The sequence below is a fragment of the Macaca mulatta genome, chromosome 14 (genome assembly GCF_049350105.2).
Source record: "Macaca mulatta isolate MMU2019108-1 chromosome 14, T2T-MMU8v2.0, whole genome shotgun sequence".
Lineage (NCBI taxonomy): Eukaryota > Metazoa > Chordata > Mammalia > Primates > Cercopithecidae > Macaca > Macaca mulatta.
The window spans coordinates 124,624,770-124,696,858 of NC_133419.1; the positions used below are offsets into that span (position 1 = coordinate 124,624,770).

Sequence of the window (72,089 nt, forward strand, 5' to 3'; positions counted from 1 at the left end):
CAGAAAATCAGTGTTCATGGTAAATGATTTATATTCTTTTGGGCATATACCTAGTAATGATGGTATTTCTGTTTTTAGCTCTTTGAGGAATCACCACACTGCTGTCCACAATGGTCAGACTAATTTATACTCCCACCAACAGTGTATAACGGTTCCCTTTTCTTAGCAAACTTGCCAGCATCTATTATTTTTTCACATTTTAATGACAGCGTTTCTGGTGTGAAATGGCATTTCATGGTGGTTTTGATTTGCATTTCTCTAATGATCATTCATGTTGAGTTTTTCTTCATATGCTTGTTGGTCACATGTATATCTTCTTTTGAAAACTGTTCATGTCCTTTGCCCAATTTTTAATGGGGTTGTTTGTTTTTTCTTGTACATCTGTTTAAGTTCCTTATAGATGTTGGATATTAGACCTTTGTCAGATGCATAGTTTGCAAAAAATTCCTCCCATTCTGTAGGTTGTCTGTTTCCTCTGTATATATAAATATATATATATATATATTTTTTTGCTGTGCAGAAGCTCTTTAGCTTAATTAGATCCCATTTGTTAGTTTTTGCTTTTGTTGTGATTGCTTTTGACAGCTTCATCATGAAATCTTTGCTCATGTAGATGAGCAAAGAATGGTATTGTCTATGTCCAGAATGGTATTGTCTAGGTTGTCTTTCAGGGTTTTTAAAATTTTGGGTTTTACATGTAAGTTTTTAATTCATCTTGAGTTGATTTTTGTATATGGTGCAAGGAAGAGATTCAATTTCAATCTTCTGCATATGGGTAGCCAGTTATCCCAGCATCATTTATTGAAAAAGGAGTCCTTTCCCCATTGCTTGTTTTTGTCAGCTTTGTCAAAGATCAGATGGTTATAGGTGTGTGGCTTTATTTCTGGGCTCTCTATTCTGTTCTATTGGTTTATGTGTCTTTTTTCGTAGCAGTACCATGCTGTTTTGGTTACTGTACCCTTGTAGTATAGTTTGACATCTGGTAACATGATGCTTCCAGCTGTGTTCTTTTGGTAAGGATTGCCTTAGCTATTCAGGCTCTTTTTTGGTTCCATATGCATTTTAAAATAATTTTCCTCTAATTCTGTGAAGATGTCATTGGTAGTTTAATAAGAATAACATTGAATCTGTAAATTGCTTTTGGCAGTATGGTCATTTTAATGATATTAATTCTTCCTATATATGAGCATGGAATGTTTTTCCTTTCATTTGTGTCATCTCTGACTTCTTTGAACAGTGTTTTGTAATTCATGCTTTAGATCTCTTTCCCCTCCCTGGTTACCTATATTCCTAGGTATTTTATTCCTTTTGCGGCAGTTGTAAATGGAGTTGTGTTCCTGATTTGGCTTTCAGCTTGGGCATTGTTGATGTATAGGAATGCTAATGATTTTTGTACATTGATTTTTTTTATCCTAAAACTTTGCTGAAGTTGTTTATCAGCTGAAGGAGATTTTGGGCTGAGATTATGAGGTTTTCTAGATATAGAATCAAGTTTTTTGCAAACAGGGATAGTTGGACTTCTCTTTCTAGTTGGATGCCCTTTCTTTCTTTCTCTTGCCTGATTGCTCAAGCCAGAACTTCCAATACTATGTTAAATAGGAATGGTGTGAGAGGACATCCTTGCCTTGAGGTGATTTTCAAGGGGAAATCTCCTAGATTTTGCCCACTCAGTATGATGTTGGCAGTGGGTTTGTCATAGATGACTCTTATTATTTTGAGGTATGCTCCTTCTACCATAAAGACATATGCTTGTGAATGTTCATTGCAGCACTATTCATGATAACAAAGACATGGAATCAACCTAAATGCCTATCAATGACAGATTGGATAAAGAAAATGTGGTACATATATACCATGTAATGTGATGCAGCCATAAAAAAAGAATGAGATCATGTCTTTCGCAGAAACATGAATGGAACTGGAGGCCATTATTCTTAGCAAATTTACACAAGAACAAAAAAACAAGTATCGTCACTTATAAGTGGGAGCTAAATGATGAGAACTCATGGACACAAAGAGGAGAACAACAGACACTGGGGCCCATTTGAGGATGGAGGCTGACCAGAGGAGGGAGAGGATCAGAAAAAGTAACCATCTGGTGTAGCAGCAATGCTCATACGGGGGTACCAGCTGTTGGGTGGGGCCTGTCCTTTGCAGACCCCTGACCCAGCAACGGATGAAGTACACTGACTCACAGATACTCTACTTTGTCAGTACAACTGAGTGTGTCCAAGCTGCTTACAGACTCCCTGCTGAGTCCTGTAAACAGTTGCACCTCAGCCTGATCAGCTAGTGAGACTCACATTTATTCAGTAAGATTAATTATCAAAGGCTTGAGTCAACACATTTAGAGGGTATTGACATTGTGGACTTCCCTAGTGGAAAGCACGTAAGCACCCAGGATACATCAAAGGTTAGTCTTAGATCACATGAGTAAAGAAGCTAGCTAGGTAAACTACTCTGCTCTCCTTTGTTACTACTTTAATTTGTTTAGCTAAAGGTAAAGGGACCCGGTCGCCTTAGGTCAGATCTATTACGGAAGTTATGCAAAATTCTCGGCCTTCCAAGAAGATTTGTGTCTATCGCCATAACTATCTCTAATATTTTTCCCACCAGCTTGATTGAACCCCAACTATCAGGTACTAGGCTTAGTACCTGGGTGGCAAAATAATCTGTACAACAAGTCCCCATGGCAAAAGTACCTATATAACAAACCTACACATGTACCCCTGAACCTAAAATAGATAAAATAAAATTTAAAAATAAGGAAAATTAACATTCAACTTATAAGCTTTTTCTTTGGAAACAACTCTTCAAGAATACTAGTGACAGTGTTTAAGAATGTGCTTGGCTTTGTGGTCAGACAGATCTGATTTTAAGTTTCCACAAAGTCACTGATCATTTGTGTGGCCTTAGACGGGTCCTTGGAGTAGAGTCTTGTCAAATGTATTACAAGGAGGATCAAAGTACTTAACTCATATGGTTATTGTGAAGATAAAATTATGTTATCCATGCAAAATGCTCAGTGCAGAGCTTAGCACGTAGTACAAAATGAATGTGTAAGCCTGTCAGGCTTCGTAAAAGAAACAGAACCAATAGAAAAAATATATATAAAACAAGGTGATAAGGAATTGGTTCACATGACTATGAAGGCTAAAAAGTCCCAAGACCTGCAGTTGGCAAGTGGAGGCCCAGTAAAGCTGATTGTGTAAGTTCAGTCTGAATCCAAACGCCTGAGCACCAGGAGAGACAATGGTGTAAGTTTTAGCCTGAGGGCAGAAGTCCCATGTTTCAGGTCAATCAGTCAAAGTACCAAAGTTGTGTCTTTCTTAGTGTTTTTGTTCTATTCAGGCCTTCAACTGATTGGATGAGGGTCACCCATTTTAGGGAGGGCAATCTGCTTTACTCATTCAAATGTCAATCTCATAAAAAAAGTCTTCACAAACACACCCAGAATAATGTTTGACCAAATATTTGGGCACTCAATGTCCAGTCAAGTTGACCACCATAACCGATATTGAATATTGTATATAATAAAGCTTTCATTTGAATTTCAAATATTCACTTTAAAGGTTATTTTGTACTTATGCAATGTGTTGGGTTGAAACAAAATTGGATGAGGCTGTTTCCCATTATAGTTCTCAGAATTACTTTTCCTTCAAATGAAATTACTGAAATACTGAACTCTTGAACATGTGACTCCATAAAAGTAATAGTTATTGGAATTACACAGTCTGTGTCAATCCATTGTATATTTGGCCTTTAGCTATGCTAACAAACTATAGGTAGACAAAAAAATTATAGGTAAACAAAGACTTAGTAAGAAAAAAAAAAGCAGCGAAAAAGACCCTGTTCTCAATTTGTCTCAAATCTTCAGGAAACATGAGAAATGGCAACTGTTACTGGTAAATACTGCCAGAAATTAAGAATTTATCAAAATAATTTAACACAATCAACAATACAAGATTAAAGGTTACATTCGATTAAATAGGACTGAGATTAGATGAGCAAACTGATAGGTTTATTAAAATTGTAAGTGTAAATGGAACAAGATAAAGAGATAAAGCTACCATCAGGAATGTTTGAAATACCAAAAAAACTGTAAAATTTTGTTGTGGTAACTAAGATTTATAGAGCATTTACCCTGCTGTGAACACTATGCTTAGTCCCTTACAACCTTATCTCATGTGGGTCTTATAATAACCCTGTGAGGTAAGTCCTTATTGTTACTATCTGCTTTTTACAGTTTAGAAAAATGAGACTGAGAGCTTGAGCAACTTGCTCAAAATCACACACATGTCCTGTAGTCTTCAGCCCTCATTTTGTCTGACTTTGAGGCCCAGCTGTGCTCCAATGCCTCTCATGTACAATGTATGATGTGTATTATTGGCCAAAGCAAGTGCTTTCCATAGTTACTCCTATTAACATCGTTTGTTAAAACTCAGAAAATGGTCACTGTTTTTTCAGTTGTGTAATGGAAAGCTCCTGGCAAGAAACACATTTACAGAAACTTCTGTTATCGCTGACATCAAGCTATAGAATCTCTCGAAGGGAATCATTGAGAATAATTTTTTTAAGTTAATTAACGTCAAAGGTATTCATTTCTATGAGATGCTTTTTATGTTAATTATGATTTTGGCTATTTTGCCCTTAATTGTTGGTTTCCATTTGTGAGCTGTGTCATGGGGTAAAGAGGATTAGTTAGTCAATGCAAGAAGGCTTGTTACAGTGTTTATATCTTGGATTCACTCTGCAATTGTTATTCCAAGGAAAAACTAATTATGAGTATAACACATACATGTTATTATACAACCTCCTTTCCAGACACATGTTCATGGATAATTTCATTCACATCAGTTTTTTCAGCATTTCCAAGGTGAGGCTGATTTTTCCTAAATCGCTGCATTAAAAAGCAAACAAGCAACTTCCCCCCTCCTCACAAAAAAAAAAAAAAAAAAAAAAAAAAAACTCAGAAAACTAGCTTCCCTACAACATTACCTCTCCTGTGGGAGTTAGTGTTAAAAATGTCACTTGTCAATTGCAATACAATGAAATAGCCTTGGTTGAAACTGACAAGAAAGAACAGTGAAAATATGGAGTTTTAAATGTCAAAGCTCTAAGTGGCTGCATATTCTGAGTGTGGACTTTTCTCACTTCAAAGATGCATCAGTGGAACCTGTCAATCATATTTCATTCCTCAGAGCTGGCTTTGATCAGCACATGGTGAAAAGCTCAATTAAAACCCCACAGTTAAATTGAGCAGCAGGGCCAGGGTAAGTAATTTGAGACTTAGTGTGAATTTCAAGAGGGACTGTTAACCACGACAGTCCTCATAGATTAAATTAGGTACTTGCTAATTTTTTCCGTCAGTACTTGCTATGAAGATGTATTACACCGCATGACAAACCACCTCCCCACCATTCTGAAGCCCCAAAGTTAGAGGCACTTTAGGTTCTTAGTCAGTTTCATGACATTAGGGAGTATTTAATTACCTTAAATACCTACAAAGAAACACACACTACATACACACACACATACATGCACACACAATATAATTAATCAAGGTAACAATTTTGATAATACACCAATAGAATGAAATTTGTTGCTTTTAATTAAATATTAGAAAAATCCTTTGGGGTCCACAACAACAAACCATCTCTATCAAAATAGAAGATAAATGCTTATGTCTTTATAAGTGGATAGAAGTGGATGGGATCTTGAATGTCATGTAAAGCTTTAAAAAAAAGTATAATAAAACAACTGGACACAGAAAGACCTAACAGCATACACAAAATAACACAGAAAAAGTGAGAACAAAGTGAGGTTCTCTGCTATCCAAGGTTACTTTAAGAAACAGATTGAAATCTAATTCAGGATTTAAGTCTTCTATTGATCTTGTCTGATTTTGAATAAGGTTTTATAATTATCTTTGTATTTGTCTTATCTATTGCACACATTGCAAATTCCCCAAGAATAGGCACTGTGTGCCCCGTATATCTTCTACCACTAATCCTGTCTTTATTTCTACTGCAGTGGTTCAGCACAAGAGCCTGAGCAGAGCTGAAAGTCTATTAACTATTTTTAATATTGAGTTGGCTATCTCCTTGTAAATGGTATCCTTATGTAGCCAGCCCTCAGGCCTCTGCCAGTCTCATTACTTACAGAGCTGACCCTAGCCACTCAGAAGCCAACGGTGAATAGAATTAAAGAGAAACATTTAGACTTGACTTCACAACAAAAGCTTACCTACATGCACCATAATCATATCTTATTTTTATATATGATTATTAAACAGAACTTTTGAACTAAAAGGGACTTCAGAGATCACCAATAAAAACACAGCTCTTTTAAATGAGGAAAAAAATCTACATAGCTAGATGAGTGTGCACATAAACAAGTACACTAAATTGGGAATTCTGCTTCTCATCAAGATATCTGAGGGATAAGTAGGTTTTCTCTTATTTTAACTAGCTGATATATTAATGTAGCAAACATTCATTGAGGATCTACAAAGATACTTAGCTAGGCACTATAAAAAATATGAATCAGACAGAGGCCTTTATAAAATTAACTATGCAGCAAATTATATATTACCAGTCATAAGAAAAATACCTTTAAAATTTGAAGTGGGTTCAAATGAAAAAGGTTAGTTTGATCTGGGTATATCGAGGTTGGCCTGAGGGAAAATGTGACATTCAAATTTAGCTTTATTGGCCTCTAGAATTTGAAAATTTGGGAATAGCAGTTGGTTTTAGAGAAAAAATCCAGGAGAGACTAAGGCATAGAAATAAGAAGAAAATGAAAAAAAAAATTAGTTCTTATTTATTTTTTCTTTAATTAAAGAAATCAGTAACGTAGAATACTTAATATTATCTATTTATACTATCGTACTATTATACAGTATACATTATTTTTATTTTATATTATTATTATAGAATAGTACTTTATAGTGTTTATACTTATAGTATTATATATTTATATTTATTTGGTATAAATAATATTCATTTAGCCATGCTAAGACATTAGCTCTATAGTCAGGACCCAAGGAAAACAAAACAGCAAGCTCAAAATTAATTGTTAGGCTACCTTCCTGTGCTTTCCTTTCCTCTCTGCTTTTGGTTTCCATGGAGACCTTTCGAGAGAGGACCCAGTGAGTCAGCAACAGACAAAGCTAGTTCACTGAGCCCTGTGAAATTAGCAGTAAGCTTTAAGGTCAGTGAAAATGTTGCAAGTGAAATACACTGCTCAAATAATTGTCAATGTTCATTAAATTTAACTAGGCCTATTATCTTCTGCTCGAAATTCTGCTCCAGCGATTATATTTTCAGGCCCTTGATTCACACCCAGATATATGTGATAATAGAATTGATGTCACTGTCATACCTCTTGGAGAGCCACAGCAGATTTCAAACATACTGAGAGGATACAAAATGGATAAACTATTGTTCATATGCTACAAACTCAGATATAGAAAAATGTAATTTCCTTTGATTTTTTTTTAAACTGAGCTCATTTTTATTCCAAGATTTCATTTCTGTCAAGTGATAAGAAAAAATAATCTAGTTCTCTTTAAGTAAACCCAGTCAATTTTGAGTTTTCTGTCCTCATCTTCATCTTCACAGAGTTTATTCTAAGCTCTGGGACTTACACAACACCACAACATTGGTGGGGAGGAGGGTCTACTTTTCTCCTTTGATACGCCTTCCTTTGCCCTCCGATGATATGTACAACGTCTTGTGATGGCATTTGATCATCTAGAGCCATCGCCACATGTTCTGGGATTAACCTATTCCTGTTATGGTTGTTATACTGAGGTTCAACACCACTCTTCCTTGGAGAATTCTTTTACAATAATTTAAAGACCATTTTGGATTGATAGTTTTCCGTCAAAATTTAATTTTATTTTCTTTAAAATTTCATTATTTAGCTAGTAAAAATATTATCCTGATAAATCAAAAAAGTCATTTTTGAAAGAACTAAGATTACAACAAGGGTAAGAAAGATGCCTCCAACGATGGCCAAATATACTTTGAATTTTAGAATCAAGTTGACATGTAAAACACAAGACTCACAAATATAAATATTTTATTATAAAACTCAGTATAAATCATTTGGTTTTAGAAATACAACATAATATGTTAGATCAAATTAATGTTCTTTATTAGAATTTTATTGGTTCTATAGTTGTTTTTAACATTAGTTTGTTTTTGTTTCATTACCGTAGAAATGTTGTAAACAAGAGTTTATATCTAACTTTGTGTTTGAAACAGCATACATGTAAGGAAATGAATAAGTCAGTATGATTTTTTTTTCCTTCTGTGTGTAACTGAAATCTAAATGCCAATAGTCTACATCCAGCATTTCACCTCTGAATGTATACCCAAGAGAACCGAAGACATACGGTCACAAAAAAGCTTGTACACAAATTTTCTCAACAATATTATTAATAGCCAAAAGTGGAATAAACTCATATGTCCATAAACGAATGATAAATATGTGGTATACTCATACAGTGAAATATTAGTGAATCACAAAAGGGAATGCAGAACTGATAAATGTCACAATGTGAACAAATCTTGAAAACATTATGCTAATTTAAAGAAATTAGATACAAAAGGCCTTATATTGTATGATTCTCTTTATAGGAACTGTCCAGAAAAGACAAATCAATAGAGACAGAGTGTAGATTAGTGGGTGCCTAGGGCTAAGGGTAGGAACAGGGAGCAACTTCAGATGGGCATGGAGAATCCTTTCAAAGTAACAGAAATATTCTAAAACTGGCTTAAGGTATTGCTGCAAAACTGTAAATTTACAAAATATAATTGAATTCTACACTTTAAAAGGATGTGTTTCTGGTATGTGGAGTATATTTCAATAATCTTGTTAAAAATTCTGATAGTTTAGTTCTCTTAAAGACATGATGTCAACCATTTTTAATAGTGCTTATTAAATAAAAATAATTAAACTAGTGTCAATTCTTCACATTTGCAGAGAATTTATATTTCAAGAAAATGTTTGCACACACAATATTTCAGTTGAAATTCATAAAATATATGTGAGAGTTAGTATCATAATCTCAATTTTGTAGGTAAAGAAATTCAGTGACCTTGAGACAGTTTAAGTAACTTGTACATTCTTATACATCAATAATTGCATGATCAAGATCTGAACCCAGAACTTATGATTCAAAATCATATGCTCTGGTTGTCATGTAGCAATCATTGGTTTGGGGAGCTATAAATCACTGAGAGTTTTAAAAATATCAGGAAGGAAAAATTTTGAAGGAAGACTATCTCTACTTTTCAGGTAAAATTTACCAGTTGAGTTAAAGTGAATGCTCTCTGAGGTGCCTCATAGATCTTCCAGAGTGGTCCTGAGTAAAAGTTTTACCATCTGGTGTACATGAACCAATTGGTTATGTCCTGGTTAAAAGAAAATCATTAGTTTCTCCAAACTAATTAGTAAGACAATGATGCAATCTCTAAGCCTTAGGGACTCGAGACAGACCTCATTGGATCAGGCCCTGTAGTGATGCCAGTTCTGTTTAAACCTCTGATACCCACTCTTGGGAGACGCAGGAAAGCCTGCAGAAAGGACCAGAGGATCAATGGGTTTAGGGGTTTATTTGCACACACCTTGACTAGCTCAAGGATAAAGGCATAGAAAAACCACAATTCTAGGTGCCAAGACCAAGTCAGTCTGTAGAACGCTTTCTTTGTAAGGTGACCCATAAAATCATCTATAAGTGGTACCAGAAGAATAAAAAAGAATAAGCTTCTATTTGACTTGGACCAGAGCATGATATACATGAAAAATGTAAGCCTATACTTTTATTATATACTTAGCTTCTCTCTCTATCTCTCTCTTACTCTTTTCTTTTATGTTTTCCCGCCCCTCTATTTCTTCTTCTCTGCCCTTTCTGCATCTCTTTTTTATTCTCCTTTTTTCACCATATGTTCTAAGTGGGCTAGTTTCAAGTGTTTCACTGTTTTTTGTTTGTTTGTTTGTTGTTTGTTTGTTTGTTTTTTAGGGAGGAGAATCGCTTGAAACTGGGAGGCAGAGGTTGCAGGGAGTCAAGATAACACCACTGCACTCCATCCTGGGCAACAGAGCGAGATTCCCTCTCAAAAAAAAAAAAGGCGTGCTCTAAATGATCTCTTATGGTCTATTCTATCATAAAAAGTTAAAAAGTATTATTACTCACCGATGGAAAGAAGAGGAAATCGCATCGCATGAGGGTGTATGTGTGATAGATTAACCGAAAGCTAATAATCTGATTTCCTGATTTGTTACATATATTACCCCTGTTTTCACTTGAGGATTGTTTACCCTTCCTATGTTAGTAAAACTGTTTGGAGCATTAAGTCCAACTGAGTTCATGTGGTAGATTAATAAGCAGTGAATGTTTTACTCTAGGTAGGTCATGAAATTTGTCCTTTCTTAATCCCATTTGTAACCCAAAAACTCTCTAGAACCTTATGAAATATTCTATGTTTTAAGTGACTTATTTTGTACATAGATCTGAAAAAAAATTGTGTGTACATCTGTACATTGATAAATAAAATCCTACTCCAAAATTAGGTTGAATTGACATGATCATTAAAGATTGTCTAGTTCTCTTCCCGACACAGATCAGGCAAAGTACATACAATATCCCTAACTCTTTTAGTAAAGGAGAATTTGTCCCTGTTTTAAACAGAGTTTTACCAGTTTCTTTGAAATAAAAACATTAATGCTTCTGTGTAGCCAAAGATTTACAAGTAGTTATTAAAAGACCTCATAAAGAATATCATGCTAAAAATGATGGTCTACATTAGATGATAGAGTGAAAATCTATAAAGATGCTTTGGTAGGCTTGAGTGATGGATGAATACCAAAACAATGACACTATTTAATGGCCAGTCATAAATGGTATATGTAATCACCTGTTTTTTTGTAGACTTTTTTTTTTTTTAAAAAAGAGACAGAGTTTCCCACAATGCATAGTAGAAACCAATATGAAGGCCTTCTTATAGTTTTACAAAAAAAAAAAGTTCAATCTCATATTATAGTGTTACCAATGTTTCTTTGAAATGTAATAGTAACATTCCTGGCTGAATAGCTGTCCAGAGTGCTGAACAACAACAGTGAAAAAGACAGGGTTAACACAAGAATTATCAGGGAGTAATTCAAAGCCAATTGGGCAAAAATATGTATAAGGAAACCCAAATTTAAAAAATAAATGATTGAACTAAGTTATCTTTGAGGCATTTTGAGTTCAGAAAATACATTAATTTTCCCCGTATCTACATTTCCATAGCTCTTTTTACTGCTTTCCCAATTATAGTATAATGAATTTGAAGTCCTTGGTTTCCAATCTGGGATCTGCCATGAACTGTATATGGGAAGTTGGATAAGTTATTTAGTTTCCATGAATCATGGCTTTTTCATCAATTATGAAATAAAAACATCAACACCGAACTTACAGGATTCCGTCAAGGCTTAACTAGAAAATGGTTATGAAAATTATATGTAAACTGTAAATGTGTCCCATCTTTTTCCTCATGTTTTCTCTATTTCCTTTTTCTTTATTTTTTTTGTCTTTCTATGCCTTTCCCAGTCCTCAACACTTCTACTCTCTGTCATTTCCTCTTCTCTACCTGATGATAGTAAACGGAAATCTACTCCTACCAGTCAAATTGCCGGGATCCAGTTCTCACTCCGAGACCACACCTGTTTCTGGGGATATCTGTTGATCCTACAGTCACAATAAACATCATCTTTTCTTTAATAGGAGGTATGATTGCTGTTTCCTCATGAATCTACTGATAGCAAGAAGTAAAATTTGGCCCCTTGAAGCATCATCTTGTTGTCGTTTTCCCTCTTCCCAGGATAACATCGAACTTCTGTGGAGATAAAGAATTACACTTTGGTTACAGAGTTCATCCTGTTGGGCATCCCCCACACAGAGTGGCAGGAAACTGTGCTCTTTGTCGTGTTTGTGATCTTCTACCTCTGTACACTGCTGGGAAATCTGCTCATCCTCTTAGCTGTGATGTCTGATTCCCACCTCAACACACCTACATATTTCTTTCTTTGTAATCTCTCTGTGTTGGACATTGGTTTCTCTTCTGTGAGCACTCCAAAGATGCTGGCCAACTTGCTGTTGAGGAGCCGAGTCATCTCCCTGGTAGGTTGCATGTGCCAGGTCTTTTTTTTTTTTTAACCACTTCCTAGGCAGCACTGAGTGCCTGCTCTACATGGTGATGGCCTATGATCATTTTGCCACCATCTGCTACCCACTGTGCTACACCATCATCATGAACCACCGGGTGTGTGCTCTGCTGGCAGCTGGCAGCTGGCATCTGATTTACTAGCTCCTTTCATGTGATAATTCTCACTACATTGACCTTTCAACTGCCATATTGGCGGTTCTAATGAAATGGACTATTTCTTTTGTGACGTCTTCCCTCTCATCAAACTAGCCTGTGGTGACACCATTATCATCGAGACAGTGAGCTTCACCAACATTGGCCTTGTGCCCATGACCTGCATCCTTCTCCTCTTTGCTTCCTACATCCGCAATGCCATTGCAATTCTAAAGATGCACTCTGCTGAAGGGAGACACAAGGTGGCATCCACCTGTGTTTCCCACCTCACACAGTTCTTTGGACCCTGTGCCCTCATCTATACCCAGCCATCTTTGAGTGAAGTGCTGGTAACCCCAGTACAGATCTTTGGCAATGTAGTCACCCCCATGCTGAACCCCACAATCTATACCCTGAGAAACAAAGATGTCAAAGGAGCTCTGAAAAAGCTGGCTGGGGGCCAGATTGTTTCAGAAGGAGGTCACTAGTCCATTTGTGGGTAAAGTTATTTTTTTCTCCTCATTTGTGTATTAAACTAATTTTTAAAAATATCTGTCCATGCCAGTTGTAAGGGTTTTTCTGCCACAAAAACAGCTGGAAAACAATTATCCCAGATACAAACCTGTGACATCTTCTCCATCTCACACACAAAGATCAGGAAATATGTTAGACATTGTGGGCCATATAATCTGTTGCAAATACTCAATTCTGCTGTTGAAGCATGAAAATAGCGATAGAAAATACATAAGCAAATGGGTGAGGCCATGTTCGGATGAAATTTTATTTACAAAAACAGGTGGGGGGCAGGATTTGCCCCACAGGTCGTACGTGGCTGACCCCTGTCATAGAGGCAGGTTGAATTTAAAAACCTCTTTTCAAGGGCTTGTGGATAATGGCTTAAGAGTGAACTTTAATGTGGGCTGGTTTCCACCAGGGCACATATTGAATTATCAGTCAGGAATAGGAGGTGAAGGGGTGGATATTGAAGGGCACGGAGAGCATTCCCTAAGGAGAACTCTGCAGTACTCCCAGGAGACAGTGAGAACTGCTTCTCGCAGCAGCTCCAGCTGCCTGGGACCCACACTCATGCCTGCAAATGTAATCATTCCCTGGGTCCTTACACAGAAGCGGCTTGTTTTTCTTACGTATGAAAGTAAATGCTCACCACTCTTGCTCATAAACAGAAACCTTTTTCACCTCAGAGGTTACAGTTCTCAACATCACGCACTCAGAAGTCACTCAGCTTCCCTCTCCTAGTATCAAACACGCCATGAGCATCCTGTTCATAAAACAACACAGGGCTGGCACACGGTCCTTGGAATATTCTTTTGCCTGGATTACCAAACTCTGTCACAAGATATAATTATTTAATCTTGGCTGGAAGGGTTCCTATTAAGAGTTAATCTCCTGCTGTTTTTGTCTGGCTGCTCTGTGATAACAGACATAATGTGTGACGTGTAATATGTGCACAAGCGTTCTCGTGGCTCATTTGGTCGTGGGGCCAGGCCCTGTGAGAGGGCTGAGAGGGCAAAAGAATGATGCGAGAATACTCCATGCCCTCTTATCTTCACAGAGAAACAAGCTCTGTTGGCAGTGATAGTTCTCTAATAGGGACTGTACACTCAGCATCACCTGCGCTGGAAGCCTGCCTAGTACTTATATAATTAAAAGGACTAACTGCGTTACTAGGGTGGAACTGTCAACTAGAGTTGGCCTTGGTCTGACATGATAGGTAGATAGATGGATAGATGGATGGTTAGATAGATAGATAGATAGATAGATATAAATAGTTAGATATAGATATAGATATATAGTCTTTTTTTTTCTAGCCATATTGGGCTAACTTCTCCTCTTTTACTTCCCCATGTCCCAACAAAGCCCCATGATACCAAGCCCTGCTGAGAACTAACTTACTGAGTCCTCCTGACTCAGTAGATTAGAAGAGCTCACTAGATTTGAGTTTCCTGTTTTGCCATTCCTAAATCTCTGAAATAATGTATAATATATGTTATTCCAAAGGAAAGAAGCCAAATGTTACAGAACATACAGCATAATCTCACTAACTACTGATTTTGACCTTTTCTGACAATACTGTTATTCATCATGGGTGTTCTGGCTTCGGTAGAGGTTTGCACACCTGTTACTCTTAAATCAACATTATTTTTTCTTATTGGCCTGTTTGTATATTCGTTGCTTTCTACCCTTGCAGTTATCAGATAGAGGTTTAGAAAAAAATTACATGTCTGAATGTTAAGATCCAGTCTGGGGAAGTGACAGAAAAGAAAGAATAAAAGAGTGACTCAAGAAAAATATTCTGTATAGGGGAAAAGTACAGAGAGGAACATGGGGCAATACCAGTGGTCACGCTGTCTTCCTACATTTGCTAATCAGCCCATTACAGGTTTTTATTGTTAGAGTCCTTTCTTTCTGTTACTTTCATCTCCAGCGGTGATGATACCATTGCCTTACATCTCTCCTCGAACACACTGTCTTGGATGAGCTTAATAGTGGAAAAATCTAAACCACCAGTGTCCAATTCTTCCCAGCTCCATACTTTTATGTGAATACCATCTTATTTCTCTTGTATATGTAATTATGAAAACTCAGTACCGTTTCATTTTTCCCCACTAACACTCTGCCCTGTCATCTTCCCTGCAGGAGGGAATGTTGTTTAACTCTAGGCCACATGCCATATGTATTATTTGGGCTGGCATCCAACAAGTCCTAGAATTATGGAACTGGAAGAGATCAATGTGTCTTATTAAAATGAGACTCAGAGCATCCATGGGTAAACACTGAAAGGAAAATCTCTACTTAGGAAGTGCTTATTTTTTTTTTTTCCAAAATAACCTCAAATCTGTTCCCGTGTGTCTCATTTTCCCCATGCATCTCCATCACACTTTGATTAATGTTTCTCCCATTCCACAGGTACATGCATAGGTTACTACCTTCAGGTAACAATCTGACCTGGTTTAGGCAAAACGTTTTTTTCTTCAATTTCTTTTAGCATATTTGTGAAAGGCTGGCATTTTAAAAAATGATGTTAATAAATCAATACTAAGAGAAACAAAAAGAAAACAGAGAGACTATATAAACACAAAATCAGGTTGTCTTGTGAAGTCAGACATCATCCTCTCAGCAGTGACTGCCTTCCCATGAAAGCGCCTTCTCCAGGGAGAAAAAAAATAACACCAGTTGAAGACGTAGAAGTGTGTTAAGAAACTTTGGCCTAATAAGATAAGTATTCATGAATGTACTGGGAGTAAGACCAGCTGTCATTTTCTTTTTTTCACCTAGAAGCGGCAACATGGGATAGGAGGAATTAGTTTCCAAGCATGAAGAGCAAATTCACTTCAATACAAAGAAATGCAGAAGATAGGAAAAGGAGAAGTCATTCATTCGTTCAACAGGAATTTGTTGAGTCCACCTATGTCCCAGGCACAATCTAAATGTCATCATACCTGATGCATTGCCTTCAAGTTTGAGATGGCACCTCAAGGAAGACATCAACAAACTGGAATAGTGACATACAAAAATAAAAAAAGAACGTGATGTATGAGAGAGAGATGGTTGTGGGAAATTAGAATATTTAGATAAAGAGACGGCAGATATGACTGATTATCTCAAATCTGTAAAGGGATGCTGGATGAAAAGGGGCCCACATTCATTTGGCAGATTACAAGAGCAGAACAGGGAACGTTTTCTAGAAAACTCAAGGAGGAATGATTGAATGGAAGAAAATGATTAACCAGGCAATAGTCTGCCTTGAAAAAGTGTCATTCCTGTTCATGAAAGTGCAGGAATGGATCCTGAGTGCTGCAGAGGATATTCTGAATTCTGCAGGGCAGCATTTCCAAATCAGGGGTTTGAAAACCTTCAGAAATTCAAAAAAATAATCCCAACCTTTCATATAGGTAGGGATAGCAATAGTGCACTTTTTTCCAATAGGATTCTTAAAAACAAACACACATTAAGAAAATATTTTAATACCTTTTCGTCAATATAAAAATTTTTGAGAGCCTCTGTACATGTGGTCTGAGTGAACATGTGCAGTTAAGGATGTGGGGACTTTGCTCATGGTTCAGTCACTGATTTGTGGTGATTCGCAAAAATAGCAACTGCTTGTGTTAACAATTTAACAATTTTAAACTACTTGCCTTTTTAACCATTTATATATAATTTATACCCATTTTGAACTAATGATTAACTAGAGGAAATATTAGGAAAAATAATGTTGAGCTTAAAATGAATAAACAGGACAAATAGACTGGCATTAATTAATCATAATGCTTGGATCATGTTGCACTTAAGAAATTATATTCATTTCATTATACTCTGGTATTTCAAAAATGTTAAAATATATAGTGATAATTTCACCTGAAATTTTATTTCATTTCTGAGGATAATACCATATATCTGGTTATAAAAAATTGACAAGTGCTTACAAATAGAAGCCTGAGTCTTTCACTTTCTAACATTATTTACATTCTTTTAACTATGAAGTGCTAACATTCTAAAGACTGTGTTTTGAAAACCGTTTTTTTTCATTTGCATACCCTAACATGTCCTAAGATTTTACTCTGTATTTTAATATATATTTAGTGAACAAACCAAACATGGCATAATTCAGCATTTAAAAAATTATGTGTTCAATAAATTATGGTTTTCATAATTAATTTAAATAAATTAAATGGTATGTGTTCTTTATTGGTTGGGAATAAATATGTATCTGTTTTATATGTAATTTATATTAGTTTGTATTTTTATAATATTTAAAATAAATTTAATAATATATGTTTTAACTTATTTCAGCCAGTTTTAAAAATTATTTTCATGTAAATTTTTTAACATATTCTGCAAATTTTAAATATGTTACAAAATTTAAAGACTATTATTAACACATGTATTCCTTATAGCCAGTACAGGAAATAGAATATAATCTAGACATTCTTTCTGTGTATTTCTGTTAGTCCTATCCTCCCAGAAGTTAACAGCAATCTGAATTTTTGTTAAGGAAATTTCTTTCTTTTATTTATTTACCACCTATGTATGCATTCCCAAACAAGATAGTATTTAGTTTTTTTCTGGTTTTGAAATTTGTTTAAATATGCTCAAACATAATCCTTTTTTTCTTTTCAAACTTGCTTTTGAGATTCATTCACTTTGATGTATATAGCTATAATTTTACATCTTTATATATTTATTTGGTCTGTGGTTGACAGACATGTGGGTGATTTGTAATTACTGTTTTAAACATTTTTCTGCACAACACTGGGGCACCACTTCAAAAGGTTCTCTAAAAAGATGTATTTAGGAGTGGACTGCCAAAGAGATTTCCAGAATGAAATGATTATGACAAATACACTCACTCCCACAGTGGATAATATTTCATAGCACATTCTATTCTTCAACACTTTATATTGACATCCTTCTTAACATCTGTCAATCTGATGGTATGTAAATGTACATATTGCATTGTAAAATTTAGTCCCTGATTACTGGTAAAGTTAAGCATTTTCTAATATGTTTAATGACAATTTAGGTTTCCTCCTTTGGAAAATTTATGCTATTTTTAGTTCATTTTCTTTTGAGTATTTGGACTTTTATAAAATTGATTCATAGTGATTCTACATGTATTCTGGATACTAATCTTTTCTTGGTAAGGTGTCCTGCAAATATCTTCTCCTAGTTTGCAGTTTCTCTTTTCATTAGCTTTAAGCCATTTTTTAATAAAATCAATGACTTCCTTTAATGTGACTTACCAAAACTTTCTTTTATGACTAAAGATTATTGTATCTTACTTAGAAATAACATATTACCTTTAATTTTTCTTTAATTTTTTACTTTTTTTTCTCTTTTAAATCTTTAATCCTCCTGGAATTGGTTCTTGCTCATGACTGAGGTAAGAATTCAATTCCCTTCTACTTTTAAAAAACACAAGTAGCCAATTGTCCCAGGATCACTTATTTAACAGTTTATCATTCCCCCACTGTCCTACAATGCCTCTCACATGGCCCCTGGTGACTCCCACCTTCTAAGATTCATGCTTTGTGTAATCACCTGCCCTGATTTAGTGACTTGGTTCTAGTGAATAGAATGTGGTTCTAGTGAGTAGAGGTGATGAAGTATCATTTCAGAGATTAGATCACAAAAGGTGGTGCCTTCCATCTTGGGTTCACTGGCTCTATCTTACTGTCTCTTGACTTGGTTGCCTCGAGAGAAGCCAGCTCCCATGTTGTGACACAGCTCTGTGGACAGGGCCAAGTCTGCCAGTAGCCATGTGAGTAAGCTTAGAAACAGATCCTTCTCCTGTCAAACCTTCAGTGGAGACTGCAGCCCTAGCTCATGAGACTAACCTCATGAGAGACCCTGATCCAGAGGAACTGAGTTAAGGTGTGCCTAGATTTCTGAGTCACAGAAAGTGTGAGATAATAAATGTTTCTAAGCCACAAAAGTTTGGAGTAATTGGTTATGCAGTAAGCAATAGAAACGTATGCATACGACTCTTCATATTTTCTATTTTTAGTCAGTTTTCACAGATTAATAAGCATTTGATAAATTATTTTGACAAATCATTTGAATATCTTGGCAAATGTTGTGATATCTGTTTTTACCTGCTTAATCCATGTGCTCTGTCATCCTTTCATTCCTCATGTTGTTTATACACGGCTTCTCACTTTTTTCAAAAATCATTTGTAAAGAAGTACCTCTATTTTCTTAGTCTTTTCAAAGAGCCTAATTTAGCATTGCTGATCTCTTTTCTTTTCGTTTTCTCTTTTTTTTTAGGTTTTTACACATTTTTCGGGTTTTTTTGACAACTCTGTAACTGTTGTGTTACATGAAAGAGGAATAATTTCCAGATTACAAATGTCTGGACTCTCAAAGGGCAAGGTTCTTCACTCCTTTCACAGAACAGAAGGTCAAGATTAAGGAAATTTGTCTTGTTCATGGTTGTATAGGTTATTAATTAATGTTTGTTAAGTAATACTTTGATATAATTCTGGAAAATCATCAGGAGAACTATTCCTGGTTCAGGAAAGTCAACTGTGCCCATTGACAAATGTTTGTTGGAGTCCAGGAACAGAAATTTTATTTTCATATCAAAATATTAGGAACCATAGTCTGAAAAGTAGAAGAACTGTTAGTTCACTAGGGCTGCCATAACAAAACAGAATATACTAGATGACATAAACAACAGGAATTTTTTTCTTACAGTTCTGCAGATTGTAAAATTCAAGGTCAAGGTTGCAGAGGTTTTGCAGCAGGGTTTGGTTTCTGGAGCTTAGAGATGGGGCTGTCTTCTTGCTGTGTTCTCACATGGAGGGATAAAGGGAGAGAAAAAGACAGACAGAGGGAGACAGAGAGAGAGAGAGATCTGATGTCTCTCCTTTCACAAAGATACCAGTTCTATTGCATTAGGGCTTCACCCTTGTCTCATTTAATTTTAATCACCTTCTTAAAGGCCCTAGTTCCAATACAGTTACATGGAATGGGTGTGTTAAGAGTTTCAACATGAATTTTTGAAGGAACACAATTCAGTTCATGGCAAGAACTATGAAGAAACTGAGATTAAAATATTTAAAATTGGATATTTTAAAAAGTCTTAGATATGTGGTTGTTAGGTTGTTATTTCTCATTCCGATGATAGATCCTGAAACTGGGTAACTGGTTTCTCCATATGTCCTAAGATTGGGCTATACCATTCACCTTTTTTCTTCCTTCCCTACGTCAATCTTAAAGACAGAAAATAGAGATTTGACTCCCTCTTGTTCCTATCCAGCACTGTCACGGGGGAAACATCACCATATTCTATTTCAACTAGACAATTTACTCACTTTTAATTACTCCCTTTGCTCAACAACCTCCTTGAATACACTCATTCAGGAATGGGGTCCCAAAGGCTCCAAGGATATTTAAATTTCCATGTCGGAGAAAACAGTGTAGCTGTCAGTGGCTTGGAAGATGTCTTTGCAGAAGACAGAGACATACACTGCTGCATGTCGTTTAGTCAGAGTTTATTTGGCTGAGAAGAAAGCTTTCCAGATCATGGGTGGAGATCTCCAACCTCTAATATGCCAAAGGAAAATTTGAGCTAAAAATCCTATACAAACAGATGATTAAATGACCATATTTTCTCTTTGTAAATTACATAACGGCCATCTTTGCCTCTTTCTCTCCTTCCTTCCTTCCTTCCTTCCTTCCTTCCTTCCTTCCTTCCTTCCTTCCTTCCTTCGTTTCTCTCTCTCTCTTTCTTTCTTTCTTTTGACTGAGTCTTACTCTGTTGGCCAGGCTGAAGTGCAGTGGCACGATCTCGGCTCACTGCAACCTCCACCTCCCAGGTTCAAGCAATTCTCCTGCCTCAGCCTCTGGAGTAGCTGAAATTACAGGGGCCCTCACCTCTTTTTTCACTCCTCTTTTATGCTTTGTGTATCCAATGGAGAGGAAAATTTGGAGTCCTCAGTTTACAAAGTGTTCTCAGAGTTCAGGATGAACAGAGCGTGGAGCTACTAGCCAGATGAATAGATGTTATTTGCTTGGTTTATCTTTGAGCCCATTGTCCTGGCCCATCAGCTCACAAACCCCATTCTTATTATTTCACTTTATAATCAGGAATTTGGACTTGATTTTATATTACTAAAGTAACAGAAACTCTAAATAAGCCTACATTTGGATACCTTCATTTGATTCTTTCTTTGATATATGACAGCCAGGACATTTTTGGAAGCAGTATAGATTATATGTAGCACTTGCCTTGGGTCTGATTGCCTTTTGGAACGTAGTGCAGAGCATCTTCTGGAGTGCAGGTGACATGACTATTTATGGAGGAAATGGGCAAAAAAGAAACAGGTAGATGATCAAGTTGCTTTAGAAGACGGTGAGGAGAAATTACTATCTGATAGTACCACACAAATCCTTGCGCAGGAAGAATGATATCCAATTCCTGCTCGGCATTGAGTGAGTTATCTTATTTCCTTCATCAAACATTTATTGAAAAATTACTCTGCCAGGCACTGTTCTTTGCACTGAGAATATAATTGTAAACACACAAAAAATTTACTCTCCTAGATGTTATATTTGTGTGTTTGTGGGGAGGTAGCTGGAAACATATTGGTTTTCCATTGCTTACTAAGAAGGAGGAGGAAGAACATTTTGAAAGCCTGGTGATGTACAGAGGAAAAACATGGCTAATACTGGGAAAAGATTTGACAAAGCCAGTAATGCCATGATCTATCACAGATGGATCCATCCAGATCCGGGGGAAAGACTGATGTTTAAAAAGAAAAAAAAAGAATGTAGATGCCTAGTTCCAGCATGAACTAGCTGCCTTAATCTGGGAAAGTCACCTAGCCATCCTACTGCTCAAAAGTAATCTTTTCTGTAGACCTCCTCAAAGAGTGACTGCCGGGATTAAATGAACGGAGATTATGTTGTATAAGTGTTTTGAATGCAAAGCAGTGATCAACCTTTATGATTCCCTTAAAAAACATAGACATAAAATCTAATGTTATCATTAATAATGTCTCACAACTATGATGATTCTTGAATTGTGGTTCATATCTCCAGTGATACAAAAAAAGTCCTCAAATAATCCTGACATTTCATATCCTTCTACCCTGGGAGGAGGAGTGTGTGTTTGAATGTATCCTGCCCTCCCTTTAAAAATATTTGCTCTTACATTGTAAGAATATTGTTTTAATAATGGGCGTTTGTATTTCAAGTAAGTATAACAAAAATATTTGCTACAGAAACTTAGTTGGCTATGGCAGTTACATTCCAAGGATAATGCCTCGTAACTTGAATCACAAGCCTTTCCATAACTTAGAAGCAAATCACAGTCACTTAATTGACTAGTTTTATTTCTCCAGTATGTTCACTTGATTGACAGCAAGCCAAGATATTCTTCCATGTCCTCAGCCTCCTCTTTCTTCCCTAGGACTGGCTTCCATGGAGGTGAGGAACTGCTCCATAGTGACAGAGTTCATCCTTTTGGGAATCCCACACACAGAGGGGCTGGAGATGGTAGTTTTTGTCTTATTCCTGCCCTTCTATGCCTGCACTCTACTGGGAAATGTGTCTATCCTTGTTGCTGTTATGTTTTCTGCTCCCCTTCACACACCTATGTATTTCTTCCTGGGAAACTTGTCTGTGTTTGACATGGGTTTCTCCTCAGTGACTTGTCCCAAAATGCTGCTCTACCTTATGGGGCTGAGTCGACTCATCTCCTACAAAGACTGTGTCTGCCAGCTCTTCTTCTTCCACTTCCTGGGGAGCATTGAGTGCTTCTTGTATACAGTGATGGCCTATGACCGCTTCACTGCCATCTGTTATCCTCTGCGATACACAGTCATCATGAACCCAAGAATCTGTGTGGCCCTGGCTGTGGGCACGTGGCTGTTAGGGTGCATTCATTCTAGTATCTTGACCTCCCTCACCTTTGCCTTACCATACTGTGGTTCCAATGAAGTGGATCACTTCTTCTGTGACATTCCAGCGCTCTTGCCCTTGGCCTGTGCTGACACATCCTTTGCCCAGAGGGTGAGCTTCACCAACGTTGGCCTCATATCTCTTGTCTGCTTTCTCCTAATTCTTTTATCCTACACTAGAATCACGATTTCTATCTTAAGTATTCGTACAACTGAGGGCCGTCGCCGTGCCTTCTCCACCTGCAGCGCTCACCTCATTGCCATCCTCTGTGCCTATGGGCCCATCATCACTGTCTACCTGCAGCCCACACCCAACCCCATGCTGGGAACTGTGGTGCAAATTCTGATGAATCTGGTAGGACCAATGCTGAACCCTTTGATCTACACCTTGAGGAATGAGGAAGTAAAAACAGCCCTGAAAACAATATTCACAAGACAGGCCATGTTCCTGAGAGTTAGTAAGAGCTCAGGGTGCTGAGCTCTGGAATTCCTTATAATAAATGGGTGCATGGCTCTGGAATTCCTTCTGCTTTGACATAGATATTTCATTCTGGAATCTTCATATGTGACAATGACTTGGAATTTTCAGCACTGTGCTGAATGGTATGGACCACTGTGCTATAATACATTATCTTTTACATATTTTATTTTATCATCTAGGTTCTGCCTCTTCACCTATCTTCAAAGTCATATAGTCTTGGTTATTGTTACCTTGCCTTTCTTCTATAGAGAATTGCCTGTCCCTGAAAGGAAGGTATTTTCCATTGTGCCATTTTTTTTTTTGCGCCACTTTTCTCAATTTACTCCCCTCATACTATTTGTGAGACAAACCTATAGGGAAAGGCAATAAAAAGAAGAAAAGAGATTTTAAACAACTGATTGAGAGAATAATATAATTTTAAAAACATATTAATTGACTAAGGACTAGAGTCAAGATGCAGTGTTTTTTGTTTTTTGTTTTTTGTTTTTTTTTTCCTCTCCAAATGTCTGGAAAGGGAATAACTTAGAATTTGTCAGCAAGGATGTTCATCCCATGTCTGACCCCATGCCTGATTAGTCTGCCTAAAGATTTCTAGGCAGATTGGCTTAGCCCCACTGCCTAAGGAAAGTAAAAAGCGTTGTGTCTAGTATACTAGACTTGGGTCTGTTTCCGTCTTGCTACCAGCTATTAGTGTGGTAACAATTTAGTAGCTTTATCAGGTCAGGCTGATGGATTGGGCCAAATGACTTTCCAAGCCTGATTCAAGGAGACCCGAGACTCCAGTGAATTTATCCTGAGGTTTCCTTGTTAAATACAGTTAGTGAGAACTTCCTGTTTACTTATCATATGTATTAGATTTCTAGTTAAGATTCCACTGGAAAAAGTTTGCAAGTTTCTGGACTTGTTGATCTCTGTGGTATGTTGTAAGATTAAAAAGCATTATATATATCTTTTTTTCTACCTATAACTTTAAAGGTGTTTCTACCTTTTCTTTAACACCTGAACCTCACCCTTACCTCTTGGGTATTCATTTGGGCTTGCTAGACTTGGTAAAGCTCTAAGCATCATTTCGTTTCCTGCCAAATAATTCTGCTCTTCCAAAAAAAAATTGTAAAGAAAATATGTATACTTGCATTTGGCCTCATGCAACCTCCTCCTTTTTTGATGTGCATCAAAGTTATCTACCTTGGCTCAAAAACAGCTACACAGACGCTTTGTGGAGCCACTGATTAGATGTGAAATCCCATAGAAGACAGAGACACTCAGCATTTTCCTGGATTCATAGTACTAACCACTTAGGGTACACATAATTTTACCTCTTTACCCCTCTAACCAAAATACAAGCACCATGTCATTAACATTCCAACTAGAAAGCTTCCCAATCCACTGTGATGTAATTAAAATAAATTCAGCTTCATATTCTCCTTTTACCCATTTTCAAAAACTCCTAAACATAACACTCGAATTGTAAAGTCTCTTTCCAGAATTCTCTGTATCCTTGGAACTGTCAAGTTTATAATTGTCTTAGTAGCCTCTTCACTCATTTGTGCCTCAAATTTCTGTCTTCGGTTCAGTAGTGTGAAGATTGTCATTTATAGAGCCCTAATTATTTGTCATATATTATTATAAATGCTCTATAAAACTATCTCATTTAATCTTCAAAACAATCTTTGATATTTGTGCTATTCTTCCCATTTTACTGTGAGAGGCCCAGGATATGAATGCAAGGCTTTTACACTTAAAACACTAAGAAACTCCTTCCAAAATGCTTAGAAATCTTTCCAACCAAGAAGAGAGAAGAAACCAAGAAGGAGCACTTGACTTCATCCATGCCAGCCCAAGAAGCACATCACATCCAAGATAAAGATATTTTCTCACACTCTTATGAAGAAAACGGTAACCAAGGGAGTCAATGGTGGGCTTAACTCCAGAATGTAGATGGTGGAGGCCTCAAGTGGGCAAGGCATCTCACTGTGGCAAAGGCCAGGGTGAGAAACGATTGGGCATACCAAGAGGCACACAGCAACGGAGACTCAAAAAAGAAGGGCCACGCAGAAATCAGAAGCGCCATATCTTCATGTCTTCTTCCAGTAAAAAACGGACACGAGTCATAGATGAAGGCACTGGAATCTTTGTATCACTGCGGATTGCCGGAAGGAGGAGAGACGACTGAGGATACAAAAATTGGCAAGACCTTGAAAGAAAGCTCTATCCCCAAACACCCACCGTATGCCTTCTTCTGTCACCTGTGCTCCACCCCTCTCGTTAGGAAGTTTCCTGACCAATGTAAGGAGATGGCTGTTGATTTTCAGTTATTGATTTCCCACCCGATCTGGGCAATGATCCTTGATCCAGCAGCTCACAATCCTCCCTCTGAGCCCCAATATTGATTTGCATTTAGCTTGTTGAATCCGCTTTCTTTGGATTCATAGAACATCTCAAAAGCCCTGTTATTGGCCAAGGGAAAATCTGACAGAAGATCTCAGAGCCCCTCCCTGGCCCCAAAATGGTTTCAGATGTAACTCAACATTCCAGAGGAATGGTAGTAATGGAACTACGTTTTCCCTTTTCTCTGGTATATACGTTTCTTATTAACATTATAAGACAAAGTGAACAGATAAAGACAAAACATCACATCCATTTTTAAAGGAATGCTGATCCACCATTAGAAAATCTATTTCCTATTACTGATTTAACTAAATCTGATTTTAATCACAATTTACGTAACTGTTTTGATTCCATTCTCAAATGTATAATCCTTTGAGATTTTAGTTATTTTTAAAGCTTCTTAGTAATGAATCATTAATTAGTAGCTTGCTATTACCAGAGTTAAAACACCTATTTACCATAGTTCTTCCAATATACTCTAAAGCTGTACTTCCTGTACAAACCTGTTTGGGGTCATTCACAGTCGCAGCAGAAAAGCTCTTGTATGTTCTCTGCTGTTCTAACTTGCTTAACAGAGACTATGGGGTAGCATTCTATGCTTTAATTTCTCTGTCCTCCTCCTTTCTTAATTAGAAGCAACATTTTCCATGGCAGTGGATATTTTTTTCTTTTCAGTTGAGCTGTTCACTTTAGAAAATAAATAATTAGTTTGACAAAGAAAAGCCAAGTCTAGCATCTCCAAGGATTTCTCCCATCCCTTCTGCTCCCAAACAGTCTGAAAGTAAAAACAACTTTTATTTCAGGTATATTTACATCTTGAACAAAACAAACCATTTACAAGATGTGTTTATTCACTTTATTCAAGAATTCGTTCTCTGAACCCTCAGTTTGGGAGGCCCCGGGAGACCTGAGGCACAACAGTCTATGATAGGAGCAACACAGCGCCCAACATTCCCTAAAGAGGATCCAGACCCAGGAGCTTGCTAACATTCTTACTATGGAGAGGAGCTCAACATGCACACAGCAAGTCAACCTGAACATTTCCATGAAGGAGGCCACTCTGTCATGGTGGTTAGAGCACTGGTTTCAAAATATATTTTTATCCCTGAAATTCTGCCATTAAAGAACAAATTTCCTCTCAAATCCCACCTTCTCCTTTCAAAAGCAAATTTCCTGGGAAGTAATAGAAATGAGATAATATCTAGCTCAAGAAAGATATTTATGATTGGTAGGAGAAGTAAGAAGGCAGACAAGCAAGTACATATAAATGTTTTTCTCTACATCGATTTGGCCAAAGATCAGCACTGATATCCTCAAATCTCTTTCCCATAGGCGTCCCAGAGAAGTAATTCAGTCGGTATTTATTAAATTCCTGTTTTGCAGCAGATACTATTGTTATGCTAACTTGATAAAGATGGACAAGATCCCTGCCCTGAAGGAGTCCACCATCTGTTTTTAGAATCATACAGAATAGATGGTCCATAATAAAATGTGATAATAACAGCAGGATATGCTTTCCTAGGGCTTACCATGTGTTAGGTATTCTCAAGCACTTTACCTACATTAACTCATGCGGTCCTCACCATAATCCTATTATCTCATTTTATACAAGAGAAAACTGAGAGACAGAGAAATTAAGAAATGTTTCCAGCTAGTAAGTAACTAAGCTAGGATGTCTTGCAGGCTGTCTCTGACAAAGCAGGAACACCGTCATCTTGGACAAACACCACCATTTTAAGTTCCAGCTCCCTTTCTAACCTCATGCATTTCAAAGAAATCACTTCTCTTCTAACAACAAGTAGCCAGAAAGAGTCGACAGTAAAACACAGATAAGACAGCTTGAGCACAAAGAGAGGGGGGAAAGTGTCTTGGGTAACCACCAAACTTACACTCATACAATGGGCCCCAGTAAAACAGTGGGCCCTAATAAGCACATTCCTTTCTCTGTAGGTGCACTAAGATAGGTAAGCTAAAAACAGACTCTGGGGGTACGTCTGCAGCTGCAGGAAGATGTACAGGAACAGACACAAAAACTCTCCCTCCCAGATAAGCAAGACAAAGAGACATAGAAACATTCTGAGCCTGTGATAAGCTCTCCCACCCCAAACCCTTAAATACTCTTAGTCCATAAGAGAGAGTGCTCCTGACTTAACTTGGCCAGAAGCCCCTCTCAAGTTTATTCTCCAAAATAAACCTGTCTTTGACTGTTGAGCTGCTTTTAGTGTTTCCTTCCCCCTTCTTCAACTCTTACAGTCTCCAGTGATCTTCCTTTTAATAATTTCATTACAACATCAGCATCATAAATTCAGAGAAGCAATGAGAGCATGGAAAAGTGACCAATTATTTCTACCAAGGCTGTTTGGGAAGGCTTTGCAGGAAAGGTGGGATGTGAGCCGGGCTATGAGGGATGCATGGAGGGGAGAGTGAATAAACATCAGACAGAGGGTGAGAAAGTGCAGAATCAGAAGGAAGGGAACATCTTGTGGAAGCATGGGCATGTACTAAGCACACTATTTCCAGGGAGAACTATATTAGTATAATAAAAGAAGATTGGAGGTGGAAGTGAAAGACAGAAGAAAGAAAATAGGGAGAGAGAAGGAGATGGTAGAAAGTAGCCTAATCATGAATGGGTTTCTTATCATGAAGTGCCCTTTGTAGAAAAGGCCATATATTCAGATTTGCCAGGAGAGTTTATACATGATTTTTAATAGTGTTCACACTCCTAAAAGTGTTCTGATGTGTAAAATAAATTATGTGGACATGCTACTTCTCTATGAAGCTAAGGAGAACTTGGCAATGAAGATTCAATAAAAGTGTGGAGGCTGATTATGACTGAGCTCAGCTGAGAGCATTTGCAAATCCAGCCAGTGCCAAGAATAGAGTGGGCAGAGCACTCCACCAACAGAATGGAGAGGAATCTGCTATCTTCTACTCCTGTGGGAAGTACCTAACACTTAACACCCACTGACCTCTGCACCATCAGATATAGGTTGTACTAGCTCAGTCACTTACCACCAAGGACTCTTTCTCCTGCATTATTGGAGCTCATGCAGCAACCTCATGGCAGGACTAAGACAGGATCAGAACTCTAGTTTCTCTGCCCTGCATTCTGTGAATTATACCATTTAAACTTTTTGCAAATGTGAGTGAATCATGTTATATTTTGTTACATACTATTTGTTATATGTGTAAGATCATACATAACATGGCCTCTTAATTTTCCAAACTTAAATGAATCATGCTAAGCCCCTGTGCATGCTAACCTATGTATGTATTAGTGATAGTAGACACTGAAGGATAAGCCACAGGAAAATCAAGCATCTCTTTTAAAACACATTCCCAACTCATGATAATCCCCACGGAGGATCACATAAAGAGATGGTCAGTTTTATCGAGTGGAAAGTCTCATAGTCAACAAGATGTGGTTGACACTTAAACACTCATAAGACACATGACACTGAAAATCTCAAAGTCATCTGCTCACAGATCCAATGATCATTATCACAGAGCTTCTTTAAACTAACAAACCTCTCCCATCAGTGGTCTGAATCCTCAGATCTACTGGTTTATTTCCCAGTCCACTCTGTCAAAATTGTTCTTTCTAGCATCCTCCAAATAAATAAACACGAAGGCCCTTTCTTCCTAGACTCCATGACACCGCCCAGTGATGGCTGCTCTCCACCTCTTTCGTTAGATCTGTTCTGTAGCTTTGCTTACTTCTATGGGAAGTTTGCTCAGTACTTCAGGACTTGATCCTTCCCCCAAAACTTCATCTAATGAAATTATTCACGTCATGATTCTTAGTTGTGACCCATACACTGTTCATTTCTCCTTGAGCTCATGGGCAGAGTCTCTGGAAAAATCTTAGATATTATAAAGAAAAATACCTGGATCTAAGTTTGCTTCGTTATGGGGAAAATTATGAGAGTAATTCTACTTAACTCATGGAACTGTTGTGAAAATTACATAAGAAAATATAGTATCATCAACAAGTGAATAAAGAAAAGGTTATACATATGTGTATATATATACACACACCATGGAATGATGTATATATAATGTACACCATTGTTTATACACAATGGAATATTTTATATATATAATGAAATATGACTCAGTCCCATAAAAAGAAATGAAATAATGGCATTTGCAGTAACCTGGATGGAACTGGAGACTATTATTCTAAGTGAAGTGACTCAGGAATGGAAAACCAAACATCACATGTTCTCACTCATATGTGGGAGCTAAGCTATCAGGATGCAAAGGCATAAGAACAATAAATTGGACTTTGGGGACTCAGGGTAGGGGGTGGTGACGGATAAAAGACTACACACTGGATATAGTGTACACTGCTCGGGTAATGGGCGCACCAAAATCTCAGAAATCACCACTAAAGAACTTACTCATGTAACCAACCACCACCTGTTCTCCAAAAACCTATTGAAATAAAAAAGTTAACAATTTTAAAAAGAAAGCAAACAAACGTAAGATTGTGAAATGTCTTATCATTTTAAAAAATAATAAAGTAAAAGGCAATACAACTATTCAAACAATTATGTAAATAAATTATGTTTTGCATTTAAAGAGAGATGGAGAGCAACACGGAAATAGAGTTTCTCAAAGGAGGAAGTCTTTATACATAACAGATTCACTGAGATTAAGCTCTCTTTTGAGTATAGCTCAAGAGTGGAAGGGCCTGACTAGTTAGGTTTTGTTCTGGTCCCGCCACCTTAAATAATTAATCCAGGTTGAGAGTAGTCAACCATGTTCCTCAATAGGGCATTTAAATGCATTTTTCTTTTAAATTTTAAACCACAGTTATCTAGTTACAAATATTTCTGAAAAGAACTAACCTAATTGTTTATATTTTTCAATCATGATTTCATTTCTATAGTTTCACTTTGTTTTTTTTAACCTGCTGCCAGTTTTGCTATATAAGACATTGACAAAACCATTTTGCTGTCTTGCAAAAAATTTTTTGGTACGTTTCCATTTCCTATTGATGTCAAGGTTGATTATATTGAGTTTAACATTCAAAGCTTTTTAACGTCTGGTTCCAATCTCTGTCACCAATTTTCTTCCTATTTCTCTTTTGTTCTTGACTTCTTCACAGGTCAACTCAAACTCCTTTGTAATTTTTCAAACCAATGCTAACAACATGGTCTGGATTCTCCAGTACAGTCCTAAACTATTCTATTGCCATGTTAGGCCATGTTTCTCACATTGCACTCAATTGTGGATCCTGAATTTTGGTGCATTTCTCACATATTCCATGCTTTCAGTGACCCCGAGTCCTAGTCTTCATGTGTCCTCTGCTTGGGATGTCAGTTTCATTGTTCTCCACAGGACCAAATTATTCTCATTTTTCAGGACACCATCCAACATTGTTTTCCTGCCAAAACTTTCGTTAATGCTCCAAGCTAAAAGAAACGTTTCACCTTTGAAATCTCATCTTCTTTGGAAGTACATGTATTCTTGACAAACACCACTCATCTGAGAAAAATAGCGTGAGTGAAGTGAAATAGGATGACCAAGTTTTTAACTAAACAGATTACAAAGATCTAGAAATTTATATGAAATAATAAGACCAGAATCAACCTTACAGCAGTAGATCTGATGTTCAGTTTCAGCAAGTTTGTCATGAGGGTTTGAAGAACACTCACAAACATGTATGATGCCATGAAAACTCAAGATATTTATTGCTAACTGATCCATAGTGGTTGTGACAACTGGGGAACAAAAGGTCACCACTAAGACAATATATACTCAATATGCCTCAACTGTATGCTTCCTTTCAGAGAACAGTAATCTTTGATAATTTTTCTTATAGTTCTAGTTATAGCTGTGTATTTAGATAAAAGGGAATTAATTAACATATAGGACATGCTAGATTTTAGAATTGTACATTGTAAATTTGTAATGAATCTGAGGATATGAATTTACCACTCCTGGTCATAAGAATGTTTCCTTGTTTTGATTCTTAGTAACCTAGGAGCTGGAAACCTTGGAATTTCCCTTTGACGGATATGCCAGTAATAGGATTTAATCCCTTCCCTCTTTGGAGTCTCAGGTTCCTGTAATATGAGAAAAGGGTGGCCTCACTGGGCTCCGTGCCTCTGGGCAAACTCTCTATCACAATTTGGGAATGTTAAGCGCATAACCTACCAAATTGAAAGCAAGTCACTGGGCACAGTCTCCATTGCAAGTCCTGGAGGGTGGAAGGGAGGTCTCATCAAGAATGAGGAACTTGCTTTTGTCCTCTCCTTGCCTTTTTGGCTATGATCCAAAAGAAAGACATGCCGGCTCTCCTAGGATCTTCAAATCATCCCTGGTTCTTCTGATCTTTTCCCCGGTATCTGTCCCTGCACCAATATGACAGCCATGGTCCATATCTCCTATTTAGTCTATATTAGTTTTACAGATAGGATTCTGGTGGCATATTAGATATGTGATGCAGTCTAAGAAGTCAGTAACTGGACAATAAATTGTGCCAGCCTGGACACCACATGATAATCAGTATTCTGCAAACTGTGCTCTATCGCCCCCTGATGGACATAGGATCATCTCCAACCTTAGCACAGAATGACCAATTCTCCTTGGCTTTAGGGGTAATCATGATGTGTGCTTTTGGAAGGGCAGGGACAGAGGAGGAAATTTGCTTTACAAGTTCATTGGTAATTTGGAAGAAATGACAAGCTCTGCATAGATATTTATACACAGAGTAGATCTGATCATGTTAATTCCCATGCTTTAAAATCTTTCATGTCTCCCCACTAACTTTAGAGTAAAATCTACTCTAATACATACAATGATTTTTATAATCTGTTTGTATCTCAATACCCAGCCTCATAGCCTTGTCTATTTTCCCCATCAGGCCTTATACTCTACACTCACTAAATTATTTGTCATTTTTCCAAAACTAACTATATCAAACTTTGATACATTTGGATAGGCTGTTTCCACTCTCTGCGATGCAACTGATTGTTTTTTAAAATTTATTGAAATTCTCCTGCAAAAAGTCTGACCTGATACAGGTGGGAAGACATAGGCTATGCTTCCTCTGTATTCTAATTTTAGATGATAAATACTATAATATTTCACCTTACATTACATTGCACTTTCTAGGCTGTGTTTCTGATTTCTACATGCTATACTTCATATATGCTGCAGGGACTCAATTAAAAGAAGATAAACTATACATACATTATCAAATAATGGAGAAGAGCTCATTTATACTTCAAAATATAAAACATATTCCAAAATATAAAAATTTTCAAACAATAGTGTACAAAATTACATGTAGGTTTAAAATTGAATCGAACATGTAGAAACATATCAACATGATCATTTCAAACATATAATAAAATAAATTACAATTAATGCAAAAGAAAACTGAACTAATACAGATCTTTAATGTGACTATTCATTTTGAAAAATATAGTATACAATGTGATGTGATGATACCATTTTATATCTACTGAATAAGCAAACTAATATTAAATAGTAAATAATCAAACTATGTATTAACAAAGCTACAGAAACCCCACAACATTTTGACACTACTGGTAGCATTTATTGATTTATGTGTTAATTCCAGGAGTATTTATTTTCTATTCTATGTTTTGTATAGTGACAGGAGTTGAATTTACAAGTCCAACAAGGCATTTATCCTACCCTGAAGGTGATGATTGCAACAATATATGAACACGCAGGATTTTGACAGCACTTAAGAGGAATATCTGTCTCAAAATGGGGAAAGATGTGAGAAAAAAAAAACATGCAGTGAGTGAAGAAACATTAAATTAAATTTTATAACAGATAATAAAAGTCAGGTCTGTAAAAAAAATCGTGGAAGAAGAAAAAGAGCAGGATTTGTGAAAGTACAAAGGAATAAAGCAGCATGATTCATTCAGAAGTTTAAAACACGTTGGTGACACCTTTTAGAAAAGAAACTTTTAAATACAAGTAAGATAAGTTTATATGTTTATATACTTTGGCCCTATGAGTCTAAAATTGAGAAATTATTCTAAAGGAAAAATATAAGTAGCACCAATTCATTTCAAATGGCAAGAACAATGATATTTAAATATTCAGATATGGATAACATTACGTAAAATATAATATGTTGACTTATTAAATTTTATATGGTCCCCATTATTATTGACTATCAAAATTATGTAGCAACATGGAAAAAGGGTTATAGAATAATGTAAGTTAAAATAACAAAACAGTACATTTCTTGTACTAGGTCTTAAAGATAGTCTCTTGTATTCTTTTCTAGAAGTTTTATAGCTTAATTTTGTCTGTTTGTATCTATGACCCATATCAAATTAATTTTTGTTCATGGTCTGGAGTAAAGACTAATGTTCATTTTTGTCCCCAAGTGAATATTCAGTTGTTTCAACGTAATTTGTTTAAGAGACATCTTTTCCTACTGAGTTGCTATGAGGTTTCAGTCGAAGAACTGGGTGGGTCTACTTTGGACTTTCTCTTCTATTTCTTTGATCTGTCTATTCTTATGTCAATTTCACATTGCATTGATTATGGCAATTTTACAGATTATCTTTTTTTCTTTTGTTGGTTTAAAAACAATTTATGTTATAGGCATAAAATTTTAATTGCCTATATTTAAGGTGTATAACATAATGCTTTATTATCCTTGTACATAAGCACAGTGAAATGATTACTACAGTGAAGCAAATCAACATTTCTTCACATTTACTTTTGTTTGTGTAAAAGGACCTGAAATCTACCATCTTGGCAAATTTCTAGTATAAAATATGTGATATGCACATTAGTCTTATTTATCCTACGTAACTGCAACTTTGTACCCTTTGACCTACATCTCCTCATCTTCCCCCAACCTGGTCCTGCCCCTAGTAACAACCTTTCTACTCTGTTTCTGTGTATTCAATTTTTTAGATTCTACATATGTGAGATCATGAAATGTTTTTATTTCTGTGTCTGGCTTATTTCCGTTTTTTTCAGCAGCTTTATTGCAGTATGATTGATAAATAAAAATTGCATATATTTAGGTTATACAATGTGATGTTTTTATATATATGTACATTGTGAAATGATTACCAAACTCAAGATAATTAACATATTCATCGCCTCACGTAGTTTTTTTTTTTTTTTTTTGTATATAGTGAGAACACTCGAAATCTGCTCTCTTGAGAAATTTAAGATATAAAATGTTTTATTACTAGCTATAGTCACGATGCTATACCTTAGGTCTTTATTTGTCTTATAACTGAAGGTTTGTACCCTTTGGCCAATATCTTCCCCTTTCCCTGACCCATGTCCCCGGCAACCACCATTCTACTCTGTTACCAAGAGTTCAACTTTTATTTTAGATTCCACATGTTAGGGAGATTATGCAGTATTTGTCTTTCTGTTTGGCTGATTTCACTTAGCATAATGTACTCCATGTTAACCCACGTTGTTGTAAATGGTGGGAACTCCATCTGTCAATGAACACTTAGGTTGTTTCTATATCTTGGCTACTGTGAATAATTCTGCAATGAACCTGGGAGTGCAGATACTTCTATGAGCTCTAGTAGTCTGCCCTGATCCTCAGGGAATACATTCCAAGACCCCCAGTTGGTGCCTGAAACTGATACAGACAGGAGGCAGGGAAATACTGGGTTGAAAACGGTGGAGTCTCTGGCAAGGGTTCCACCCTAAGTCTGGACTCACGGCCCTAAATGAGAACTTCACATCCCCATTTTCCCGCCGGAATGTTGCTTTTTCCAAATCCACCCTGTCCTGCTCTGTCCCACACCCTGTACCCATAAAAATCTCAAACTCCACTAGCAGAGAAGCAGAGTGTAGTGGCAGAGAAGGAGAGAAGAGAAGAAGCAGCTGGACATCGGAGAAAAGCAGCTTGACTTTGGAGGGATGGCTTGATGGTGGGACTTCACAGAAGAGTTTGACCGTCCTCAGGTGGGACTCCAGGGGAAGATTATCTTCCCACTCCATCCCCCTTCCAGCTTCCCTTCCCTTTGAGAGCCACCTTCACCACTCTATGAAATTTTCCACGTACACCACCCTTCAATTCATTCATGTGACCGGATTCTTCCTGGATGCTGGACAAGAACTCAGGTACCAAGAGGGCAGGGTGTAAAAGGCTGTCACTCTGACCCTTCACTGAGCTGGTTCACACTTAGCCACCTGTGAATGACAAATGTTAAAGGATCACTGATCGTAACATATGCCCTCTGGGGATCTGGGGTTTGCAGACACCCCCTCTCAGATAGCAGAGCTAAAAGAGCATTGTAACACGCTTGGACGCTGCTGCAGGGCCCACACACAGCCTGCTCCCGCCAGAGAGGAGTGACCAGCCTATTCCAGCATTCATTCACTTCAGTTCCTGCACCCATTGGCTCATGTGCTCCCTCCGGTAAGGGACTGATGGTGGCAGCTGAGTAAACAAGTCACCCCTTCATGAGTCGCATGAAGGGGTCAAGGGAAATACCCAATCTCGAAACCATGAATAGTACCAAACCGTATATATTTTATGTTTTTTTCCTCTACACACATACCTATGATAAAAGTTAATTTTGAAATTAGGTATAGCCAGAAATTCACCACTAATAATAAATAGAACAATTATAAAATACACTGTAATAAAAGTTATGTGAAGGTGGTCTCTCTCTTTCTCAAAACAAAAATGCCTGTCCTTACCCAGGTCCATGGGCACAGGCCCAGGAGTAGAGCTCTAGCCAGGGACCGCCCCCTTCCCTGCCCACTTCCCTTCCCCCTTCCATATCATTTAAAGGGACCATGCCCTTTCCTTCCCAGCACTTTCCCTCCATATCAGTATGAATAAGGACTCTGAAAAGTATTAGATTTGCTCATTGAAATATACACAATATGAATAGGGAGAATCCTTGGTATAAAATTAAATTATTCTTTATTTCACTTTTCACCTCTCTACTTGGACAGGTATCATATAATCTTTCAGTCAAATAATTTATATGAAGCAACTAAAATGAGATTTGTGTTGAAAAGGTACAGGAATTTGTAAGTCACGGTCCATGCCCTTATGGAGGTCAATTAGAAGACTACACTAAAACATTTTAGAAAAGAGTAAAAGGGCTGGGCGCGGAATCCCAGCACTTTGGGAGGCCGAGGAGGGTGGATCATGAGGACAGGAGATCAACACCATCCTGGCTAACACGGTGAAACCCCGTCTGTACTAAAAATACAAAAAAATTAGCCGGGCGAGGTGGTTGGCGCCTGTAGTCCCAGGTACTCCAGAGGCTGAGTCCGGAGAATGACGTGAACCCAGGAGGTGGAGCTTGCATTGAGCCGAGATCGCGATACTGCACTCCAGCCTGGGGGACAGAGGGAGACTGTCTGAAAAAAAAAAGAGTAAACAATGCAACACAGTGTGCAAGTGAGCCAGAATTTGAATGACTTCATGCAAGCATCCATTACGTGCTTTAGAAATCAGGGATGGCTATGTGGAAGAGGTTACCACCAACGGCAAATAGAAATGGTACTTTTAGATAGGTGGAGTAGAATGATTATAAGCAGGATATGGAATGGAGCAGTGTGTTTGTGGGACATTGAGACTGTCCTGAGGAGAATATTTTTCCTGAATAAGAGTAAGAGACGATGTTGGTGACATTAGGTAGGTAAGGCTTTGATCTGGATGAAATTACACTATAGTTTGAAAGCCATGAGGAATAATTTAGGTATGAAACTTACTCTTTTTTGTTCTGTTTTTAGCTTTATTGAGGTATAATTGACATACAAAAACTGCACATGTTATGTACACAATTTGAATAAGTTTGGACATGTGTACACATATGATTCCATCACCATAATCAAGATAATAAACATAACAATCACCTCCAAAAGTTTCCTTTGTCTTTGTTTTTGGGGGGCATGTTGGCACACACGCACGTGTGTGCTTGTAAAAAACGTGTAACCACAGATCTACCAGAGATCTTGTTTTCCTGCCCAAATGTTGCATTTCCCAGATCACCCTGGCCTGCCGCGACCCCATACTGCGCCTGTACAAATCCCCAAGACCAGGCCAGGCGCGGTGGCTCACACCGTAATCCCAGCTCTTCGGGAGGCTGAGGTGGGTGGATTACGAGGTCAGGAGCTCGATACCATCCTGGCCAACATGGTGAAACCCCGTCTCTACTAAAATACAAAAAATTAGCAGGGCATGGTGGCGGGCGCCTGTAGTCCCACCTACTGGGGAGGCTGAGGCAGGGGAATCGCTTGAACTCGGGAGGAGGAGACTGCAGTGAATAGAGATTCCGCCACTGTACTCCAGCCTGGCCACAGAGTGAGACTCCGTCTAAAAAAAAAAAAAAAAAAAAATCACCGAGTCCCTAGCAGGCACACACACACAGGCGGCTGGACGTTGAGAGGCGCACACCCACAGGCACCAGCATGCCAGCAGGCCACCTACCGGCAGAAGCAGAACGACACAGATTTTTTTAAGAGTCCCATTACACTGTTAACTGGTATTGAATTTGATTTTTACCACTTCAACCAAGAAGTACAATAGTGTAGATCAATCACAGTCCACTGCTCCCCTGGCCACAATGGAGGATTACGTGAGTTATATTTAGGCTGTTTTATTGCTTTCCTGCAAATATTCAATTTAGAAACAAAGGAAGATGGTTCATTGGTTTTGGAGAAGCTGTTGAAATATAAGCATGAGGTCTGTCAAGCACTGATTTGATTTATTATTTTTAAATTTCTAACACTAATATGAGTAAGATATAACTTTTCAGGAAGTATCTTGGTCCTCTAAAATCAGCTAATAATAGTCTGGGCTGTGAACAAATAGTACTGGCTTGGAGTTTCTAAGAAATGCAGAATCTCAAACCCCACTCAGACTTGCTGGATCAGAATATGCCTTTTCACAAAATCCTTTATTGCCAATAGGCACAAATCTTGATTGCTAATCGACAAGTTTAGAATTGACAAAAATTCCCCTGGAGAAAAATTAGACAACTGGGTAAATGCCAACAGTAATTGCTTCTTTTCTCAGGTGCTTGTGTTCCTAGAGAAATGGAAATCCTTGGAGAATGTCTGTCTCCATGATATTTGGTACCTGGCATATCTAAACCCAGGACAAGTGTTCACAGTACAGCAACCAAAACTTCTCAGGCCACTGTGAAAGGTGAAGATGTTTGCTAGAGCTAGAGAAACACAAACTGAAAAGTGACAACCGGAGATGCTGATCAGTGGTGCAGATTCATTTCAAACGTGAGTGAGATGTCTTAAGCTTTGCCTTCTCAGGACTAAAGACTGCAGAATGCTGACATGGTACCTACGACTTCCAACACCAACATCGGTGCCATTCTCCAAGTCAAAGAGAGCAAGTTGCAAATAAAATTTGGAATTGAGGTTTCAGGAAAAAGAAAGGTGAGTATGTTCATCTCACACTATGATTTGATGCTATTAGGTCTAGAAGTAATCACTGTAAAAACTGTAGGAAATATTTCTGAGTACTTTCGTTCATTCATTTAATCAATCATTTACTCTTAAAAACACTTTTTAAACTTTCAGTGATATGCCAGATATGGGCTAATACTGTGAATACAGAAGAGAAGAGGTCTGATCCACTGCCTGGCTTACAGTACAGTTCAGTCTTAAAATATGCTGTTTAGAAATTAAGAGTTTTCTGAGCATGCAGTAGAAAGGTCCAATCAATTACAAGGAATTAGAGAATGGTTCTATGATTATTACAGTTTTGAATGATATGAAAGAAAACAAATGTTTGCCAGACAACAGAGAAAGTAATTTGTAAGACTATTTTAAGTAGAAGGAACAGTAAATAAAAAGGCAGACAGCTAAGTGAATGTGACAAATTCCAGGAACTGACTGAAGCCAAATGTTTCTCTCACAAAGGAGGAAGATACAGGACCTCAGAGCAGAAAGAGGTGAGCGATCTTGGATATTTGCTTTTAATCATAAGATAAATTAAGAACATCTTTTCCCTAATTTTTCTGAAGGTGGATCATCATCATGACATTGTTAAATATATTTAATGGCCAGAAATAAATAGCCTCTTCCTTTTTTAAGATCTCAAATTATTAGAATACCTTTACATTGATTAAAGGGTGTATTCTTTTTTAATAGGAGAAAAAGGCATACGAAATGTATTAATGTGTATATATGTGGAAGCCATACACAAAGTATGAAACTCAAGAAGGACTAGCTGGTTGAGGCTTAAATACTCTCTTCAAGGAAGAGAGATGTGTGGACCCAAGAGGTAGACATTATTCTGTAAATGATTATCTTTGGAAGCTGGATGAGATGGACAAGTTATGGAAGGTGAGGGGTGGAAATGCATGGGGACACAGGCGGTCTTATTATGCAGATAAAGTCCCCCAGGTCATCTCTTGGAGCTGCCTTCAGAATAAGAGATGAAAAGTCTGTCTGTGCATGGTGATGACTCCCAGTCTCTTCTCTGGTGGTTAATCTTTCCTGGTTATCTTTCCTGGATTCCAAAGGAGGGGGTCTTAAGACAACTGCATTTCTTTGGGAAAGAAGCTTAGTTAGATAAGGAAATTCCAAAGAGTCCCACTCATTACTTTGGGGAAGAGGATCTGAGAGACAAGGAGGTGGGAGAAGGTCAGAGACAGCCCTTGGTTCTGAAGCTTATTTCCAAGGCCTTTGAAAGCACTCAGCATGCCAGAGCGCCATATTTTGCGGAATCATTTTCTGCACCCCAACATCACTTCTCTTCTCTCTTAGGAAAAAGAGTCCTTCCTTTCTAAATCTAGCTCTTGTATATGTAATCCATACCCCATTATTTTCTTCTTCTCTGAGACCTTTCCCCGTTGAATTATCTCCTCTGTGGCTAGCATCTTCAACATCTACAGGGTGTATTCTTAAGTCTGTCAAACACCATACACAAAATAAACACTTCTTCTCTTTTGTTTCCCTTTCAATGTATAAAAGTGTCTGCTAATTATTTCATTACCTTTAAACATTTTCCAAGCTCTTCACAGCTTCTATACACCTTTCATCTTGTCAATGTTCCTCCTTAAAAAAGACATTCATGGCCAGGCTCCATGGCTCATACCCGTAATCCCAGCACTTTGGGAGGTCGAGGTGGGCAGAATGCCTGAGGTCAGGAGTTCCAGACTAGCCTAACCAACATAGCGAAACCCTGTCTCTACTAAAAAATACAAAAGTTAGCTGGGTGGGTGGCAGGTGCCTGTAAGCCCAGCTACTCGGGAGGCTGAGACAGGAGAACTGCTTGAACCCAGGAGGTGGAGGTTGTGGTGAGCCAAGACCACGCCACAGCACTCCAGCCTGGGCAACAAGAGCTAGCGAGACTCTGTCTCAAAAAAATTAATTAATTAATTAATTTTTTAAAAAATTCATCATTAAACATAAAGTTCAAAATTTAATATGATAGGCATAGAATAGTACTTGCTAACCTCATAGTGCCCATAGAAGATGGTAATATTTGCATAGCATCTGGGGTAAGAAATTTACCCCAGCTTGTGGCAAATGCTGACCACTAAGAGGCTATGGATGCCACAGGCTTCTCTTCATGACCCCAAGGACTAAACACCAGCACTTTAGCGCCATTATAACACATTCTAAGTCCATGGCACATGAGTTGGGAAGCTATGTCAGAGATCTTATTGGGATTAAGACTCATCATACTCTAGAAATTGTCTTTTAATAAATAAGCTATGAATTTTCAATTGCTTTCCTTATCATCTATTATTCTATGGACTCCATTGGATTATTTTAAAAAAATGTCTTTATGCTTTTATATAAACTACACTCAACCCAGATATCTTATACGGGAAGAATTAATTTTTAAACTAAGCTTAGAAGTTAATAAATATTTTCTCTGCTACATTTTAATTTGTTTCGATTCTTTTCTCAAACCTGGATGATCATCATCATTGATTTAGAAGTGTTATCTGTGTGATTTATTTTTATTTATTTTATTTTATTTTTCAGAGAGGTCAGATCTCCAAACCTCAACCTCAAAGATTCTGATTCATTAATCTGGTAGAGTGGTAGAAAATCTATATTAAACAACACAAACAGGAAAAAAATTTGAAAGTTGACAAAGAGATTTGAAAATATTTTCAAAGTTTCAGAAACTACTAAAAGATATCTGAACTAGAATACAACTATCAATTATCAGAATTACAGAGGGGGTAGCAGTACTAGTTTAACTAAAGTAAAACCACATGCAGTTTGGAAATTTATAATGCTCAAAGTTATTAATTCTACAAATAGCAATATGAACAAATTACTTAGAACTATAGCAGTAAATTTCGGATGAACTAGAAACAGAAACTGTTTGTTGGAGCTATTCCACAGAGATTAAATAGTCTCTGGGAAACAGGACAGAGCGTATAGGGAGGTGATTCTGGAATGTTTGTTTTTCATTATAATCATGTTTACATTTTTACATTAATCCTTTTTTTGTAAACACTTCAATCCCTCTAGATGACTGTGATGATCAATCATATTGGGAAATACCCGAATTAACAAACACTCTTTGTGTTCAAATATTTTCTTCTACATCTGACTATAAAGCAACAAGCCTCCCATAACTCTTTCTTGTCCAGTGCATATTCTGAAAGCCTGTGCCACCTGCCTGTATAAATTAAAGATAAACTGTGTCTACAGCACATTCACACCAAGCAATTGAAATATTAGTGTTGATGTAAAATTCTCTGATTGAGACAAGCTGTATTCTAGAAAGCAAGGCATTTACTGATCTTACATACAGATGTTGAGAAAGGGATATAGAGAATGAAGGCTATAACGTCCATCTTGAGTTTGAGTACAATAATTGTAAACTTTTGAGAATCAATATCTTGACTCCCCTTTGATATTGCACTAAGATGATATTTTCCATAAATCCTCAGACATAAAAAGCAGTAGCTAAATGTTCTCTTCAGGAATTTGTTGATATATTTCTCATAGTAATGCATTTTTTCTTTTTAAATAATTTTTTAAAATTTCAATACACACCATAGAATACCACTCAGCCACAAAAAGGAGCAAAATAATGACTTTTGCAGCCACTTGGATGAAGCTGGAGGTCATTATTCTAAGTGAAGTAATTCAGGAATGGAAACCCAAATGTCATGTGTTCTCATTTATAAGTGGGAGCTAAGCTATGAGGATACAAAGGCATAAGAATGATATATTTATCCAGTCTATTATTGATAGGCATTTTTACTCCACGAAATACAATGCAACCATAAAAAGAACAAAATCATATCCTTTGCAGGGACATGGATGAAGCTGGAGACAATTATCCTTAGCAAACTAACACAGGAACAGAAAACCAAATACTGCATGTTCTCATTTACAAGTAGAATCTAAACAATGAGAACGCATGGACACATAGAGGTTAACAACACGTACTGGGGCCTTTTGGAGGGCAGAGGGTGGGAGGGGGGAGAGGATTAGAAAAAACTAACTAATGGGTACAATGCTTAATACCTGAGTGAGTAAATAATTTGTACAACAAACCCACATGACACAAGTTTACCGATATAACAAACCTAAACATGTACCTCTGAATTTAAAATAAAAGTTAAAAAAAAATTATATATTGATGTATTTTTTAAACATATCGATCGTCTGTTTAGATGTTATATCCAGGAATTGAATTATTTTAAATCTATACATAAGTTTAAGAGACTTAATATCTTTATAATAATGAATCTTATTATCCACAGATATGGTAAATCTCTTCTCTTATTAAGGTTTTTAAAAAATTAATTGATACATAATTGTACATATTTATGAGGTACCTGTGGTATTTTGATAGATGCATACAACGTGTAATGATCAAATCAGGGTATTTAGGATACCCATTGCCTCAAACGTTTATCATTTCTTTGTGTTGGGAACATTTTAAACCTTCTACTTATTTAAAAATACACGATATATTGTTGTTAACTATAATCACCCTACTATGTTATTGAACATTAGGAACTATCTTTCTATCTAACTGTATGTCATGTACCCATTAATCCACTTCTCTTCATAATTCCACACCCAGCCAGTCTTTCCAGCCACTAGTGACTATCATTCTACTCTTTATCTCCATGAGATCAGCTTTTCCAGCTTCCACATATGAGTGAGAACATAAAATATTTGTCTTTCTGTGCCTGGTTTATTTCACTTAACCATCAAATTACAGGATTTCATTTGCTTTATGGCTTGATAGTATTCCATTAAATACGTATACCACATTTTCTTTATCCATCCATCCATTGGTTGAGACTTAAGTTTGTCTAGCTTATCTTAAGATTACTTAAAAGTTTTAATCTATAGCCATTGTATAAGTTTTGTTTTATATTTTGAGGTATTTGGTGCTAAGTTATTGCTATTTCATATGATATTATTTTGTGCTTCTTTTAAAAACAAATTTTAATATAAAGAAACAGAAAATCTAATGTAAGGGAGTAAAAAATAGTATGCTGTGCAAACATTAACTTAAAAAGTATTGTGATAGCCTGACAATGCTAAAAATGCTGACATGAGACAAAGGAAGATTTAAGCAAGACAAATGATTAAATATAACTTTCTGTATTCCATAACAATAAAGATTTTGTTGAAGATTCAACAACTAAAGGAAGAAATTTAAAAATCAGAAATTTGAGTGGGAGACATGGACATACTTAGCTACTAACTGTTAGAACATCAGACAAAAATATCACTATGCATATGAAATATTTCAACAACATAATTAGTGAATTGAACATCATTGAAATGTATGTATTAAGGGACCACAAAATCGGGCAATGTATTCTTTTAGGATGTGTTTGGAATATTTATAAAAACTGACAATATGTTGTATTATAAAGAAAATCTCAACAATTTGAAATAACTTCAATGATTCAGAGTATGTTCATTAGCTCCTATGAAGTTAAGACAGACATTTTTAAAAGCCCAACTTCCGTAAAGTTAACAGTTCACTTCTCTATAATCCATGGAACAACACAAATATAAAAAAGAAATTATAAAGTGTCTTAAACTGTATAATATTGTAAGTTTGATATATCAAAACTTGTGACCAGTAGCTAAAGTAGGGCTGACAGGGAAATTTATACCTTATATGCACATATTAGAAAAGACCATAAATAGAAGATGTTGATTAAGGTTCAGTTCAAAAATCTAGGAAAAGGACAGGAAATCATGCTAATGAAATGAATAAAAATAAAATAAATTATTAGAAATAATTTAAATAAAAATAAATATTAACATAAAATCAACATAGTAAATAGTTAACTTATTAAAATTGATTAATAAAATTGACAAACTTCTAGCATAAATGATCAAGACAAAAAGATAACCTTAATTTATTGGATTCAGGAATGAAGAAGCAAAAAATTTTGCATAACCTTCAAATATTTTTTAAATGTTAAAGAAATTATGAAAAACATAATGTAAAATATTTCATAATTTGTAAAGTAAGCAACTGAATTGAAAATTCAATTAAAAAAACTAAAAAGAAAGATACAATCTGAATATATGATATCTATTAAATAATTCATTCCATTACTGAACTTTCTTACACACAAAATACCTGTAGATCTAGAGAGCTACGCGGATGAATACTTCTATACATTCGGGATTTCTGGTCGAATATTTGTTGCAAAGAAATATAATGTTTTTGAGATTCATGTTAATAAACGTATTTGTAATTTATATTTACTTTTTAAATTCTCAATAGTATTCAATTTAATGTATATGTACATACACATACACACACCACAACTCATGCATCTACTCATCTGTTGAGTAGGTCTGCTGAGGAAATAGTACATAGGGGGGCAGGTAAGAACTGAGCCCAATCAGTGTGATCATGCCCAGGTTCCCCAGCTTTGTGACCACATAGATTCCCAGGAAGACGACAAAGAGGGGCATCGGGAGCTCTGACTTCTCTGTTAGCCCAACCAGAATAAACTTAGTCACTAAAGAATGGTTTTCTGCTGCCATTCTTTGATCAGTTTCTGCAAGGGAGAGAAAAAAATCTTTCTAATTTTTGGTTGTTTTGAATAAGGCTGCCATGTACATTTTGTACGTGTCTTTGTGTAGACAAACGTTTACATTTTTCTTGGGTAAATACTAAGAGGCAGAATTGCTGGATTTATTTAGTTAAAGTCTGTTTAAGTTTATAAGAAATTGGCAAACTCTTTTCCAAAACAGTTGAACAATTTCACACTCCCCGCCAGCTTTGTATGACAAGTAGAGATGCTCCTCACCAACACCTGAAATCTTCAGATGTTTTTTTGTTCTGTTTTTTCTAATCTATCATGGTCTGTAGTGTTGTCTCATTATGGTGTTAATTTTCATTTCCTTGATTACTAAAAACATTGGATATATTTTCACAAATTTACTGACCAGTCATATATCTTTTCTGTGAGATAGCTCTTCTGGTATTTCACCAGTTGTTAATATTTGGTTGTCTTTGTACTATTATTTGCATATGTTATTTAGATATTTTAGATAAAAGTCCTTTGTCAGCATATGTGTTACCTTGAGCTTGCCATTTCGTTTTCTTAATGTCATTAATTTTGATGAAATATAATCAAACCATTGTTAGTTTTTAGTTCTTTCGCTTTTAAGATTTCTTTCTAAGAAATCATAAACTTTTCCAAGATATCAAGGATTTTACCAGTTGTTTTTCCAGGTGTTTTATAGTTAGTTTTTACGTTCAGATCTGATTGATTTCAGAATTATTTTGGTGTAGAAATGTGTTAAGAAATGTATAGATTTTCTAAACTTTGTATTTTTTTAAATAATTTGACTCATTCATTTGAAATGTAACTTTAATGAATCCAATAGCCATATCATTTATTCACTGTTTAACAGAAAGGGGATCACACTTGTAATTCTGTTTTTTAATTGTGTGTCTCTACTTTTTACTCTCTTCTAATTCACAAAAGTTGAAGAAAATGAAAGGAAATACTGAGGTAATAAGATTGTTGTTTCTGTACGTTGAAATCAGTAATTTCTTACTATCTTCCCATTGTTACCCTCTTGATAGACATTAACAACATAAGATTGACCTTCTTCACTTACTGATTTATGAGTCTGCAAATGTTATTTAGATAGGTAATAATGTTCTCTTTTACAGGTTTGAAAGTCATGACACAAAGAGGCTATTTGACAGGCTCGGGGTATTGATTAGTAAATGATGGGGTCAGAATTTGAACACAAGCACTTTGACTTTAGAGCCTGTCCATTCAACAACTGCTCATTCTATTTCCCTCAAGGGATGTCAGAGATACTTCACTGTAGCTCAGAGATGACAAATCATAGAATTGTCACCACTACAGCTGATAGATATTCACAATGATAATTATAAATGTTATTTCATTTTAATAGTATCTGAAAATATGAATGTTTGATGTACAAATCTAGATTTCTTGATAATTACATAAAACATTGAAGTCTGATAATAATAAGACTTCTGTTCATCCCTGACAGGAATTAGTTTCAGGTTATTAGAGGTTACTGTCTGTAGACAGGGATTGTTCTCCCCAAGTTGTCACTCAGTCATTTTTACTTGTTTACGTTGGCTTCTCTAAGAATTTAAGTTTGCAAGTATTAGCTTAAAAATATTGGAGACCATTGAAATATTCAAAACAGAAAATAGACACTCAAAGTTTTTAATTACTATAAACATAGGTAAAATATTATAATATCAAATACCAGTTACTAGAAAATAAAGATTAATACATGCTAAATTGGGATAAATTATGCTTCAGTTAATTGAACCAGAGTTAAATGATCATATATAAACAAGGGGTCCCTTTCCTACAAAAGGAGAATAACAATACAATTCACCCAAATACCATGTTTTTTCTCTCCCTTGCAGAAACTGATCAAAGAATGGCAGCAGAAAACCATTCTTTAGTGACTAAGTTTATTCTGGTTGGGCTAACAGAGAAGTCAGAGCTCCAGCTGCCCCTCTTCCTCATCTTCCTGGGAATCTATGTAGTCACAATGCTGGGGAACCTGGGCATGATCACACTGATTGGGCTCAGTCCTTACCTGCACACCCCTATGTACTATTTCCTCAGCAGTCTGTCCTTCATTGACTTCTGCCATTCCACGGTCATTACCCCTAAGATGCTGCTGAACTTTGTGACAGAGAAGAACATCATCTCCTACCCTGAATGCATGACTCAGCTCTACTTCTTCCTCATTTTTGCTATTGCAGAGTGCCACATGTTGGCTGCAATGGCATATGACCGCTATGTGGCCATCTGTAGCCCCTTGCTGTACAGTGTCATCATATCCAATAAGGCTAGCTTTTCTCTGATTTTAGGAGTGTATATAATAGGCCTGATGTGTGCGTCAGCTCATATAGGCTGTATTTTTAGGGTTCAATTCTGCAAATTTGATGTGATCAACCATTATTTCTGTGATCTTATTTCCATCTTGAAGCTCTCCTGTTCTAGTACTTATGTTAATGAGTTACTGATTTTAATCTTCAGTGGAATTAACATCCTTGTCCCCAGCCTGACCATCCTCAGCTCTTACTTCTTTATCATTGCCAGCATCCTCCGCATTCGCTCCACGGAGGGCAGGTCCAAAGCCTTCAGCACTTGCAGCTCCCACATCTCGGCTGTTGCTATCTTCTTTGGATCTGCAGCATTCATGTACCTGCAACCATCATCTGTCAGCTCCATGGACCAGAGGAAAGTGTCCTCTGTGTTTTACACTATTGTTGTGCCCATGCTGAACCCCCTGATCTACAGCCTGAGGAATAAAGATGTCCACGTCGCCCTGAAGAAAATGCTAGGGAAAAGAACATTCTTATGAACAGAAGTACTATGAAAATGATTGCATTAGATCTAAGTTTTTGACTATTATATTGTATGAAATGATGTCTTTCACTTTAGCGCATCTGTCAACATTCTTTCTAATTTGGGGGGATTTTACGGACATTATTTCTTATGCACATGGTCTATTTTACGCCAATTCCATCTCATTTTTTCTCTTATAAGGATTATGAAGACATATTTTCTTAGAAGAAATAATAAGGTGACATAGTGAATTAGTGGCATAACCCACTAATGCCAATTCCATTCCCTTTCCCCTTTTCTTTCATGTAATTGATTAAAACATAGTCCTCAACATAATAAAAATACTCTCTTCTGGTGATAAAATACTAAGCTTCAGTTCTAAAGGGCTGTTCCCTGGAAAATCTAAAAACACATTACACTAATCATATCAAATAGAGCTGGTCAGGGTCTCCATCAGTCATGGATTCTATTGTTTTGAGCCAACACAAACGCTAGCGTGAATGTATTTCTTCTACTTACAGCTGCTATCTCTAAACTAAACCAAACTATTGGAATGGTATTGCCCATGTACCTCAGGGTAATCAACACAACATAAAGTATGCCAGAATCAGACCTACAAAAATATACTTGTAAAGGCTAGAAAAACTTAAATGTTATTTCTTCAGAGAACTCCTCTTCGAAACTCCAACTAAATTACTTTGTACACTATCCCTCTCTTCTTGCTCTCAGATACTGTCTCCTTTTCTTCTCAGCACATATGACTTATGATAATAATATGATACTTAAATGCTTATTCTTTTAATCTTTCTCTGTTGAGTTGGCTTAAGCTCTAATAAGACATAGAGTAGACACTCAAATAATATTGATTGAAAATAGTACCGGACACCTCAGACATCCCATGTCAGATCACCTGCCTACCTCTCACTTCAGTCTCTTACACATCTGTTAGTTCTGTGCAAGCTCAAATTCAACTTGCATTAACAGAATTCCACTTTAAATATCCACCATGAAACTTTTTTCATATTTTAAAATTAACATTATTTTTAGGACAGTTTTAAATTTATCACAAACTTTTGATGATAGTAGAGTTCCCTTGTCCTATATAATTTTTCCTATTACTAACATCATATATTAATATGCTACATTAGTTACAATTAATGAATCATTGAAACATTATTAAATAGCATCTATATTCTTTTGTTTATTTACTTGTTTAATTGAAACAAAAAATTATATTATTTGTGGTATACAGCACTGATGCTTTGATATATGCGTACATCGTGGAATGACTAAATCAAGCTATTTAACATATGCATTGCCTCATAAATTTATTATTTTTTTGTGGTGAGAACATGTAAAATCTACTTTCTTAGCAATTTTCAAATATACAATATATTGTTATTAGATATACTTGCCTTGTTGTATAATAAGTCTACTGAACTTATTCCTCCTGTCTAACTGAAATTTTGTATCTTTTGACCAACATCTCCCCAGTTGCCATCCCTTCCCCCAAACCCTGGTAACCACCATTTTACTCGCTGCTTTGTTCAGTTCTACTTTTTAGATTCCACACATAAGTGAGATCGTGCACTGTTGGTTTTTCTGTGCCTGACTTATTTCATTTAACAAAATATCCTCCAGATTCATCCATGTTGTAGCAGATGACAAGATTTGTTTTTTTAAGTCTGAATAGAATTCCATTATGAATATACACCTCATTTTCTTTATCCATTCATGTGTTGATGGACACTTACGTTGATTACATAACTTGGCTATTTTGAGTAATGCTACAATAAACATGGGAGTGCAGATATCTCATCAACATACTGATTTCGTTACCTTTGGATATATAACCAGCAGTGAGATTGCTGGATCACGTGGTAGTTCTATTTTTTAACTTTTGAAGAAACCATACTGTTTTAAATAATAGCTGTGTGAATTTGTATTCTCACCACCAGTGTGCAAGGGCTCTCTGTTCACATTCTAGCCAATGAATTGGGTGGAGGCCCAGAGCTCAGGGCCCTGAGCAAGCCTCGGATGCTCCGGTCCCTGGATCCGCCTTTTAAATTCTTATTCTGTCTCTTTCTAATTCCTCTGTCTCCACTGGACTCAGGGTACCCACCGGGTGGTGTGGGGATGGTTTCCCCAATACTAATCCGTGTCATAGTATTTCTCAAAACATTTTAGCTTATATCATATACTTTTGTTCTTTGTCAAGATAGCTTCAGATATTCTAAGGCAATCAAAATTCCATATGACTTCTAAATTTGACAGACTTGCAAGCAAAAGTAGTCAAATCCACAAGTATTTTTGGAGATACCTATGCCACTCTCTCAGTCACTGATAGAACAAATAGACAGAAACATTTTAAGAAAGGATTTCAAAAAGCATGATTTATTAAAAAATCCAATTGACACTGTAGGTTCTATCAAAATTAAAAATTTTTGCTCCTCCTAAGACATTGTTAAGAGATTAAAAAGATAAATCTCAGAACATACTTGCAGATCAGGTATCAACTAAAGTTTTGTATTCAGAATATGTAAAAATTCTCAAAACTCAGTAATAAGAAAACAACCCATAAAATGAACAAATATTTGAATTCATCACCATTGTTACAATGATGGCAAATAAACATATGGAAACATACCACAGTACACCTATTAATTAGAATGACTGACATTAAAAGTATAAGCTGAGGCTGTGCACTGACTGGAACTATCACAATCTGGTAGTATGAATCTAAAATGATACAGCCACTTAAACAAACAATCTTCCAGTTACTGAAAAATTAAACATATATCCACTATATTATTCATCCTTTCCACACTGAGTAGTTACTCAGGAGAAATTAAACATATGCTTATACAAAGACTTGTACATTAACATTCACAGTAGCTTTATTTGTCATAGTCCAATACTGGAAATGATACAAGTGTTCCTTAATTGAAAATGCTTTGTGGTTTATTCATCCAAATCCATACCACTCAGTAGTAAAAACATTGAACAATTGATACACAAGGCAACATGGATGAACCTCAAAATAATTATGCTTAGCAGAAGGAGCCAAACCTGCACCCCATCCCCCAGAAAAAAGTATGTCTATATAATTTCATCTCTGTAAAATTCTAGCAAATGCAAATTAATCTATATTGACAGAAAGCAGATGATTCTTTGTGTGAGGACAGAAGTGGGGCATTACAAAGGGGCAGGAAGAAAACATCTGTGGATAACGGATATGTTCCTTAGCTTGGTGGTGATAATTTTACATATATCACATACATACATACATATAATATACACACATATGTAAGTGGTGATGTTTTCATATTGTATATATGTACATACATTTATATATATACATATGTGTGTAGCAAGATAGATAACACCAAGTTGTGTATTTTAAATATGTAAATATTTAAGTATTTAAATTCACAAGTGTTGACCACAAACATTCCAATCTAATTCTAGCCTGAAAATTTTCAAAAAGGTCAAACTTTTTAATCTGATAAATATTTAAAATTTTCTTCCACAACAGAAAGGATAATAAGGCCTAATTATTTAGTTCATTCATGCAGTACATCCGCATTAACTGATGCTTGGTGAGTGGAAGAGACGGCCTCATGACACTCCTGAGAGGAAGACCTGAGAACAGACAGTGCAAATCAGGAAGTGCAGCCTAGAAGCTTACTCATGGTCACTCCATCGTTGATACTAATCTCAGTTCTTCCTAATACATTAGGTTACAGGAGAGGAGAAAACTGGGTAGTTCAAAGCCCTCCTTACAGGTGCACGTCTGAATTCTGCCTTTACAAATTAATGTGTCTGCAGACTCTAAAAATATCCTTACAAATGCAAATTATTCTAGAAATTAAAGAAATGAGACAATTGCCTAAGAAAAAGTAGTCTCTGCTCACATTACAGGGAAGGGGGTGCCAGGAAGGCAGGGGAGAAGATAAATTTTCCTCGATTTCAATTTCAAAGACCCACCCAGTGTGTTCAAACCATTTATGAAAGAAGCCATCTTGTTGAAGTCCGTTTACTAGCTACCTGTGTTGTGTCAAGCATAATTGTTATTGCTAATTTTACAAAGGCATTTTAGCCGTGATCTTTGAGATGTAGGAGTTCACCAGTCAATGGAAGAACCAGGCATAATAACCCACAATAAAATGTGATACTAATAATAGCAAAAACTTGTATAGGGCTTTCTATGTACCACACATTAATGGAATCACACATATTTATTAACTCATTTACACTTCATCACTATACTATATAGTAGATATATCTATTATCTGCATTTTACATATGAGGAAACTGAGGCATGGAGAAGTTAAATAGCTTCTCAAATGTTACAAAGATAGGAAAAGACAAAACCAGGGTTAGAGCCCAGGCAATCTGACTTCCGCAAACATTCCTTTAATTATTTCAGCATACAGTCTACTGCAATTAGCTTAGCACAAGTGTGATAAGAGCACAAAGCTGTGAGTTATGAATTCTGTTTATGGGACTCTAGGAAGGCTTCGCAGGTAAGTTACATGAGAGTCAGATTTTTAATGATGAACAAAATTTATCATGGAAAAAAAGAAATGAAAGAATGAAGGAATATAAAGCAAAGGGGTGATATGAAGCACCTCAAAGGGAAGCCAACAATTTGACATAGTCATGAGTAACAGGGAGAAAGAAGGGACTGGCATTTTGCTAACATAATCATTAATCATGGCATGGGTTCATGTAATGTCAAAGAGCTTGATTTGAGTTGGAAAACCAACAAGTGACAGCAAGAATCAATTCAATAATGAATGCAACAGGGTTGCTTAAATGCTTTTGTTTAATATTTACTTGGTTTTCTTACCAGGCTATTTGTCATCAGATAGGTCCCATTGGTTCAAGTATCTCAAAACCGATGACTGATTATTAAGCACTATCAATTGCTAGTTATCTTGGGCCTCCAATTGCCGCTGTTTTTCTGCTTGCCATCTTTTGTGAAAGAGTGAACAGGGAGCATTCTGGTTGGACTTGTAATGGGCCTTACGGATATGATTGTGGAGTTCACCTACAGAACAGGGAGTTGCTTGGCTGCCAGTGACTGTCCCAAGATTATCTGTGGAGAGCACTGTCTGTACCTTTCCATCATTCTTTTCTTTTTCTTTTCTTTTCTTTTTTCTTTTTATTTTTGGTGGGGAGTGGAGGGGGCAGTCTATACTGGCAGTCTTAGGAATCTCCCTCTTAACAAAACCTATTCCTAATGTACATATTATCCTGAGCAATCTCATGGACATCTCAAGAAAGCTTATGACTTATTCTGTGGTTTGAGGAAGACAGGGCTCAAGCTGCCCAAGGAGGAGGAGGAAGCCCCGAGGAAGAAGCTGTCATCTGAGAGGCCCTTGTGGAGGACTGCAGCAAACTTCAACACCGGGGTCCTCCTGGTTGTGGTGCTCTTTGTTTATGGCTAGTTTGCCTGAACTCTGAGCCACTAAAATACTTAATAATTATTAATAAGTAAGCCAAGGATAATTTTATGAATTTTCTTATAGCTTGTTGTGTTGCAAAAGGGAGATGAGTAGTTGGTAATTTTGTCTAATGAAATGACTAAAGATTTGATATTTTGCTTTAATTGTTTCTTTGTATCATTAAGAAAAAGTTGGGCTGGGCGCGGTGGCTCAGGCCTATAATCCCGGCACTTCGGGAGGCTGAGGCAGGCAGATCACCTGAGGTCAGTCAGGAGTTTGAGACCAGCCTGACCAACATGGTGAAACCCCGTCTCTACTAAAAATACAAAAAATTAGCCGGACATGGTGGCAGGCACCTGTAATCCCAGCTACTTGGGAGGCTGAGACAGGAGAATCGCTTGAACCCAGGAGGCAGAGGTTGCAGTGAGCCGAGATCATGCCACTGCACTCCAGCCTGGATGTGACAGGGCGAGACTCCATTTCACAAAAAAAGAAAGAACAAGTTGACAATTTATGAAACTATTAAGTGACCCTATACATGTGTAAACCAGACACTTAGGGTCTAAATTATTGTTTCCAGCTTTATTTTGGTATAATTAAAAAATAACAATTATATGTCTTTAAGATGTAAAAACAAAAAAAGAAAGGAAGGAGCAGTGAAAGGAACCCTAGACAGGTGAGTTAAATTTCATCACCAAGAACACTATGGAAAGTTAAGGAGGCTTAACTGTAGCATATAGGCTGTGGATCATGGGGATGAATTCAAGGTGTTAAAGCAGAGAAATGTCAGGTAAGATTAGTTTGCACTGAAAATACCTGTCAGGCCAAAGATTACATTGTACATTGCTTTAGCAAAATACAGACAGCTCTGCTCTTGTACACGACTTCATTATTTCATATCCACTGGGATTTGTATTTGGGCCCAGAGCAGTCATCCTCAGAGGCCTCCTCTGCTCTGCAATTTACCTCCTGGATCCTTTCCCTTCTCCTTTCTGATCTCATGCAGCAATCATGTAATGAAGCTACGGAAAAATCATAAGATTTCTGGTTTCTTTGTTGTTCTTTTTTTTTTGTAGAGGTGGCAGGGGGATGAAGTTTCACTCTGTCTCCCAGGCCGGAGTGCAGTGGCACAATCTTGAGTTCACTGCAAACTCTGCCTCCCAGGTTCAAGTGATTCTCCTGCCTCAGCCTCCCAGGTAGCTGGGATTACAGGCATGTGCCACCATGCCAGGCTAATTTTGCATTTTTAGCAGAGACAGGGTTTCGCCATGTTGGCCAGGCTGGTCTTGAACTCCTGACCTCAGGTGATTCTCCTGCCTTGGCCTCCCAAAGTGCTAGGATTATAGGTGTGAGCCACTGTGCCTGGCCTGTTCCTTTGTTATCTTTCCGATATATCACTATGTTTTTCCTCAGTTAGAATTATCTTCTATTTTGTTATATATTATGATGTTGACTGATGCAACTCTAGAGTTCTTGAATTTTCTAAGGTTAAACTGTTGCACAAGTCCTTGTGCATGTTAATCTATGTGAAAGTTGGAAAGAGAAAAAGGTAAACAGGTAAGCTTCAGGAGAAGCAGAGAACCTCCTTTAGAAAAGGAGTTCCAGTCTGAGTGAATGGTAGGCCCCAAACAACTCTAACCTGTAAGAACAGATAAAGTGATATTTTATCTTAATGAATGGGAAACTTCATGGTTAGCCGGATGTGAGTAACGCTCATGCACATAAACCACAGGACCACTGGACTCATGATAAGTAGAACACTGAAGACCTCAATGTCATCTGTTCATAGACCCGAGTGATCATTATCACTGACCTCCTCTCAACCATCAACTTTTTCTAGCTAGTGGTTTACCATCTGTACAGAATTTATTTCCTGGTTTATGATAATGTTAGTAACATATTCTCCTAGGGACCTCCAAAATCCAAAATAAATATGTAAGCAGTCTCTTTTCCTTCCTAGACTTCATAACACCATCTTATGCAATTTGCCATTTACTTCTCTGCTCAAACATTCTCCATCTGCTACGCTGTCTCCTCCTCCTCTTCCTCCAAACCACCTCTCAGTTGAATCTTTAATCATTCTTTCAAGTATATCATTTTTTTCTGGAACTTTTTAAAAAACGGTTAAAATATGAAATCAAAATGAGATATGTGGAGTGTCAATTAAGAGGGTAAAATTGTGTCATCAGAGAATATTACAACCCACACTTTGTGCTCATCTCCCCTATTTTGTTTTCCTAAGTGTCACTTTTTTAAATGAATGAAAATGACATATACAGTGGCAGGATGGCAGACTAGATGCAGCCAAGAAGTTTGGCTCGCATAGAGAGAACATGATTTCAACTACCCCAACAGAACTTGACCACATATTGGGAGAGAAAATGCTGAATGTGAATGGAGAAAAGACGCAGTCACCAAGGCTGAAGAGAGGGGAAACTGCGAACCCTGACTGGGGTGCCTGAATGCTAGGGCTGTTTCCTGGCCGTGAATGGTGCCTGGGAAAGGAGCGAGTGAAAGGACTGGGGGACTTCTTGCTCTCGCTGTGGACCTCTGGGGTCTTATCTGCAAGGGATCCCACACCCCTAGGGACATATGATCTGGCAGAGGGTCTCCCTGAAGATTACATAGAGACAGAGACAGAGCTGCAACAGGCACACAGCTGGGAACCTTTGAGTGTGGGTCAGCTCCGACAGAGCCCAGCCATAAGCACCTACCTTCTAGGGCTGCCCATCTCTCTCTGAGAGGCTCTGGCCCCAGAGAGAAGGCAAGGCCTGCTTCCCTATGGGACTGGAGTACATCTGTTCTGCAGGCCCACCTGCCCATCAGCTCCTTCCAGTGCTCCTGCCTGGCTGCCCCCTAGGAGTGTGTATACAGTGCAGTCTCTGCTGCCCAGCTTGGGTGCTTTGCTCTACCTAAGTGCATTCTGGCAACCTAGCAATCCTTTGAGTCCCCCAGCACACCGGGAATCCAACCCCAAGGGTCCAGAAGAGGGAGCCACAAGAAGGTCCTGGCCCTCCAACCCAGGGCGTGGCCCATGGCTCAGGAGTACAGAGCTGGGATCTGGGCTAATGAGGGAGTAGCCCAGAATCTCAGAACACAGAGGAAGTAAGTCGCACAGTTTGATGGGCTGGTATGGGACCTAGGTGGGCCTCCCCCAACAGGGCTGATTCGTTAAAAGTATGTTCTGTCTCTGTACCAGACCTCCCCTCAAAGGTGCCCCACAGCCTGAAAGAACTAACAACAACAACAAAATCACAGGCATATCATGGAATATGCAACTCCTGTCCCCCAGTCCAGTGTGTTCTGGCAGCAGGGACATCTGGGCCAAGAGGCCATCTGGACTAAAGGTGGGGTGTGGGGCCCTGGTTGGCAGCTCTGGCCCAGACATGAATACCTCGATGTTCCTTCTCCCCCTATTACTGTTTCACCAGAGCTGTCTTAGCTTCAAATCTTTGTGTTTCTGAGTCTAGGGTCTGTACCCTTGTTTATAATAAATGCAATCATTTGGGAAAAAAAAAATCACAGGCATAGTGCCAGTGATCAGAGGTGGCTCCCCAAAGGACCAGGAGCGGACCTGGGCCCAGAATCAGACCAAAAGAAGGATGGGGTCACCTCTCTCTCCTTGACACTATAGAATACAGCTGCAAATGCAAGGATACACAAAGGAGCCCAGCCTCCAATAAGAGCTCATCTACCCCCTGTTGCTCTCTGGCGCCGTCTACTGGATCACAGCCCAAAGTACAACACTAAAAAACAACTAATTCTCGGGACTGTGAAACCAAGGACAAAAATTCAACTACAAAGACCCCGTCCAGAGCCTTGCCCTCTGAAAACTTCCAGGAATGAAGCCAACTGACTACACTCAACTTAAACCACAGTTAAAGGAACATCCGCCTTTCCAGATGAGAAAGAATTAGCACAAGAAGTCTGGCAATTCAAAAAGCCAGAGCGTCCCCTCACCTCCAAATGAGCCCATTGGCTACCCAGCAATGGTTCTTAACCAGTCTGGATTGTCTGAAATGACAGTCATGGAATTCAGAATCTGGATGGTAAGGAAGCTTATTAGTTCCAGGAGAAAGTTGAAACTCAATCCAAGAAAGCCAAACACCCAGTAAAACAATCCATTGTAAGATTGTAAGTAAAATATCCATTGTAAGAATGACCCAAACTGAACCTCCTGAGTTGAAACATTCACTACAAGAATTTCATAATACAATCAGAAGTAATAACAACAGAAAAGACCAAACCAAGGAAAAATTCTCAGTGCCTGAAGACCAGTCCTTTGAATCAAGTCAGTCAGATACAAATAAAGAAAAAAAAAGAATTAAGAAAAATAAACAAAACCTATGAGAAATATGGGTAAAGAGACCAAATCTATGGCTTGCCAGCATTCCTGAGAGAGAAGGAGAATAAGGAACTTGGAAAATGTATTTGAGTATATAGTCCATGAAATTTTCCCTAATAACACTAGAGGTTTACATGTAAATCCAAGAAATACAGAGAACTCCAGCCAGATACTGTACAAGACAACCATCCCCAAAGCTCATAGTCATCAGATTCACCAAGGTCAATACAAAGGTAAAAAAAGAAAAAAAAAGTTGTTTTTTTTGAGACAGAGTTTCACTCTTGTTGCCCAGGCTGGAGTGCAATGGCATGATGTCAGCTCACTCCTGGGTTCAAGTGATTCTCCTGCCTCAGCCTCTTAAGTACATGGAATTACAGGTGACCACCACCATGTCTGACTAATTTTGAATTTTTGGTATAAACGGGGTTTCACTATGTTAGTCAGGCTGGTCTCGAACTCCTGACCTCCAGTAATCCACCCACCTTGGCCTCCCAAAGTGCTGGGATTACAGGCATGAGCCACTGTGCCCAGCCAAAGGAAAAAAATATAAAGACAACTAGAGAAAAAGGGCAAGCCACCTACAGAGGGACTCTCATCAGTCAGTCTAGTAGCAGACCTTCTTACCCAGAAGAGACTGGAGGCCTATTTTCTGCAACCTTAAAGAAAATAAATTCTCACCAAGAATGGCACATCCTGCCAAACTAAGCTTCATAGGTAAAGGAGTAATAAAATCCTTCACTAACAAGCAGATGCTGAGGGAATAGGTTTCAACTAGACCAGCCTTACAAGAGGTCCTTAAGGGAAAGATACACATGGATTCAAAAGAACGATACCTTCTACTGAAAAAGTATATTTAAGCAATAGCCCATGGGCACTATAAAGTAACAATCCAGTCAAGTCTACTTAACAGCCAGCTAACAACACAGTGACAGGATCAAAATCACACATATCAGTACTAACTACATCAATGTAAACAGGCTAAATGTTCCACTTAAAAGACACAAAATGGCAAGCTGCATAAAAAGACAAAACCCTACCATCTGTTGCCTTCAAGAAGCCCATCCCATATATAACAACACCCACAGGTTCAAAGTAAAAGGGTGGAGTGAGATCTACCATGCAAGTGGAAAACAAAAAGAATGGGAGTGGCTATTTTTTTTTTTTTTTTTTTTAGATGGAGTCTCGCTCTGTCACCCAGGCTGGAGTGTAGTGGGGTGATCTTGGCTCACTGCAAGCTCCGCCTCCTGGGTTCACGCCATTCTCCTGCCTCAGCCTCCCGAGTAACTGGGACTACAGGTGCCCACCACCACGCCCAGCCAATGTTTTGTATTTTTGGTAGAGACGGGGTTTCACCGTGTTAACCAGGATGGTCTCAATCTCCTGGCCTCGTGATCTGTCCACCTTGGCCTCCCAAGAGTGGCTATTTTTATATCAGGATAAAACAGACTTGAAACCATTCTTTACAAAATTAGAAAAAAACAATTCTAAAATTCATATTGAACCAAAAAAGAGCCCACATAGTCAAAGTAAGACTAAGCAAAAGGAACAAATCTGGAGACATCACACTACCTGATTTCAAACTATACTATAAGGCCATAGTCACCAAAACAGCATGGCACTGGTATAAAAATAGGAATCTACAAGGAACTTAAAAAATTTACAAGAAAAAAATGAATAAGGCTGGGCATGGAGGTGCACTCCTGTAATCGCAGTAATTTGGGAGACCGAGGAGGGTGGATCACCTGAGGTCAGGAGTTCAAGACCATCCTGGACAACATGGTGAAACCCCGTCTCTACTAAAAATACAAAAATTAACTGGGCATGGTGGTGTGTGTGTAATCCCAGCTACTTGGGAGGCTAAGGCAGGAGAATCTCTTGAGCCTGGGAGGCAGAGGTTGCAGTGAGCCGAGATTGCACCATTGCACTCCAGTCTGGGTGATAGAGCGATACTCCATCTCAAAAAAAAAAAACACACACACACATCAAAAAGTGGGCGAAGCTTATGAACAGACACTTCTCAAAAGAAGACACTTATGTGGCCAACAAACATATGAAAAACTGTTCATCATCACTGGTCATTAGAGAAATGCAAATCAAAACTCAAAACCACAATGAGATACCATCTCACACCAGGTAGAATGGCTATCATTAAAAAGTCAGGAAAAAACAGATGCTGGAGAGGATGTGGAGAAATAGGAACACTTCTACACTGTTGGTGGGAGTCTAAATTAGTTCAACCATTGTGGAAGACAGTGTGGCAATTCCTCAAGGATCTAGCACCAGAAATACCATTTGACCCAGCAATCCCATTAATGGGTACATACCCAAAGGATTATAAATCATTCTACTATAAAAGCACATGCACATGTATGTTTATTGTAGCACTGTTCACAACAGCAAAGACTTGAAACCAACCCAAACATCCATCAATGATAGACTGGATAAAGAAAATGTGGCACATAGACATCATGGAATACTATGCAGCTATAAAAAAGGATGAGTTCATGTCTTTTGCAGGGACATGGATGAAGGTGGAAACCATCATTTTCAGCAAACTATCACAGGAACAGAAAACCAAACACTGCATGTTCTCACTCATAAGTGAGAGTTTAACAATGAGAACACATGGACACAGGGAGAGGAACATCACACACTGAGGCCTGTCCGGAGTGAGGGGTTAGGAGGGATAGCATTAGGAGAAATACCTACTGTAGATGATGGGTGTAGCAAACAACCATGGCATGCATATACCTATGTAACAAACCTGCACTTTCTGCACATGTATCCCAGAACTAAAAGTATAATAATAATAATAAATCAATTAAACCAAGAGTTGGTTTTTCAAAAAAAATTAAGATTAATAGATTGCCAGCTAGATTAAGAAAGATAAATAGAAGATCCAAATAAGCATAATCAGAAATGATAAAGGCACTATTACAACTGATCTCACAAAAATAAAAAGATCCTCAGAGACAACTATGAACAGTTATATGGAAAAAAAGAAAAGAAAAGAAAATCTAGAGGAAATGGATAAATTCCTGGAAGTACATAATTTTCCAAGATTGAATCAAAAAAAGATTGACATCATGAATAGACAAAATCAAATTCTGAAATTAAATGAATAATCAAGAACCTACCAACTAATAAAAAAACAAAACAAAACAAAAAAAAACCTGGACCAGATAGATTCACAGCCAAATTCTACCAAATGTACAAAGAGGAACTGAAACGAATCCTACTGAAAATATTCCAAAATATCAAGGAAATGAGACTACTGCCTAACTCATTCTATGAAGCCAGCATCAGCCTGATACCAAAATCTGGCACAGATACAATGAACAAAGTAAACTTCAGGCCAATATTCCTCAGGAACACAGATGCAAAAATCCTTTACAAAATATTAGCAACAGAATCTTGCAGCACATCAGAAAGTTAATATACCATGATCAAGTAGGCTTTATTCCTAGGATGCAAGCCTGGTTCCTATGCAAATCAAAATGCAAATCAATAAATGTTTTTCATCACATAACAGAATTAAAAACAAAAACCACATGATCCTCTCAATAGACACAGAAAAAGCTTTCAATAAAATGCAACATCTCTTCATAAAAAAAACCCTCAACATATTCAGCATTGAAAGAACATACCTAAATAATAAGAGCCTTCTGTGACAAACCCACAGCCAACATCAAACTGAATGGACACAAGCTGAACCCATTCCCCATGAACACTAGAATAAGACAAAGATGGCTACTGTCACCACTCCTATTCAACATAGTGCTGAAAGTCTGAGCCAAAGCAATCAGGCAAGAGAAAGAAATAAAAGGTATCAAAATAGCAAATGAAGAAGTCAAAATATCTCTCTTTGCTGATATGATTCTATACCCAGAAAATACTAAAGAATCTCCCAAAAGGCTCCTAGAACTGATAAACAACTTCAGTAAAGTTATGGAATACAAAAATCAATCTATTTTTTTCAATTTTTGGTTTTTTGTTTTTTGATTGTTTTGTTTTGTTTTGTTTTGTTTTTATTTTGAGATGGAGTCTCGCTCTGTCACCCAGGCTGGAGTGAAGTGGTGTGATCTTGGCTCACTGCAACCTCCACCTCCCGGGTTCAAGTGATTCTCCTGCCTCAGCCTCCTGAGTAGCTGGGATTACAGGTGCGTGCCACCACTCCCAGCTAATTTTTGTAATTTTTTAGTAGAGATGGGATTTCACCATATTGGTCAGGCTGATCTCAATCTCCTGACCTCAGGTGATCCACCCATCGATGGCTCCCAAAGTGCTGGGATTACAGGCATGAGCCACCGCACCTGGCCATCAATAGCGTTTTTATACACTAACAATATCCAGGCTGACAGTGAAATCAGGAACAGAATCTCATTTACAATAGACACAAAGACAATGAAATACCTAGAAATACAGATAACCAAGGAGGTGAAAGACCTCTACAAGGAGAACTACTAGACACTGCTGAAAGAAATCAAAGATGATACAAATAAATGGAAAAATATTCCATGCTCATGTATTTGAAAAATCAATATGATAAAAATGGCCATAATGTCCAAAATGATTTACATATTCAATATTATTCCTACCAAATTACCAATGATATTCTTCATAGAAATAAAGAAAACATTCTAAAATTCATATGGAACCAAAAAAGATCCCAATTAGCCAAAGCAACCCTAAGCAAAAAGAATAAAGCTGAAGGCATAACACTACCCGACTTCAAACTATGCTATAAAGCCACAGTAACCAAAGGAACTTGGTACTGGTACAAAAACAGACACATAGACCAATGGAACAGAATAGAAAACTCAGAAATGGCCGGGCGCGGTGGCTCAAGCCTGTAATCCCAGCACTTTGGGAGGCCGAGACGGGCGGATCACGAGGTCAGGAGATCGAGACCATCCTGGCTAACACGGTGAAACCCCGTCTCTATTAAGAAATACAAAAAAAACTAGCCGGGCGAGGTGGCGGGCGCCTGTAGTCCCAGCTACTCGGGAGGCTGAGGCCGGAGAATGGCGTGAACCCGGGAGGCGGAGCTTGCAGTGAGCTGAGATCCGGCCACTACACTCCAGCCTGGGCGACAGAGCGTGACTCCGTCTCAAAGAAAAAAAAAAAGAAAACTAAGAAATAATGTTACAAACCTACAACTCTCCGATATTCAACAAAGCCAACAAAAACAAGCAATGGAGAAAGGACCACCTATTTAATAAATGGTGCTGGGATAGCTGGCTTGCCGTATGCAGAAGATTAAAACTGGACCTCTACCTGTCACCATATACAAAATTAACTCAAAATAGATCAAAGATTTAAAGGTAGGACCTCGAAGTATAAAAATCTTGGAAGACAGCCTAGAAAACACTCTTCTCAACATCAGCCATGGCAAAGAGTGTTTGACTAAGTCCCCAAAAGCAATTGCACAAGAACAAAAACAGACAAGTGGGACACTAAGTCGGACATTCACAGGCTCGAAGAAAAAGGATGGAGGAAGATGATTTGCAAACTAATCATCCAACAAAGGCTGAATATCCAGAATCTATAGGTAATTTAAATAAATTGGCAAGCAAAAAAAACCCCATTAAAAATAGGCCAAGGACATGAACAAACACCTCTCAAAAGAAAACATTTAAGGCACCAACAAACATGAAAAATTTTTCAGCATCGCTAATCAAGAGAGAAATGCAAATCAAAACCACAATGAGATACTATTTCATACCAGTCAGCGTGACTATTAATAAGAGTTGGAAAACAACAGATGCTGGCAAGACTGGAGAAAAGGAAATGTTTATACCCTGTTGGTGGGAATGCAAGTTAGTTATGACCATTAGACCCAGCACTGGATATATGCCCAAAGAAATATAAATTGTTCTACCTTAAGGACACACACACTCACAATTTATTTATCCAATCATTCGCTGAAGAACATCTTGATGGCTTCCAAGTTTTGGCAATTATGGAAAAGCCTCTATAAACATACATTAGCAGGTTTTGGTGTGGACATAAGTTTTCAGCTCCTTTCGGTAAACACCAAGGAGTGTTTCTCCTGTATCATATGATGAATATGTTTAGTTTTGTCAGCAGCTGCCAAACTGTCTTCCAAACTGGCTGTACTATTTTGCATTCCCATGAGCAATGAATGAGCATTCATTTGCCTCATATCCTCCCCAGCATTTGGGGTTGTCAGCGTTCTAGATTTTTGCCATTCTAGTAGATGTATAGTGTATTTCATTGTTATTTTTATTTGCATTTCTCTGATGACACACGTTATGCAACATTTTTCAAATGCCTGTTTGTTGTCTGTATGTTTTCTTTGGTGCGGTATCTGCTAAGGTATTTGGGCCATTTTAAAATCAGAGTTTTTAAAAATATAGAGTTTTAAGTCTTCTTTGTATATTTTGAATAATAACAGTCCTTTATTACATGTGTCTTTAACCAATATTTGCTTTCAATCTGTGACTTGTATTTTTATTCTCTTGACAATGTCTTTTGCAGACCTGAAATTTTTAGTTTTAAGGAAGTGCAGATTAGCAATTCCTTTTTTTACGAATCATGAATTTCATGTTTTATCTAGAAAGCCATCACTAAATCCAAGGTTATCTAGATTTTCTCCTGTGTTTTCATAGGTATTTCATAGTTCTGCATTTAACATATTTAGGCCTGGAATCCCTTGGGGTTAATTTTTGTGAAGAGTGTGAATTTTGTCTAGATTTTGGTTTTGTTACATGTGAATATCCAGCTATAGCTGGATTTGTTGTAGCACAATTTGTTTAAAAGGCTTTCTTTTTGCCATTTTATGTTGTCTTTGTTCTTCTTGCAGATATCGGTTGGCTGTATTTTTGTGGGTCTATTTCTGGACTCTATATTCCATTGTGTTAATCTATATGTCTGTTATTTTTATGAATTACAAACTGTCCTGATGACTGTAGCTTTAAAGTAAGTCTTGAAGTTAGGTAGTGTCAGTCCTTCAACTTCATTCTTTTTCTTAATGTTGTATTGGCTATTGTAGATCTTTCACCTCTCAACATAAATTTTAATAATGAGTCTGTAGTCAGGCATGGTGGTGCACATCTGTAGTCCCAGCTACTAGGGAGGCTGAGGTGGGAGGATCACTTGAGCCCAGAAGTTCAAGGCTGCAATGAGCCAAGATTGTGCCACTGTCCTCCAGCTTGGGCAACAGAGTGAGATCACTTCTCGATGAAAAAAAAAATCAAATTTTCAATATTCACAAAATAGCATCTTGGGATTTTTACTGGGGTTGCATTGAATTTATAGATCAAATTGGGAAGAACTGACATTTTGACAATACTGTTTCTTTTCCACAAACATGGACTATCTCGCCACTTACTTATTTACTGGATTTCTTCCACCAAAGATTGGAGTTTTCCTCATATAGGTCTTTGTTAGATTGATACCTAAGTTTTTTTTTTCTTTGATGAGGTGTTCATGTAAATGTTATTATGCTTTTAATTTCAAATTCCATTTTTCATTACAGGGAAAGAGTTTTATCAGTATAGGGAAACAGTTTTATCAGTATAGGGAAACAATTGGCTTTGGTACGTTAACCTTTTGTCCTGCAACTTTTCTATAATTGCTAATTAGTTCAAGAATTTTTTATTGTTGTTGCTGATTTTCTTTTTCTGTCAATTCTTATAGATTTTCCACATAGACAACCATATTATCTGTGAACAAAGACAGTCACACTTCTTCCTTCCCAATGAATATATCTTTTATATCCTTTTCTTGTCTTATTGTATTAGCCAAGAAAATCTTAGATCTTAGCTAATTCAGTAAGATAAGAAACATTGTATTTCCAGTACAATATTAAAAATGAGTGGTGAGAGGGGACATATTGCCTTGCTCCTGACCTTACTGGGAAAGCTGCTTGTTTCTCCTTATTAAGCATGATGTTAACTGTAAGGTTGGGTTTTTCCTTTTTCATATATATGCATTATCAAGTTGAGAAAGCTGCTCTTTATTCCTACTTTGCTGAGAGTTTTTTGCATGAATGGACATTGGACTGTGTCAAATGCTTTTTCTGTATAAATTGTATGATCATGTGAATTTTCTTTTTTAGCTTGCTGATGTAATAAATTATATGAATTGATTTGTAAGTGCTTAACCAGCCTGGTATACCTGGAATAAATTCCACTTGATCATGGTGTATATTTTTATACATTATTGGATTCAATTTACTAATATTTTGTTGAGGATTCTTTTACCTATACACTTGAGACATATTGGTCTGTAGTTTTATTTTCCAGTAACATCTTTGTCTAGTTTTGGTATTAGTTTAAGGCTGGCCTCATAAAATGAGTTTGAAAGTATTCTGTGTCTATCTCCTAGAAGAAATTGGGCAGAATTGATATAATTTCTTCCTGAAATGTTGGATAGAATTTATCACTGAACCCATTTGGACCTGGTACTTTCTAGTTTGAGAAGATATTAATTATTTACTTAATTTCTTTAATAGATACAGGCCTATTAAGATTGCCCATTTCTTCTTGAACGAATTTTGGTAGAAGTGTTGTTCAAGGAACTGACTGGTCCATTTCACCTAGGTTATGAAATTTGTGGGCATATAATTTTTCATATAATTTATTATCCTGTTAAATGTGCATGGGCTCTGTAGTGATGTTCCCACATTAATTTCTAATATAAGTAGTTTGTATCTTCTCTCTTTTTCATTAGCCTGCTAGGCACAGAAATCTATTTTATTGATATTTTTAAAGAATAAGCTTTTGGTTTTGTTGATGCCCTATTTCCAGTTTCAGGAATTTCTGCTCTAATTTTTACTGTTTCTTTTCTTCTTTTCTTTTCTTTCTTTTTTCCTTTCCTCTCCTCTCCTCTCCTCTCTTTGCTTTTCTTTCTTTTTGTGAAGGGATCTCACTCTGTTTCCTAGGCTGGCGTGCAGTGGAGTGATCATGGCTCACTGTGGCCTTGACCTTCCAGGCTCAAGTGATCCCTTCACCTTAGCCTTCTGAGTAGCTGGGACCATGGGCACACACCAGCCTGCCCAGCAATCTCTCTTTTTTTTTTTTAAATTTGTAGAAACGAGATCACACTATGTTCCCCAGGATGGTCTCAAACTGGGCTCAAGCAATCCTTCTGCCTCAGCCTTCCAAAGTGCTGGGATTACAGGTGTGAACCACTATATTTGGCCTTATTATCTGTTTTATTCTTCATAATTTGGATTTAATTTGCTCTTTCTTTTCTAGTGTCCTAAGATTGATGCTTAAATGAATGATATCAGATTTTTCTTCTTTGCTAATATGTGTATTTAATGCTACAAAATTTCCTGTAAGCACTGCTTTTGCTGTTTCCCAAAAATTTTGATAAGTTAATCTTTAATTTCCATTTAGTTTGCTTATTTTAAAATTTTTCTTGTGTTTCCTTCTTTCTTGTATTTTTTAGAAACATGTTGTTTAATCGCCAATATTTTAGACTTTTCCAGCTCCCTTTCTTTTTTGTTGTTGTTGAAACTATTTATTATAGCAATATGTTATTTCAGGGAGTATTTATAATTAAATTTCTTTGCATATTAATATTTTTAGGTACTTGTTATAGTTACTTCTTTTTTTTAACTTTTATTTTAGGTTCAGGGTGCATGTGCACATTTGCTATATGTGTAAATTGTGTGCTGTAGGGTTTGGTGTACAAATTGTTTCATCATCCAGGTAATAAGCATAATATCTGATAGGTAGGTTTTCAGTTATCATCCTACCCCTACCCTGCACCCTGTAGTAGGCCCCAGCGTCTGTTGTTCCCTTCTTTGTGTCCATATGTACTCAGTGTTTAGCTCCCACTTATAAGTGAGAACCTGTGGTATTTTTTTTTTCTGTTCCTGTGCTGGTTTGCTAAGGATAATGACCTCCAGCTCTATCCATGTTGCTACAAAGGACATGATCTGATTATTTTTATGGCTGCATAGTATTTCATGATGTGTATATATACTACATTTTCTTTACCCAATCTACTGTTGATGGATATTTAGGTTGATACCATGTCTTTCCCATTGTGAATAGCACTATGATAAACGTACGCATGTATGTGTCTTTATGGTTGAACAATTTATATCCATTTAGATATATACCCAATAATGGGTTTATGGTAAATGGTAATTCTGTTATAAGTTTTTTGAGAAATTGACACACTGCTTTCCACAATGGCTGAACTAATTTTTATTCCCACCAGCACTGTATAAACATTCCCTTTTCTCTACAACTTCACCAGGATCTGTTACTTTTTGACTTTCTAATGGTAGTCATTATGACTGTTGTGAAATGGTATCTCATTGTGGTTTTAATTTGCATTTCTCTAGTGATTAGTGATGTTGAGCATTTTGTCATATGCTTGTGGGCCACTTGTATGTCTTCTTTTGAAAAGTGTCTGTTTATGTGCTTTACCCACTTTTTAATGGGTTTGTTTTTTGCTTGTAAATTAAATTTGTTTAAGTTCCCTATAGATTCTGGATATTATACCTTTGTTGAATGCATAATTTGCAAATATTTCTCCGATTTTGTAATTTGTCTGTTTACTCTGTTTGTTGTTTTGTTGTTGTTGTTGTTTGTTTTTGGTGCAGAAGCTCTATTGTTCAATTAGGCCCCATTTGTTGATTTTTGTTTTTGCTGCATTTGCTTTTGGTATCTTCATCATGAAATCTTTTCCAGGTCTTATGTCCAGAACAGTATTTCCTAGGTTATCTTCCAGGATTTTTAGAGTTTTGGTTTAACATTGTATTTAGTCCATCTTGAGTTTATTTTTGTGTATGGTGTAAGGAAGGGGTTCAGTTATCCCAGCACCATTTATTGAATAGGGAGTCATTTCCCCCATTGTTTGATTTTGTCAATTTTTGTTGAAGATCAGATGGTTTTAGATGTGTGGAATTATTTTTGGACTCTGTATTCTGTTCCTGTGGTCTATTTGTCTGTTTTTGTACTAGTACCATGCTGTTTTGGTTACTGCAGCTTTGTAGTGTAGTTTGAAGTTGGGTAATGTGATGCCTTTAGCTTTGTTCTTTTTGTTTAGGATTATCTTGGCTATTCAGGCTGTTATTAGTTCCATATGAATTTTGAAATAGCTTTTTATAATTCTGTGAGGAATGTCATTGGTAGTTTGATAGGAATGGCATTGAATCTCTAAACTTCTTTGGACATTATGTCCATCTTAACAATATTGATTCTCCCTATCCATGAGCATGGAATGTTTTTCCATTCATTTGTGTCTTTGAGTAGTGTTTTGTAATTCTCATTGTAGAGATCTTTTTCCTCTCTGGTTAGCTGTATTCCTAGTTATTTTATTCTTTTTGTGGCTATTGTGAATGGGATTGCATTCTTGACTTGGCCCTCAGCTTGGACATTGTTGCAGTATAGAAATGCTACTACTGATTTTTGTGCATTGATTTTGTATTTTGAAACTTTGCTGAAGTTGTTTATCATATCTAGGATCTTTTGGACACAGACTATGGGGTTTTCTAGATACAGAATCATATAATCTGTAAACATGGGTAAGTTGAGTAGTTCTCTTCATTTTATTTCTTTCTTCTTCCTGATTGCTCTGGCTAGGAATTACAGTACTGTGTTGAATAGGACTGGCAAGAGAGGGCATCCTTGTCTTGTTCCAGTCTTTAACAGGAATGCTTCTAGCTTTTGCCCATTCAGCATGATGTTGGCAGTGGGTTTTTCATAAATGGCTCTTATTATTTTGTAGTATGTTCCTTCAATGCCTAGTTTGTTGAGAGTTTTAACATTAAGTGACATTGAATTTTATCAGAAGTCTTTTCTGCATTTATTGAGGTGATCATGTGGTTCTTGTCTTTAGTTCTATTTGTGTGGTGAACCTCATTTATTGATTTCTGTATGTTGAATCAATTTTAGAATATGTGTCATGTACAGATGAAAAGAATGTATATTCTGTTGGTTTGGGGTGGAGAATTTTGTAGATGTCTATTAAGTTTATTTCATCAAGTGTTGAGTTCAGGTCCCAAATATCTTTGTTAATTTTCTGTCACAATAATCTGTCTAATATTTAGTGGGATGTTGGAGTCTCCCACTATTATTGTGTGGTTATCGAATCCCTTTGTAGGTCTTTAAGAATTGCTGTATGAATCTGGTTGCTCCGTTGTTGAATATGTGTATATTTAGAATAGTTAGGTCTTCTTGTGAATTGGGCCCTTCACCATTATGTAATATTCTTCTTTGTCTTATCTTTGTTTGTTTAAATTCTATTCTGTCCAAACTACTAATAAGTCCATCAAAGGCATTCTTCATTTTTGTTACAGTATTTTTGATCTCTGGCTTTTACTGAGGGAGGAGGTCTTTCTTCAAATGTCACTCTCTTTGTTATCATTACTCATCTGTTATTGCATGCTGTCTACTTTATCCACTTAGAGCCCCTAGCATAAAAGCACATTTTAAATTCTCAGTCTAATTATCTAGGATTTCTGCCATATTTGAATGTGGTTCATATGCTTACTCTGTCTCTTCATCTGTGCTTTTTGCCTTTTGGTATATCTGGCAGTTTTTTTCTTGATAGCTGGACATGAGGTACTGAGTAAAAGAAACTATTAGAAATAGGACATTAGTAATGTGGTGGTAATGTGTGGGGGAAGGAAAAGCTTTCTATATTCCTATGGTTGGGTCTCAGTCTTTGGTGAGATTCTGCCTTTAGACTGTGAAGTTCACAAGTGCTTCTCAGTTCCTCCCCTGTCCTTAGTTGGGACAGAATGGCTAGAGTGTGTTAGAGGTGAGACTGTTTTCCTGCCACATAGAAGGTCAGAGCTGGCTGGAGTTGGCTGTTTTCTTTCCCCTAGGTCATTTAGGCCCTGATAAAACTCCAGCAGGTTAGGTGCTGATTTAGTAGTTTATCCTGAGGTCAGACTAAGAAAAACAGAATTCTTTGGAATACTTTAAAATGGTTCCTTTTCCACTCCCCCTGCCAGAAGCACTAAGGAACTTTTCCCCGATATTCACTATGAAAACCTGACCAAGCTTCTGGAAGCAAACCTCACAAAAGTGTGGAGACTCTCCTATAACTGGATGCCCCTAAGTTTTTGAATCTCATACTTGTCTACACTGAGCCAGAAACCATTCATCAATTACAGTTTAGGTTTTTCTACCCCAGCACTGGTTCTGATGGAGGTTTTCCATTCATGGTTTTCTGTTCCAGTAAGATGTGATTCTCTGTATTCACCTATTTCTCCAATTTTGGGGACAGTGGTTTTACCTGTGGCCTCACTCCTCTGATAGATCAAAGAAGAGTTGTTGATCTTTTAGTTTAGTCAGCTTCAGCTTTTTACTTGTTGGTAGGATAAAGGATTACCCTGAAGCTCTTACATGCTGGACCAGAAACCAGAAGTTGCCAATCGCTTTTCACAATCAGTTATTTATATTAATGAGAAATAACTGCAATAGAATTTTGAAGATTGTTTTGATATATGAACAGATTTAACTAGTATAAATTATTTGTGAAAGTTTATTTCTTGATGCTTGGTCTGAGGTGTTTATTTCCTGTTCTTACGATGCGTAAATCTTCATGGGTTCCATTAAGTCAAGAATTTGAAAGCTAACACACGAATAACTCAAGGGTATCCAAAACCACTGAAGGGGCTCCAGAGAGTTAATATGACCCAGACAAAGACTTAATATTCTGATACAATTGGACTGAAATGTGTTGGGGAGCATAAGCCTTTGAACATTTCTTCCAGCTTTCTCATAGTCTAGGAAGAAGTTTTTATGTTAGGTCAATCATATTCCTTCTCAAATCTTTATTACATGATGTAATCTCTGTGATGGTCAAAGTTGTTTAGAATACATATTTATAGCCTCTTGAAAATAATCTAATTGCGGCCGGG

The 72,089-nt window shown here is 37.1% G+C and overlaps 2 protein-coding genes and 1 pseudogene across 3 annotated transcripts; all 3 read left to right on the top strand.

Annotated features, from left to right (window-relative positions):
• Positions 1–12,034: 12,034 nt before the first annotated feature.
• LOC100424783 (olfactory receptor 10D3-like) lies at positions 12,035–12,835 on the top strand (annotated as a pseudogene).
• Positions 12,836–22,292: 9,457 nt separating this feature from the next.
• On the top strand, positions 22,293–23,230 carry LOC715199 (olfactory receptor 10D3). Its single transcript, XM_001105305.5, is given in 2 exon segments — positions 22,293–23,196; positions 23,199–23,230. Coding segments are annotated over 2 exon segments (936 nt in total).
• A 15,548-nt stretch (positions 23,231–38,778) lies between these two features.
• Positions 38,779–48,804, top strand: OR8G5 (olfactory receptor family 8 subfamily G member 5). Of its 2 annotated transcripts, XM_077961011.1 has the most exons (2): positions 38,779–39,038; positions 47,503–48,804. In XM_077961011.1, the coding sequence occupies exon 2, from the start codon at positions 47,517–47,519 to the stop codon at positions 48,450–48,452; it is 936 nt and encodes a 311-aa protein (XP_077817137.1). In that variant the 5' UTR covers positions 38,779–39,038; positions 47,503–47,516; the 3' UTR covers positions 48,453–48,804.
• The last annotated feature ends 23,285 nt before the right edge of the window (positions 48,805–72,089 follow it).

Coding starts and splice junctions, on each gene's coding strand:
- OR8G5 (XM_077961011.1), top strand. CDS start 47,517: ATGGCAGCAGAAAACCATTCTTTAGTGACTAAGTTTATTCTGGTTGGG.